Source organism: Oncorhynchus keta, chromosome 23, assembly GCF_023373465.1.
Source record: "Oncorhynchus keta strain PuntledgeMale-10-30-2019 chromosome 23, Oket_V2, whole genome shotgun sequence".
Lineage (NCBI taxonomy): Eukaryota > Metazoa > Chordata > Actinopteri > Salmoniformes > Salmonidae > Oncorhynchus > Oncorhynchus keta.
This window is the reverse complement of record NC_068443.1, coordinates 26,422,903-26,494,991: the sequence shown is the minus strand read 5'-3', so window position 1 is coordinate 26,494,991 and position 72,089 is coordinate 26,422,903. Positions and strand designations below refer to the sequence as shown.

General features: G+C 43.6%; 1 protein-coding gene across 3 annotated transcripts; it reads left to right on the top strand.

Annotated features, from left to right (window-relative positions):
- The first annotated feature begins 13,470 nt into the window (after positions 1–13,470).
- Positions 13,471–65,725, top strand: cdh18a (cadherin 18, type 2a). 3 transcript variants are annotated; one of them, XM_035799968.2, is made up of 12 exons: positions 13,471–13,733; positions 23,527–24,047; positions 37,581–37,875; positions 38,301–38,420; positions 56,358–56,525; positions 57,009–57,196; positions 57,512–57,768; positions 57,934–58,070; positions 59,352–59,473; positions 60,829–60,943; positions 64,265–64,537; positions 64,958–65,725. In XM_035799968.2, the coding sequence occupies exons 2-12, from the start codon at positions 23,814–23,816 to the stop codon at positions 65,482–65,484; spliced, it is 2,436 nt and encodes an 811-aa protein (XP_035655861.1). In that variant the 5' UTR covers positions 13,471–13,733; positions 23,527–23,813; the 3' UTR covers positions 65,485–65,725. The 3 variants fall into 3 exon arrangements, with proteins under 3 accessions (XP_035655861.1, XP_035655864.1, XP_035655862.1); XM_035799971.2 differs by having other exon boundaries at positions 13,473–13,733; positions 57,515–57,768; XM_035799969.2 differs by lacking the exon at positions 13,471–13,733 and adding an exon at positions 13,752–13,893.
- The last annotated feature ends 6,364 nt before the right edge of the window (positions 65,726–72,089 follow it).

The following is a 72,089-nucleotide window of genomic DNA, read 5'->3' as shown; positions in this document are numbered from 1 at the left end:
ATTAACACTGGAGTGATAAATTATCAGATGGTCATGTACAGGTAGAGATATTGGTGTGCAAAAGAGCAGAAAAGTAAATAAATAAAAACAGTATGGGGATGAGGTAGGTGAAAATGGGTGGGCTATTTACCAATAGACTATGTACAGCTGCAGCGATCGGTTAGCTGCTCAGATAGCAGATGTTTGAAGTTGGTGAGGGAGATAAAAGTCTCCAACTTCAGCAATTTTTTGCAATTCGTTCCAGTCACAGGCAGCAGAGTACTGGAACGAAAGGCGGCCAAATGAGGTGTTGGCTTTAGGGATGATCAGTGAGATACACCTGCTGGAGCGCGTGCTACGGATGGGTGTTGCCATCATGACCAGTGAACTGAGATAAGGCGGAGCTTTACCTAGCATGGACTTGTAGATGACCTGGAGCCAGTGGGTCTGGCGACGAACATGTAGCGAGGGCCAGCCGACTAGAGCATACAAGTCGCAGTGGTGGGTGGTATAAGGTGCTTTAGTGACAAAGCAGATGGCACTGTGATAAACTGCATCCAGTTTGCTGAGTAGAGTGTTGGAAGCAATTTTGTAGATGACATCGCCGAAGTCGAGGATCGGTAGGATAGTCAGTTTTACCAGGGTAAGTTTGTCGGCGTGAGTGAAGGATGCTTTGTTGCGGAGTAGAAAGCAGACTCTTGATTTGATTTTCGATTGGAGATGTTTGATATGAGTCTGGAAGGAGAGTTTACAGTCTAGCCAGACACCTGGTTACTTATAGATGTCCACATATTCAAGGTCGGAACCATCCAGGGTGGTGATGCTAGTCGGGCATGCGGGTGCAGGCAGCGATCGGTTGAAAAGCATGCATTTGGTTTTACTAGCGTTTAAGAGCAGTTGGAGGCCACGGAAGGAGTGTTGTATGGCATTGAAGCTCGTTTGGAGGTTAGATAGCACAGTGTCCAAGGACGGGACGGAAGTATATAGAATGGTGTCGTCTGCGTAGAGGTGGATCAGGGAATCGCCCGCAGAAAGAGCAACATCATTGATATATACAGAGAAAAGAGTCGGCCCGAGAATTGAACCCTGTGGCACCCCCATAGAGACTGCCAGAGGACCGGACAGCATGCCCTCCGATTTGACACACTGAACTCTGTCTGCAAAGTAATTGGTGAACCAGGCAAGGCAGTCATCCGAAAAACCGAGGCTACTGAGTCTGCCGATAAGAATATGGTGATTGACAGGGTCTAAAGCCTTGGCAAGGTCGATGAAGACGGCTGCACAGTACTGTCTTTTATCGATGGCGGTTATATGATATCGTTTAGTACCTTGAGTGTGGCTGAGGTGCACCCGTGACCGGCTCGGAAACCAGATTGCACAGCGGAGAAGGTACGGTGGGATTCGAGATGGTCAGTGACCTGTTTGTTGACTTGGCTTTCGAAGACCTTAGATAGGCAGGGCAGGATTGATATAGGTCTGTAACAGTTTGGGTCCAGGGTGTCTCCCCCTTTGAAGAGCGGCAGATTTCCAATCCTTGGAGATATCAGACGATATGAAAGAGAGGTTGAACAGGCTGGTAATGGGGGTTGCGACAATGGCGGCGGATAGTTTCAGAAATTGAGGGTCCAGATTGTCAAGCCCAGCTGATTTGTACGGGTCCAGGTTTTGCAGCTCTTTCAGAACATCTGCTATCTGGATTTGAGTAAAGGAGAACCTGGAGAGGCTTGGGAGAGGAGCTGCGGGCCGAGGTTGGAGTAGCCAGGCGGAAGGCATGGCCAGCCGGTGAGAAATGCTTGTTGAAGTTTTCGATAATCATGGATTTATTGGTGGTGACCGTGTTACCTAGCCTCAGTGCAGTGGGCAGCTGGGAGGAGGTGCTCTTGTTCTCCATGGACTTCACAGTGTCCCAGAACTTTTTGGAGTTGGAGCTACAGGATGCAAACTTTTGCCTGAAGAAGCTGGCCTTAGCTTTCCTGACTGACTGCTTGTATTGGTTCCTGACTTCCCTGAACAGTTGCATATCGCGGGGACTATTCAATGCTATTGCAGTCCGCCACAGGATGTTTTTGTGCTGGTCGAGGGCAGTCAGGTCTGGAGTGAACTAAGGGCTGTATCTGTTCTTAGTTCTGCTTTTTCTGAACGGAGCATGCTTATCTAAAATGGTGAGGAAGTTACTTTTAAAGAATGACCAGGCATCCTCAACTGACGGGATGAGGTCAATGTCCTTCCAGTATACCCGGGCCAGGTCGATTAGAAAGGCCTGCTCACAGAAGTGTTTTAGGGAGCGTTTGACAGTGATGAGGGGTGGTCGTTTGACTGCGGCTCCGTAGCGGATACAGGCAATGAGGCAGTGATCGCTGAGATCCTGGTTGAAGACAGCGGAGGTGTATTTGGAGGGCCAGTTGGTCAGGATGACGTCTATGAGGGTGCCCTTGTTTACAGAGTTAGGGTTGTACCTGGTGGGTTCCTTGATGATTTGTATGAGATTGAGGGCATCTAGCTTAGATTGTAGGACTGCCGGGGTGTTAAGCATATCCCAGTTTAGGTCACCTAACAGAACAAACTCTGAAGCTAGATGGGGGGCGATCAATTCACAAATGGTGTCCAGGGCACAGCTGGGAGCTGAGGGGGGTCGGTAAGCAGGCGGCAACAGTGAGAGACTTATTTCTGGAGAGAGTCATTTTCAAAATTAGTAGTTCGAACTGTTTGGGTATGGACCTGGAAAGTATGACATTACTTTGCAGGCTATCTCTGCAGTAGACTGCAACTCCTCCCCCTTTGGCAGTTCTATCTTGACGGAAGATGTTATAGTTGGGTATGGAAATCTCAGAATTTTTGGTGGCCTTCCTGAGCCAGGATTCAGACACGGCAAGGACATCAGGGTTAGCAGAGTGTGCTAAAGCAGTGAGTAAAACAAACTTAGGGAGGAGGCTTCTGATGTTGACATGCATGAAACCAAGGCTTTTTCGATCACAGAAGTCAACAAATGAGGGTGCCTGGGGACATGCAGGGCCTGGGTTTACCTCCACATCACCCGCGGAACAGAGAAGGAGTAGTATGATGGTGCGGCTAAAGGCTATCAAAACTGGTCGCCTAGAGCGTTGTTGACAGAGAATAAGAGGAGCAGGTTTCTGGGCATGGTAGAATATATTCAGGGCATAATGCGCAGACAGGGGTATGGTGGGGTGCGGGTACAGCGGAGGTAAGCCCAGGTACTGGGTGATGATGAGAGAGGTTGTATCTCTGGACATGCTGGTTGTAATGGGTGAGGTCACCGCATGTGTGGGAGGTGGGACAAAGGAGGTATCAGGGGTATGAAGAGTGGAACTAGGGGCTCCATTGTGAACTAAAACAATGATAACAAACCTGAACAACAGTATACAAGGCATATTGACATTTGAGAGAGACATACAGCGAGGCATACAGTAATCACAGGTGTTGAATTGGGAAAGCTAGCTAAAACAGTAGGTGAGATAACAACAGCTAATCAGCTAGCACAACAATAGCAGGTAAAATGGCGTTGACTAGGCAACGGGGCCGACAGATAAAACATAAACAAGCAGAATGGAGTACCGTGATTAATGGACAGTCCAGCGTGCATCAGCTATGTAGCCAAGTGATCAGTGTCCAGGGGGCAGCGGTGGATGGGGCAGGGAAGCTGGACTGGCGAGTGTTATCCAGGTTAAAAAAAATAACAATGACTAAATAGCTTGTAACTAGTTAGCTGGTTAGCTTCTGGAGGTTCTTGAGTGTGTTCTAAAAATTAAAAATAATCGCGATTCCGTATCACATTGGGTGAGGCAGGTTACCGGAAGGTATAAACAATTTAAAAATCGAAAAGAGATAGAAAGTAAATATGGGTCCAGTGAGTGTTTGGGACGGGGTCAATTCAGACGGTTAGCAGGCCTGTGCTAACAAGCTAACAGTTAGTAGGCCGGGGCTAAACAAGGTAGCAGTTAGCGGACCGGGGCTAAACAAGCTAGCAGTTAGCAGGCCGAATTAGCAAGCAAGGGGATAGCAAGGGCTAGAGAGTTAGCCTTTGGGGGACGTCGCGATGGGGTGAGTCTGTTTATTCCTCTTCATGCGGTGACATCGATACACCGGCCGTGGGTCCGGGTATTGTAGCCCAGGAGTATGCTACGATGGTAGCACAGGGGCTCTGGCCGGGCTAGCTTCAAGCTAAGTGGGTGGAAACGCTAGCCAGGAGTAATCATCCGGGGTTGCGGTTTAGCTAGATAGCTAGTTGTGAAGATCCAGCTGAAAAATGTTGCGTTTGCGGTGGGAATCCGGGGATAAAAAATAAATAGGTCCGTTATGCCCAACTAACTTCTAATAGACCCTCCCCAATATCCCTTTCAACCCCCCAACCAACCTCAATGACCCTACATTTCAAACTTTTCTTCGTCAACATATTTTAAAACAATGTTACACATGCTCCACCATGTCATTGACCAAACACAAACCATTCACATGCTTGCCAACCAGATCTAATGACGAGTTCAATGTACAATGTCCTAAGCGCAATCACCCCCTCTCCCTTCCTAATCTGACCTTTTAATTTAATTTGGGCATATGAATACCGTTCCTTGGGCTCAGAGTCCCATCTCTTCTGCCACACATCTATCAAAATGGCTCTGATCTTACATGTTGCCTCACCTCTACCCAGTGGAACATTAATATCAATTATATCTTGTTTCAAAGCTCTTTTGGCCAACTGGTCTATAATTTCCTTCAGAATCTAAGCATACTATAATTCTAACAGGCTGTACATCCTCCACCCACTGGAGGGCAACTATTATCGCAAACAGTTCAACTGAGTATACTGACAGTTCATCTGTTAGTCTTCTACGTATCTGCACATCACATTCAGGGTCCCTGGATCCATCAGTGAGAAGCATAAAAACTTCTACCAATGTAATTGTCAACCAGTTTCCCTATATTACTGACTTCTGACCAATCTTTCCTTTTCTCTACCAAGGCTAGATCAACAACAGGATCTGTGAGTAACCAGAATGGAGGAATTGAGGTGGGTGCTCCTTTTTAAATGTTGCCAATGGCTCTTTAAGCTCATCAGGCTCAGGTGTGGAAGCTCCCAAGTGTGCTGGTTGCCATGGTGAGCAACAAGGGGGAGGGAACAACAACTAAACAATAAAGGAGACAAAAAAGAGACAGCAAACCAAAATAACTTTAAAGAACAACACTAACATACAGGCTATGGCAACACATCAGTCACAACATGAGAGGTATGCCATACAGTGGATAACTATAATGTGCTGTTATGGGATATGCTACCAAAAATGTTAGACCATCTTGATATTGACAGTTATGTACAATTCCGTCCTCTGAATAAGGTATTGTACTGCTGTAGTTGGTATATGACCTCTTACTGTGGCCCCCTCTTTTGCCCAGCTTTGGCAGCTCCACTGGCATTTCTATAGTAAGGGATGCACTCCAGAGTATTCCAGGCAATTATGGCCTACCAGTAGTGTGCTCAGCAAAATATAGAATTCACACAGGTAACATTTATAAAAAGCCAATCCCAAATCAATCTAGTCACTTCAGCAACAATTCAAATGGTGTTTGCGTCACACACCTTTCCCATTCCCAAGGAGAAACACACAGTGGTGTGGTCTAAGAAGAAATACTGTGCCATATGCACCTTGGCTGCTTCAAGAGATAAATAACTCAAGGACAGATTCATTGTCAAGTTGTGTGTCGGTCACTTGCATGGAAATGCAGGTGTGTAGAGGTATGCATGATTATATTCCATTCACATAGTCCCAAAACTACTCATCTCCCTATGGCACATCTTGACACATCTACTAGAATTATTTTCTACTAGAATGATGTTGATCAGCACTCATGTTTCAGACAGGTCTAACAAAACTTACACAGCTACCGATCAAATTCAAAAACAAACTGTAAAAAAAAAAAAAAAACAGACATCATTCTGTGAGAACATATTGAGAATATTAGAGCATCAAGAAAACCAACCTTCTCTTGCTTCAGCACCTCCACTACACCCCCAGCTTCCCCAGCAACCAGTCAGAATAACTAGAGATTGATGCTGATAACACTTGCCAGTTATCTGCTCTTTAGCCACTCTATCACTTACTCAGAAAGGCGCCCTGTCACTGAGAATGTCCACAGGAATATTTGATGGACCAATACCGATGATCCCAGACAGTGATTAAACTTTGGCCACAGAAATAACACGCTCATGAGATAAAGACTGTCCAGTCTCTGTAAGGGTCCATTTTTTCATTTCTAATTCATCTGACACCCCAGTGTTAGAGAATGAGCGAAGTAGGGTGTCAGGAAATTGGAAATACTTTAACAGTCCCCAAATGTTGAGAGCAGTTTGGAGGAAAATGGAAAAGGGGGATTCGGAAGGTGTCAGAAGGGTTATAAGTGGGTAGCCAGCTCCTGAGGAGAAACCTAGAGTGAGTACACTTTTATGTGTAGAGAAGTACAAAGCATATGAAGTTGAGTGAAGAAGAAAGAGAGGGACGTTACGATGGGAACTCTATGTGATGTAAGAGGCACTCTCAAGTGCTCTGAGCCAGGGGAGGTGAAGAAAGAAAGACAAAAACTTAAAAAGAAGTTTCCATCAAATGGCTGATACCGTTTCCTAGTTTAGCTTGAAAGAGACAGAGAGAGAGAGAGAGTACGGCAGGAAATTATCTTGGATTTGAACCTACTTCATGGGAAGGGTAAATTGGAACATTTAGACCAATTCTTACACTACAATGACATCTAAGATATGTTGGGTTCTAAGATAGTGTATCCAGAGCTGTTTTTGTGTCTTAACACAGGAAGAGGAAAATAAATTGAACTCCTTTAAACTTTGTAGAGAATAAAATGGACAGTTCCAAGATTGACTTCAATAATGCATGTATTGCCCTGCACAACCTTGCCATTCAAATGAAGATTATCAGTGCTATGCTATAAAGTCAACACAGATATGATTTCTTATCACATCGTTTCTTCCTTGTTGGACCTTATATCAGGCCCCAGCTTGTGCTTCTGACACCCCTTTTGTCATCTCAGTCACACACCACCACTGCCTCAACCATGACAATAAATTACCAGTAGCAGTGCCCATCCGTTATCTTTGGCTAATGCCCAACTGTGGAATTTCAATGTGGCATTTATACACAATTTCAAAAGATAAGAGAAGGCTCCACCATGTGCATGCCCCCCTCTTCTAAATTGCCAGCTGACAAGCAGACTGGACTGAAAGCATGGGAAATGCACATGGTGAAAAGCTTTCATCACTAAACCCATTGCAATTGATGAATTTAAATGACTAAAGACATTTTCAAAGAATCATAACTTGGATATTGCATATAATAACAAAAGCCAGGAGTTTTGCTGACTATGTGACCAGGTAAAACGTTGGAGCCCTACAGTGCTAATATCACATAATATACTGTAGTTCCAATTTCCCACTTTGAAGATATTACATATCCTCTCTCTTCATCATATCTTGATTTATCATACTTAAATGATATGTACTTGTGATTGATCCTACCTATTTAAGTCAGGTCATGTAATTCTTCCTTTTAGGCTAAATACTCCCTGACAGCATGTAACACTGATGCCGAACTAAGCTGATAGGGGATAATGGGACCTTGTCAGGTCCACTCATTGTTAAGGAATTACTATGTCTCAAGGGTTTGGTTAAACACATTTGCATTAAAGGTTGATTTATTTGATGAGCGATCATTCTATGTGACATGTTGATGTAGTTGCCATACATTGGAAAAATGCTTTTAAAGGGCCTCCCATTAGTACATTCTAACCCTCTCGTTCAATTATATGTTGCAGTTATATCTTAAAGCTTCGTCATTGTCTTTCTAATATCAACTAGCATGACAGGCACAGTACAACAGGTGCTCTTTGATATTATTTTTTGAATTATATGTAGGGAAGACCAGGATTGATTGTCTCACGGGTTGCTTGTTATTACTCCCAATCCAAATGGCACTGTGTAATATTTGTAAAGTTAAAATGTGTGACTTCTTTCGTAGAACTCATCCACCTGGTCAATTCATGTCAGTATGACAGAACATTGAGGTGAGGAGAATTTATGTGTTTTTCATAAGCGATGTTGTTGTTATTTTCTTTGTAAATGTTTGAATTATGGGAGTATCCATGAACAATTATGTCTGTTGAAAAGAGGATAAGGACAGCTATATTCCAAACATATTTCTGAGTTCCTACTGTAGGTCAAGCCATGTGGTAATTAGCATCTTAATTAGCATTGGGGGGGTTGTCCCTATCACCCAGTGGCCTCATTAGTCCTGGGCGATTAGCCCTAAACATTTAGATGTTAAAACATTTTATAAATAATAATAATGATTTCAGTTATGAGTTTCCATAACCACACATAACCTATGCTAGGCAGTATAACATTTTTGACAAAAATAAACAATGCAATATAATGTGCTAGGCAGTAGCAGGCACTGCAGGTTCCTTGCTATCCAGAATCCTTGGGACGTCCCTACCCCATTGAAGTTGAAATGTATAATTGTTTAGGTAAGGGTTAAGGTTAGGTAGGGGTTATGGTTATGGTTAAGGTTTGGGCAAGGGTATGGTTAGAGGTAGGGGGTAGGGTTTAGGGAAGGTACGTCCCAAGGATCGACGCAGTGTCTGCTGTGATTGGGCGAGATTTCACAATGCAGTGGACTGTCAGAGAGGAAGAGGCGAAGCTAAAGGTTTTACTCGGCCCAAAATCTCTCCACGAAAATAAACCCACGAGTGAGGAGTTTTTGTATGGAGGTCAATGAGAGAGTGTTCAATTTGGTCAACAAAAATGTAATTTGTAATTTGCTACGTGAGGCTTATTTGATCGAATAGAAATTGGGTTGGGTTGTTTGGAATGCACTAATATAAGTGGACGCACGTGGCAGTTAATCAAAATCAAGATAAAATGACTTTATATCAGAGTTGTGTCTGTTGTCATAGAGATAGATAGAGGACTCATCATGGATATAACTTGTTTTAGCATGTACATTCCCCATGCTGTCACAGACATGATAATGGCACAGATACTTAAGTTAGTTCTCTATCTATCTCTGTTGTTCACACGCGTCTCATCCCTCTCATTGGCTAGAAAGGTCCGACCTGATCTCGCCTCTTCCCGACTGCCTTCCATCTTTGAGGACAAGTATTGTTAGAGCGGTCACTTGACTATCTTGTCAATATCTTGTCAATATAATAGACAATCTTTGGGACCACTCACGTCCATTGACCCCACCCCTACAGCACCTGTTAGATGTCAATGTCATCACTCAGCAAAATCCCTGTCACTCAAGTCTGGAGCATAGCACAGAGCAAATGAAAATTCAGAACTTCTCCCGAAAGAGAGGCAAAAAAAGCAAGCAGGTTGAGCTGGCAGCAGTGAATGAGGTGCAGAGGGAAGCCAGAAAGTAAAAGTGTAGCATCAGTGGCGTTAGCCACAGGTTTGTACAGGGTTGGTGGTAGCTAACTAACTACTCTCGCTCAGCATAAGGGTTGGCTAAAGATAATAAGCCAGTGTTAGAGCTCTGAATCCTTAATTAAAGCTGCAATTGGTAACTTTGTGTTTTATAGATCTGTCATTCTCATTGAAAGCAAAACTAAGAAGCAGTAGATTGGTTCTAGGTGGACTACTTCTATGCTTCCTGTTCTTAAGTTTCGTTTTTGCATCTTTTACTTTCATTTTGGAAAACGAATTTAACTAAATAATGCAGATGAGCCAAGGGTGATGACAGATGTAACAGCAGGCTATATAGTGGAGCACTTAAGACATCTTGGTAACCAGATTCCCGCTATTCAACCCTAGTATGCCCCTGCCATCAACTCCTTTATAATGAATCCCAAGCTCTTTTGTGCTTGTGCTATATAAAGCTCCCTTCAAATCAAATAACATTTTATTAGTCACATGCGCCGAATACAACAAGTGTAGACCTTACAGTGAAATGCTTACCTACATGCCCCTAACCAACAATGCAGTCTAAAAATATATGAATAAGAAAAAGTAATAAAAGGAACAAGTAATTAAAAAGCAGCAACATTATGTACAAAATAAGTTTAAAAAATAAGTTACAAACTACGGAAAAAACCCATTAAGAAAACAGTTGGTTAGGAGCCCATAAAACGTCAGCCTTCTTCTCACACACATATTTTTTCTGTCACACACCCCCACATACGTGTGCAAAGACATGCATACAACACACACACATTTACTCAAAATTGCATACAGTCTGTTATTCTCACGGCATAAAATGCAGAATTTTGTTATGAATATCATTCGATCAAATATGGGGCTGGTTGTCACAAGTGGACAGAGTGTGTTTGATAGCTTATAACTCCGTGCTGGAATTTCAACCCAAGACCTTGGTCTTTCTCTCAATATTAAAAAGATTATTGTAAGATATACTGGTGCAGCCAGAAAGAGAGGGGAAAAGATTGCCAGCTTTGTGGTTAGATTGTAGGTGAACAACATATTGAAAATACAGACGCCTTAAGCTATGTGTCCTCAAATGATATGTAATCTGCCATTAGCGGGTATAACTGATCAAATGAAATTAATCTTAGAGGTCTTATAAGTTATTCCATTCTACATGTCTTTTTTTGGGGGGGGGGGGGCTCGTGTCTATTCATTCTTATATGTCATGTTTGCCCAGGTAGTAACTTTAAACTAAATCATGCAGATGAGCCAAGGATGAGGACAGATGAGAACAGCAGGCCAGTGGAGCACTTAGAACAGCAGCAGCCAGGGGCAACTGGTAGGGAAGAGGATGGTTTAGGTGACCCAGACACAGGCTGAAAACAAGTTAAGCTACCCCAGTAACCCCTTGGCTGTTTTGAATTGCAAAACTAAAGAGACACACCAGTCAAGACACATAGACAGCAACAGAAGAATAGGTGATGGAGAGACACACCAGTCAAGACACAGAGACAGCAACAGAAGAATAGGTGATGGAGAGACACACCAGTCAAGACACAGAGACAGCAACAGAAGAATAGGTGATGGAGAGACACACCAGTCAAGACACAGAGACAGCAACAGAAGAATAGGTGATGGAGAGACACACCAGTCAAGACACAGAGACAGCAACAGAAGAATAGGTGATGGAGAGACACACCAGACAAGACACATAGACAGCAACAGAAGAATAGGTGATGGAGAGACACACCAGACAAGACACAGAGACAGCAACAGAAGAATAGGTGATGGAGAGAGACACCAGTCAAGACACAGACAAGACAGCAACAGAAGAATAGGTGATGGAGAGACACACCAGTCAAGACACAGAGACAGCAACAGAAGAATAGGTGATGGAGAGACAAGACACACCAGACAAGACACAGAGACAGCAACAGAATAATAGGTGATGGAGAAAGATACACCAGACAAGACACAGAGACAGCAACAGAAGAATAGGTGATGGAGAGACACACCAGTCAAGACACAGAGACAGCAACAGAAGAATAGGTGATGGAGAGACACACCAGTCAAGACACAGAGACAGCAACAGAAGAATAGGTGATGGAGAGACACACCAGACAAGACACAGAGACAGCAACAGAAGAATAGGCGATGGAGAGAGACACACACCACTTTTTCTGCAGGGACTCTAAGAGCTAAGGAGCATTTTTTAAGTAGAGGCCAGCGGAGCACAGGTGCTTGCATATTGCACAAGAGACAGAGGCTATAAAGTTAGAAGCTTATTATGCATAACCCATCATTCATTAGCTAAATGTATAATTAGAAAACAAGGTGACCCCCGAAAACCAGATGGAGATGGGTAAATTAGATGCGCATTCAGTCTTTATATTACAGTAGCATAGGCTATGCTGCATCAAATGTTGGCATACCTGTCACAAGAAGTTACCATGATGAGATGATAGCTCTGCATGCATTGTGAACTGTGCTCCATACTGAGTTGGGTCTGTCCCCACCCTGAGCGTTGATTCATCATGCAGAGGCCGTAGAGAAGTCAGATTAATATTGCATATACAGATATATTGTATATACTGTAATTTAGCAGTTCCATTTCACCCCATGTTGTTCATATAAATAATTTGTTAGAATTTACCAGTTTCTCACAGTTTTTTATCCTGGGAAAGGGGATTGGTTTTGGGCGGTAAATCATGGTAAATCTTGGTAACCGGATTCCCACTATTCAACCCTAGTATGCCCCTGCCATCAACTCCATTATAATGAATCCCAAGCTCTTTTGTGCTTGGGCTATATAAAGCACCCTTCAAATCAAATAACATTGTATTAGTCACAACAAGTGTAGACCTTACAGTGAAATGCTTACCTACATGCCCCTAACCAACAATGAGGTTTAAAAAAAATATGAATAACAATAAGTAATAAAGGAATAAAGTAATTAAAGAGCAGCAACATTATGTACAAAATCAGATAAAAAAAGTTACAAACAACGGAAACAAAACATTAAGAAAACAGTTGGTTAGGAGCACATAAATCGTCAGCCATCTTCTCACACACATATTTTTTCTGTCACACACCCAACACACGTGTGCAAAGACATGCATACACACACACACATTTACTCAAAATTGCATACAGTCTGTTATTCTCACGGCATAAAATGCAGAATTTTGTTATGAATATCATTCGATCAAATATGGGGCTGGTTGTCACAAGTGGACAGAGTGTGTTTGATAGCTTATAAATCCGTGCTGGAATTTCAACCCAAGACCTTGGTCTTTCTCCCAATACTAAACAGATTATTGTAAGATATACTGGTGCTGAGAAATCCACACTAGAGTAAAAAGTGTGACAACCAACCCCGGTCTTCCCTACGGTTTTACATAACTCAACCTGGGGCCCACCAACAGTGCCACTGATAATGTTGGCAGAGGTAAATAAATAAATGAGGCTGAAAAGATAAATCACCTCCCTATCCTTCGACTATGTGGGTGGAAGATGATGGATGGCATGGGAGTCAACTGTGAAGGTTTGATGACTTTGGGGCTTTGGTTGGTAAACCGTTTCTTCCTCCTGTAAACCCTTTGTTTTATCACATTCTCAACTCTCTGCTTGCTTCCACAATACTATGTGCAACCCTCCCTCAAGTTTATTTTTTATGTGCTGACACATTCACTGTCATCTCGGGTTAAAAATGTCCTGTGGTCTGGTGGGGCTTCACGCTCTTCCCTCCCCCTCACTCTCAGTCTTATATTATTCATCAGGATTCCTTTAGAAGCGACTCTCTCCTTAAAGCAAATGTACCCCTCTGCTTTGCGTTTGTTACACCTTAGCCCAGTCCCTGAGGCAGCAGATGTAGAGAAAGAAAGAGAGAGTTCAGTGTGTGTGTGTGTGCGGTGTGTGTGTGTGTGTGTGTGTGTGTGTGCGTGCGTGCGTGCGTGCGTGCGTGCGTGCGTGCGTGCGTGCGTGCGTGTGTGTGTGTGTGTGTGTGTGTGCGTGTGTGCGTGTGCAGGAGAGAGTAAAAAATGTGAGGAAAATGCTGAGATGACAGTGTGTGCTTGCATGTGTGCGTAAGAGAGAGAAAGAGTGTGAGAGCATCCGTGTGTGTCTATGTGTACCAGTGTGTTGTTAGTCGGCCAATCAGAGCACCACTCCAGAGCTGCAGCAGGCAAGTGAGGCAGCAACCTGGCGGATTGGGGAGATGACTCCACTGAGGTGGATTGGGAGCAGCAGTAGACAGATAGGGGAGAATCTGTTCACAGCTCACTGTTCACATACCTTATCATCTGTTTGGAGAAGAAAGGTAAGGGCAAATTGTTCAGCACTTTCAATCCATCTCTCTCTCTCTCTGTTGTCATAGCTTTCACATCTGCTATGGTCTGTCGTGCTACTGCTGCTGCCTCTGCTGTTGGATCCTCTGAAGCTGCTTTTGCCTGTGGTGAGCGCTGCTACTGTGAAAAAGTGTGAGTTCATTTATGTTTTATTCACGCTGCTTCAGAGCCTCTCTATTCGACCAGGGAAATGCAAGAATGAGAGCCCTGCTGACATATTTTCAATGGTTTTATTGTTTGAGCTTTATTGGAGGTGTCCTTTTTATTATCACCAAGGTATATATCAAATTACCATAGTACTTTTCATAGGCACTCATAGCTCCAGCTCTCAGATGGAACTAAACAGGAGAGTGGAATCCTGTGGAATAATTTCACTGCTCCATGATCAATTCACTGCAGTCTAGCAATTGGCTGTGTTAGCGCCTCAAAATATGTAACTGGCTAAAGAACAAGAAAATATGTGATGGTTCTGCTGAAAAATATCCACCTAATGTGTAGAGGAAGGGTTGAATTTCTGCAGGTGCTGATTTGTATAGAATACATAAGGGTGTATTAAAATGTCATGTAGTGTCTTTGTCAGCTGCAGCTCATTACCTTATGATTAGAGAGATCCATGCTAAATGTATGCATAATTCCCTCCATTGAAATGCCAAAGGAATTCTCCTGAGTTCTATTTGAGCCAGAGGGGAGGGGGGTTAAAAGACTCGCTGGGACAGTCTGTCTCTGCTAGCTACTTTAGTAGATACCTCTTCACTAATGCCTTATGCAGTGGGGATGTCAATGACTCAATGTGCCAGACCCACGTCAAGCTTTCCCTTGAGTCATTCTCTGTATACTGCTAATCCTGTAATGAGCAATCATTCTCACCATCCTCTCCTGAGATTTACTAAAACTCCACAAGGGGTGGTCTTTCCTCCTTTCCTCGTCCTCCAGTCTCCACAGAGGGAAGAGGATACTGGAAGCCAAGTCAAGTGAGATTCTTGGTGGGGAGCAAAAACCACCTGCTTGGTTTTGTAGATCTCAAACCCTGAGAGATGAGTGTGCTAATTTGCGCTAATCTCTTTTGACCAGTATGTGGTGCATTCATGTTGGTCCTGTAATGTCTTACTCCCACTATAACCAGTGCTGTCAGTGAAGATAGTTCATGGTTGTCTACAGAAATATCTCAAAATGTCATTGTTGCTAAACTTCCAACAACAAGCAGGATGTAGCATTTACAGAGATTTTGTATTTGCTGAGTGCAATTGTTATCAGATCTTGTAAACAAATGGCCAGAAGAACAAAACACAACAGACCTTTGTCTTGAAAAGACCTACAGTATACACCTCCAAATATAAAGCTGCACTTACAGCAAGGCAAGGGTCCAAGCTTTTGAGCATAAAAGTAGCAAGCTGAGTTTGTGTATTTGAGGTTAAGCCCAGCTAGCTACTGTATCCTCCATTAGCCTAGTGTTGAGGGCAATGCCCTGACATGCCCGAAGCTGTGTTAGCTAGTGACTTGCTATTGAAGTGCAAGGCCAGCCTTCTCAGTCATAGATACTGTAGTGAAGTGACCAGTAATTGTATTTCTCTAGCATACATCTAATTTTATGTTGCTGGCTTGGGATAGGTAAAATCTATTTTCGGGCTAGTAGATGATTTAGCTAGTTAGCTGTAAGCTACAGTTTGGCTTAGCTGTACAATGTTGCTAAGTATAATTAAAATCATAATTATCCTTAGAGTCCGACATGACTCTTGAACTTAGTGCAGGAGAAAAAGGGGAGGCATTTGCATAGGTCTAAGCTACAGTTCACAACTCGTCATAATGTAAGCCACGGCCTCAGATGTAGTCTCAAGGTCCACAGAGTATTTCTCTCCAATTAGCATCATAATTAGCAACATTAGAAACTAATCAATTGCTAATCTGTTTTGTGGCCCTCAACTAATCAGAATGAATAGTTGCAACACCCTTACCCTTGAATTGCATACAAGGACAATCAATTAACTATTTTCTATTTTAAAAATCCTGGTATATTTGTAGAAAATATTGGATATTTGATTCTTATGCTGTTAGCCTGGAATCATGTTTATCCATACTGCAAAAGACAGATGTGGGTGTTTTCAGGGTAGAAGTTTCCTATTTCCTGAAATTGAGCTTAGAGAGAATCTGCAGAGCAATATCCACTATATTTCAATGACAGTTATCTGTAGCTACATGTATTTCTGCTGACACTCTTAACTCAACCATGTTGAGGGATGTAGCAATAGAATGAATATCCTGTGTGAACCTAATGCTTATAGCAACAATTGCCCATGCTACAGTGCCTTCAAAAAGTTTACATACCCCTTGACATATTCCACCTTTTTGTTGTGTTACAGCTTGAATTCAAATGTTATTAAATACAGTCGAAGTCGGAAGTTTACGTACAACTTAGCCAAATACATATAAACTCAGTTTTTCACAATTCCTGACATTTAATCCGAGTCAAAATTCCCGGTCTAAGGTCAGATTAATAGTAGAGATAATTATTTACTACAGCTTTTATTTCTTTAATCACATTCCCAGTGGGTCAGAAGTCTTTGAATTGTTTAACTTGGGTCAAATATTTCAGGTGCCTTCCACAAGCACGTTGGGTGAATTTTGGCCCAGTCCTCATGACAGAGCTGGTGTAACTGAGTCAGGTTTGTAGGCCTCCTTGCTCACACTGCCTTTTTCAGTTCTGCCCACACATTTTCTATAGGATTGAGGTCAGGGCTTTGTGCTGGCCACTCCAATACCTTTACTTTGTTGTCCTTAAGCCATTTTGCCACACCTTTGGAAGTATGCTTGGGGTCATTGTCCATTTGGAAGACCCATTTGCGAACCAGCTTTAACTTCCTGACTTGAGATGTTGCTTCAATATATCCACATCATTTTCATTTTTCATGATGCCATCTATTTTGTGACGTGCAACAGTCCCTCCTACAGCAAAGCACCCCCAAAATATGATGCTGCCACCCCGTGCTTCACGGTTGGGATCGTGTTCTTCGGCTTACAAGCCTCCCCCTTTTTCCTTCAAACATAACAATGGTCATTATGGCCAAACAGTTATATTTTGGTTTCTTCAGAGCAGAGGACATTTCTCAAAAAGTACGATCTTTGTGCCCATGTGCAGTTGCAAAACTTAGTCTGGATTTGTTATGGTGGTTTTGGAGCAGTGGCCTCTTCCTTGCTGAATGGCCTTTCAGATTATGTTGATATAGGACTTGTTTTACTGTGGATATAGATACTTTTGTACCTGTCTCCTCCAGCATCTTCACGAGGTCCTTTACTGTTGTTCTGGGATTGATTTGCACTTTTCGCACCAAAGTACGTTCATCTCTGAACGTTATGACGGCTGTGTGGTCCCATGGTGTTTATACTTGTGTACTATTGTTTGTACAGATGAACGTGGTACCTTCAGATGTTTGGAAATTGCTCCCAAGGATGAACCAGACTTCTGTGGATGTCTACAACTTTTTTTCTGAGGTCTTTGCTGATTTCTTTTGATTTTCCCATGATGTCAAGCAAAGAGGCACTGAGTTTGTACGTAGGCCTTGAAATACATCCCCAGGTACACCTCCAATTGACTCAAATTATGTCAATTAGCCTATCAGAAGTTTCTAAAGCCATAACATAATTTTCTGGAATTGTCCAAGCTGTTTAAAGGCACAGCCAACTTAGTGTATGGAAACTCTGACCACTGGAATTGTGATACAGTGAATTATAAGTGAAATCACCTTTCTGTAAACAATTGTTGAATTACTTGTGGCATGCATAAAGTAGATGTCCTAATCGACTTGCCAAAACTATAGTTTGTTAACAAAAAAATTGTGGAGTGGTTGAAAAACTAGTTTTAAACTTCCAACTTCAAGTGTATAGGTTTTTTCTCACCATCTACACAAAATACCCCATAATGACAGAGTACAATTTTTTTGTTCAAATGTACTGAAATTGAAATACAGAAATATCTAATTTACATAAGTATTCCTACCCCTGAGTCAAAACTTTGTAGAAGCGCCTTTGACAGCGATTACAGCTGTGAGTCTTTCTTGGTAGGTCTCTAAGAGTTTTTCACACCTAGATTGTGTAATATTTGCCCATTATTCTTTACATTCTTCAAGACTTGGCACATTGGTTGTTGGTCATTGGTAGACAGCCATTTTCAGGTCTTGCCTTAGATCTTCAAGTAGATTTAAGTCAAAATTGTAACTTGACCACTCAGGACAATTCACTGTCTTCTTGGTTAGCAACTCCAGTGTATATGTGGACTTGTGTTTTAGGTTATTGTCCTGCTGAAATGTGAACTCATCTCCCAGTGTCTGATGGAAAGCAGACTGAACCATATTTTCCTCTAGGAATTTGCCTGTGCTTAGCTCCATTATGTTTCTTTTGTATCCTTTTGATCAGTATATTGGATTTGCCCCAAACATAACACTTTGTATTCAGGATAAAAAATGTAATTGCTTTGACACATTTTTTTGCAGTATTACTTTAATACCTTGTTGAAAACATGATGCATGTTTTGAAATATGTGTATAATACAACTATACTTCCTTCTTTTTGCTCTGTCAATTAGGTTAGTATTGTGGAGTTACTACAATGTTGTTGATCCTTCCTCAGTTTTCTCCTTTCACAGCCATTAAACTCTGTCACTGTTTTAAAGTCACCTTTGGCCTCATGGTGAAATCCCTGAGCGGTTTCCTTCCTCTCTGGCAACTGAGTTAGGAAGGACGCCTGTATCTTTGTAGTGACTGGGTGTATTGATACACCATCCAAAGCCTAATTAATAACTTCAGCATGCTCAAAGGGATATTCAATGTCGGCTTTTTAAAATGTTCCCAATTACCAATAGGTGCCCTTCTTTGCGAGTCATTGGAAAACCTCAGTCAGTGTTTGAAATTCATTGCTTGAGTGAGGGACCGTACAGATAATTGTATGTGTGGGGTACAGAGATGAGGTAGTCATTCAAAAATAATTTTACAAACTATTTTTGCACACAGAGTGAGTCCATGCAACTTATTATGTGACTTGTTAAGCAAATGTTTACTCCTGAACTTATTTAGGCTTCCCATAACCAAGGTGTTAAATACTTATTGACTTATTGACATTTCAGCTTTTCATTGTTAATTCATTTGTAAAAAAATTGGAAATACATAATCCCACTTTGACATTATGGGGCATTGTGTGTAGGCCTGCGACAAATCATCGACATGTAATATATTTTAAATGCAGGCTGTAACACAACAAAATGTGAAAAAAGTCAAGGGGTGTGAAAACCTCTGAAGGCAATGTATATATTTCTGTCCATTATATACTGTATATATACATTATAAAGTGGGTGAAACAGTATGTGAACATTATCAAAGTGAGCAATGTTCAATGACTCCATGTACTGTATACTGAACAAAAAATATTAATGCAACATGCAACAAGATTTCACTGAGTTACAGTTCATATAAGACATTTTAGGACCTAATCTGTGGGTTTCACATGATTGGGAATAAAGATATGCATCTGTTGGTCACAGATACTTTACAAAAATAATAGGGGCGTGGATCAGAAAACCAGCCAGTATCTCATGCAGCGCGACACATCTCCTTCGCATAGATTGATCAGGCTGTTGATTGTGGCCTGTCTAATGTTGTCCCACTCCTTTTCAATGGCTGTGTGAAGTTGCTGGATATTGGCGGGAACTGGAATACGCTGTCTTACATGTCAGTTCAGAACATCCCAAACATGCTTAATGGGTGACATGTCTGGTGAGTATGCAAGCCATGGAAGAACTGGGACATTTTCAGCTTCCAGGAATTGTGTACAGATCCTTGTGACATGGGGCCGTGCATTATCATGCTGAAACATGAGGTGATGGCACGCCAATTTGCTTCAGGATCTCATCACGTTATGTCTGTGCATTCAAATTCCCATCGATAAAAAGCAATTGTGTTCTTTGTCCATACCTTATGCCTGCCCATACCATAACCACATCGCCACCATGTGCACTCTGTTCACAACATTGACATCAGAAACCGCACGCCCACACAATGCCATACACGCCGTCTGCCATCTGCCTGCTACAGTTGAAACCAGGTTTCATCCATGAAGAGCGCAGTTCTCCAGCATGCCAGTGGCCACACAGTTGAACTTCCATTAGACGGTTTCAAACTGTTTGTGCATGAATTCTTCGGTTGTGCAAACCCACAGCTTCATCAGAAAAAATAAGAAACCGGCACACTGTTCTTGCTAGTATCACTGCTCTTTAATACGCTTTACATATCGGCCTCAAGGCCTTTGTCAGAGCCCATTGTGAGTTTTTTTAATTAGCTCCCTTTTGTAGACATAGCTCCATGGATGCATTGAATAGATGTGGGTGGAGCTATGTCTACATAAGGGAGCTAATTGAAAAAAGGCACAAAAGCTCTGACAAAGGCCTTGAGGCCGATACGTAAAGCTTATTAAAGAGCAGTGATACTAGCAAGAGCAGTTTCTTATTTTTTCTCATCTTATTCAAGAGTTACCATGCACCTGCAACACAGATAGCTCAGATGTGAGAGTGGCTATAGAATTTTGAATCAGCTGTCCGGGTGACTGGTCTCAGTGACCCGGGTGAAGAAGTAGGATGTGGAGGTCCTGGGCTGGCATGGTTACACGGTCTGTGGTTGTGAGGCCAATTGGACGTACTGACAAATTCTCTAAAATGCCATTGGAGGCGGCTTATGGTCGGGAAATTAACATTAACATTGACAACAGCTCTGGTTGACATCCCTGCAGTCAGCTTGTCAATTGCACGCTCCTTTAAAACTTGAGATATCGGTGACATTGTGTTGTGTGACAAAACGGCACATTTTAGAGTGGCCTTTTAATGCCCCCAGCACAAGGTGCACCTGTGTAATGATCATGCCGTTTGATAAGCTTCTTGATAAGCCACACCTGTTAGGTGGATGGATCATCTTGGCAAAGGAGAAATGCTCACTAAAAGGCATGGGAAGAAATGTGTGAGAAATAAGCTCTTTGTCCATCTGGAACATTTATTTTATTTCAGCTCATGGAACATGGGACCAACATTTTACATGTTGGGTTTATGTTCTTTTTCAGTACACATAGGGCAGCTGTCTCTATGGTGCATGGTAGAGTACCGGGTGGTATCTGGCTAGAACAGTGACTAAGGTTCAGAGCAGGGTTTGCTAGTGGTGATTTTTAACAGCTTCAATGCACATGCCATGTGTTCACCTTCTAGACGGTAACAGGGTGAACAGGATGTAGCTCGGGTAGCTGAGGTCTTTAATGATCTTCTTGACCTTCCTGTGACACCGGGTGCTGTAGATGTCCTGGAGGACGGGCAGTGTGCCCCAGTTGATGCATTCAGCTGACTGCACCACCCCCTGGAGAGCCCTGCATTTGTGGATGTTGCAATTGCCATACCAGGGGGTGATACAATGCTCTCAATGGTGCATTATAGAAGTTTGTGAGGGTCTTAGGGGCCAAGCCACATTTCTTCAGCCTCCTGAGATTGAAGAGGCACTGCTGTGCCTTCTTCACCACGTTGTCTGTGCATAAGGACCATTTCAGTTTGTCAGTGATGCGCACACTAAGGAACTTGAAGCTTTTGACCCTCCCCACTGTGGCCCTGTCAATGTGGATGGGCAAGTGCTCTTTTTGCTGTGTCCTGTAGTCCACAATCAGTTCCTTTTGTTTTGTTGACGTTGAGGGGGAGGGGGAGGTTATTTTCCTGGAACGACTCTCACCACCTCCCCTGTAGGGAGGCTGTCTCATTGTTGTTGATAATCAGGCCTACCACTGTTGTGTCGTCAGCAAACTTTATGATTGAGTTGGAGAAGTGAGAGGCCCCACAGTCATAGGTAAACAGGGAGTATAAGAGGGGGCTGAGCACGCAACCCTGTGAGACCCCATGTTGAGGATCGGTGTGGCAGAGATGTTGTTACTTACCTTCACCCCTTGGGTTCAGCGTGTCAGGAAGTCCAGGACCCAGTTGCACACGGGAGGGGTTCAGACTCAGGGCCCTGAGCTTAGTGATCAGCTTGGAGGGTGTTGAAGGCTGAGCTGTAGCCACACGCATGGATAGTCATTGATTGATGTGAACATCACCCTAATGGTGTCACAAGTTTAAATTAATTGTTTTCTGTAGTTAATGATTAGAAAATTAAAAATCTGTTTCTGGATGTATGCAGTATTTGCAATACACAAATACTGGAATGTGTGTGTGCTTGAACGGTGTAGTACATCCAGGTAACATGGAAAGGCGCTATCACTGACCCAGCAGTGCTCTTTTCATGCTCACTTGACAAATTAAGCTTCAAATTGAGCCTAATGTAAAGACAAGGCACGAGCAGCAGAACGGTCAAATTAAATTATTTTATAATTGCAGTAAGTACTAGTGATATTCAGTTAGAATGAGGACCGCCACCCTTTTATAACATGGAATTTCATAGACATGGACTGCTGTTGGAATATGCATTGGGAATGGGATCATGCATTTGTGAAGGCTAAAGATGTTATGTAGTAGTGTACTTTCAGTATACCTGATTTTCACTCTCCACTTCCCATCACAGAGAAATCCTCATTTGTATCTACAATACTATACTTGTATGTGGTGCGTGGGTGGTATTGTAGAAAAACATACAAACACATAATTCAAGAAAACATGCAACACTAGCCCATGCTATAGGTTGACAAATAACACAAATTAAGCCATGAATCATTTCAAGGATGGTCACACACATCCTTGATGTTGTCATTGCACAATTAACTGTGCTTCACGTATAATCTGTTGCTATTGGTCTTTTGACATTTCAGAGTTGGTTTGTATTATTGCAATGCAGACATAGAAACAAAGAAGACGTAACCATAGCATCCATTGACAAGCCTCTGTGCCGCCTCACATCAAACATTTATCACTTGCAAATTGTTTGTGTTGGACTGTTTTTCGACTAAGCTTGGCTGGTACTCTGCTGACAGGTGGACTGATTGAAGGTTTGTGGAAATGCATCAGAAAATAGCACAGTTGTGTAACAAATCAAAACCTAAGGAAAGGAAATCACAAAATGCTTTCCTGAGTGGCAGAGGCATAACAAGTCTTGTCACATGTGCTGTATATATACTTCTTTATTTTACAGAGTGATGTTTTTTCCCCAGATTGTTTTCTCACGCAAAATTTCAAAATAACTGAATCATTCAAAAGTATTTAAAGTACAATATTAACAGCAACTGGAAGTTAGAACCACAACTCTGCTTGTGTGAGGGTGTTTACCAAGTGACAAATGTTCTGTAAGAGTGTCATAGATTGTGAGAATCAAATGCTCTTAATAAGCAGCTTGTCATTGTAATATACTCGCACAAAGACTGCAGAAAATAATGTCCTCCCAATGCTATTATGGCCTATGGAGATACAGTTGTAGCTCTCCTGCTTTCAAAAAGCCATTTTAAAATGGATGTCTTTCGGCTGTGAGGTATGACAGAGACAACTTAGCCTTTTCAGCTCAGACTCAGCAATGTACTTTTGAATCCTGTGGCTTGCATCTGAAGCAGACAGAAATACTCAATTAATTCACACGGTGGAAATTGACTCTCAGAAATCAGGTCAAAATGAGAAAAGAACATTGTGGAAAATAATATTGTGCTTCTATAAATGAGTCAAAGTGTAATATCGGAGTAGTCATTCCATCAAATTGCATTAGGGGATTTCACAGCAAGAAAAACATGACTCATTATTCCTGTTTCCTTAATATCGTTTCTTCTTATCTTTTCAAGGGGAAACAACACGGAAACCTGCTCAGACCAGACCACTCATGAAATCTCCTGAGGATCCTCTGAGCAAATGAACAAACAGCTCTTTTCCCCTCTGTCCAACATGGAAATTAACCTTGGTTCTAATCCCTAGTGGACAGACTGAAATAAACCATGGACTTTAGGAGAAATCTCTGGACTGGTCTGATCTGCACCTAGTATTGTCTTACTGTCGAGACGCTGTTGTGGCCTCTTGGTACACTGTTTGCCAAGGTACAGTGGAGGACTTAGAGAAGCATACATTCTCTACCATGAGAATTCCTGCCACCACTGCCTGCCTCTGCCCTTTGCTGATCTGCCTGTGCTTTGTCCAGAGGAGTTATGGGACGTCCCAGCCCAGGCCCAACGTCAGAGCACCCAGGAACCAAACCAAACACCTAGATGGAGAGAAGGACGTGCACCACCGGCCCAAGAGGGGCTGGATATGGAACCAGTTCTTTGTTTTAGAGGAACATATTGGACCAGAAATTCAGCATGTTGGAAAGGTATGCTATTCATGGTCTTCTTCAATGGCATTCATTTGATGTGAGGGGTTTTCATGCAAAGAGGAAAACAGTAGGCCTACATATTGCACTCCGTAGGTGGTTTTGCATAATGCAAAGTCTATGATTGCAACTGTACCTGGTTGTGCATACAGTAGCAACAGCCGTTTGAGAACAATGTCGCACCAGGTTAAGTAAGACGTACATTTACGCTTCGAGCAATTTCCTTTCTTTTGGAAAATATTTAGAGTTTATAGCTTTAATCTCTGTTTACTTTCAGCAAACATATATACATTTCTACTCACTATGATAAATAATTCAAATGAGTAAGCTTATTATACAACAAAACATTTTTTATATACTGTATATAGAGTTGAAGTCGGAAGTTTACATACACTTACAGTGGGGAGAGCAAGTATTTGATACACTGTTGATTTTGCAGGTTTTCCTACTTACAAAGCATGTAGAGGTCTGTCATTTTTATCATATGTACAATTCAACTGTGAGAGACGGAATGACATAAGTATTTGATACATCAGAAAAGCAGAACTTAATATTTGGTACAGAAACCTTTGTTTGCAATTACCGAGATCATACATTTCCTGTAGTTCTTGACCAGGTTTGCACACACTGCAGCAGGGATTTTGGCCCACTCCTCCATACAGACCTTCTCCAGATCCTTCAGGTTTCGGGGCTGTCGCTGGGCAATACGAACTTTCAGCTCCCTCCAAAGATTTTCTATTGGGTTCAGGTCTGGAGACTGGCTAGGCCACTCCAGGACCTTGAGATGCTTCTTACGGAGCCACTCCTTTCGTTGCCCTGGCTGTGTGTTTTGGGTCGTTGTCATGCTGGAAGACCCAGTCACGACCCATCTTCAATGCGCTTACTGAGGGAAGGAGGTTGTTGGCCAAGATCTCGCGATACATGGCCCCATCTACCCTCCCCTCAATATGGTGCAGTCGTCCTGTCCCCTTTGCAAAAAAGCATCCCCAAAGAATGATGTTTCCACCTCCATGCTTCACGGTTGGGATGGTGTTCTTGAGGTTGTACTCATCTTTCTTCTTCCTCCAAACACAGCGAGTGGAGTTTAGACCAAAAAGCTCTATTTTTGTCTCATCAGACCACATGACCTTCTCCCATTCCTCCTCTGGATCATCCAGATGGTCATTGGCAAACTTCAGACCGGCCTGGACATGCGCTGGCTTGAGCAGGGGGACCTTGCGTGCGCTGCAGGATTTTAATCCATGACGGCGTAGTGTGTTACTAATGGTTCTTTGACACTGTGGTCCCAGCTCTCTTCAGGTCATTGACCAGGTCCTGCCATGTAGTTCTGGGCTGATCCCTCACCTTCCTCATGATCATTGATGCCCCACGAGGTGAGATCTTGCATGGAGCCCCAGACCGAGGGTGATTGACCGTCATCTTGAACTTCTTCCATTTTCTAATAATTGCACCAACAGCTGTTGCCTTCTCACCAAGCTGCTTGCCTATTGTCCTGTAGCCCATTCCAGCCTTGTGCAGGTCTACAATTTTTTCCCTGATGTCCTTACACAGCCCCGTGGTCATGGCCATTGTGGGGAGGTTGGAGTCTGTTTGATTGAGTGTGTGGACAGGTGTATTTTATACAGGTAACGAGTTCAAACAGGTGCAGTTAATACAGGTAATGAGTGGAGAACAGGAGGGATTCTTAAAGAAAAACTAACAGGTCTGTGAGAGCCGGAATTCTTACTGGTTGGTAGGTGATCAAATACTTATGTCATGCAATAAAATGCTAAATTAATTACTTAAAAATCATACAATGGGATTTTCTGGATTTTGTTTTAGATTCTGTCTCTCACAGTTGAAGTGTACCTATGATCAAAATGACAGACTACATGCTTTGTAAGTAGGAAAACCTGCAAAATCGGCAGTGTATCAAATACTTGTTCTCCCCACTGTAGGTTGGAGTCATTAAAACTAGATTTTCAACCACTCCACAAATTTCTAGTTAAAAAACTATAGCTTTGGCAAGTCGGTTAGGACATCTACTTTGTTCATGACACAAGTAATTTTTCCAACAATTGTTAACAGACAGATTATTTCACTTATAATTCACTGTATCACAATTCCAGTGGTCAGAAGTTTACATACACTAAGTTTACTGTGCCTTTAAAGAGCTTGGAAAATTCCAGAAAATTATGTCATGGCTTTAGAAACTTCTGATAGGCTAATTGACATAATTTGAGTCAATTGGAGGTGTACATGTGGATGTATTTCAAGACCTACCTTCAAACTCAGTGCCTCTTTGCTTGACATCATGGGGAAATCAAAATAAATCGGCCAAGAAATCAGCCAAAAATTGCAAATCAATCCCACAACAATAGCTGTGAAGATGCTGAAGGAAACAGGTACAAAAGTATCTATATCCACAGTAAAACAAATCGACATAACCTAAAAGGCCGCTCAGCAAGGAAGAGGCCACTGCTCCAAAACCGCCATAAAAAAGCCAGACTATGGTTTGCAACTGCACATGGGGACAAAAATCGTACTTTATGGAGAAATGTCCTCTGGTCTGATGAAACAAAATTAGAACTGTTTGGCCATATTGACCATCATTATGTTTGGAGAAAAATGGGGAGGCTTGCAAGTCGAAGAACACGATCCCAACTGTGAAGCACGGGGGTGGCCGAATCCTGTTGTTGAGGTGCTTTGCTGCAAGATAAAATAAATAAAATGGCACCGGAAGAAATGGCAGCAGTTTTATGGGCGCCCAACCAATTGTGCTATTATGTGGGGTTTTTCACGTTATTTGTAACTTATTTTGTACATAATATTTCGGCAACCGTATCTTACGGCAAAAAAGAACTTCTGGATATCAGGACAGCGATCATTCACCTCGGATTAGACAAAGATTTTTTCTACAACAAGGACGACGCACAAGACATTCTCCAAACACCCCACAGGGCTGACATCCCCGTTATTTGCAAGAGGAAGCGATGCAAGTACAGAGGACAAAGAGCCGGATGCTTGGTCAGGACCCGGAGAAGGCGACTGGGAAAGCTGCCGTTGACCTCAATACTACTCGCCAACGTACAATCATTGGACAATGAATTAGACAAGGTACGATCATGAATATCCTACCAACGGGACATTGAAAACTGAAATATCCTATGTTTCACGGAATCGTGGCTGAATGACGACATGGGTATTCATCTAGCGGGATACACACTGCACCGACAAGAACGAACAGAAAACTGTGGTAAGACGAGGGGGGGCGGTCTGTGCATATTTGTAAACAACAGCTGATGCACGAAATCTAAGGAAGTCTCTAGATTTGCTCGCCTGAAGTAGATAAATTGCAGGCCACACTACTTGCCTAGAGAGTTTTCAGCTATACTTTTCGTGGCTTTTTATGTACCACCACGGACACAGAGGCTGGCACGAAGACTGCACTCAGTCAGTTGTATAAGGAAATAAGCAAACAGGAAACCACTCACCAACAGGCGGCTCTCCTAGTGGGAGGAGACTTTAATGCAGGGAAACTTAAATCAGTTCTACCAAATTTCTATCAACATGTTAAATGTGCAACCAGAGGGAAAAAAATTCTAGATCACCTGTACTCCACACACAGAGATGCATACAAAGCTCTCCCTCACCCTCCATTTGGTAAATCCAACCACAACTCTATCCTCCTGATTTCTGCTTACAAGCACAAATTAAAGCAGGAAGCACCAGTGTCTCGGTCTATAAAAAAAAGTGGTCAGATGGAGCAGATGCTAAACTACAGGACTGTTTTGCTACCACAGACTGGAACATGTTCCCGGGATTCTTTTGATGACATTGAGGAATAAATCACATCAGTCACTGGCTTTATCAATAAGTGCTTCGAGGACGTCATCCCCACAGTGACTGTACGTACATACCCCAAACAGAAGCCATGGATTTGGTAGAGTTGCCGCTTTCAAGGTGTTTGACTCTAACCGGGAAGCTTACAAGAAATCCTGCTATGCCCTGCGACTAACCATCAGACAGGCAAAGCGTCAATACAGGGCAAAGATTGAATCACTCTACACCGGCTCCGACGCTCATCTTATGTGGCAGGGCTTGCAAACTATTACAGACTACAAAGGGAAGCACAGCCGCGAGCTGCCCAGTGGCACGAGCCTACCAGATGAGCTAAATCACTTCTATGCTCGCGTCGAGGCAAGCAACACTGAGGCATGATTAAGAGCATCAGCTTTTCCGGACAACTGTGTGGTCAACATAGACAAGGCTGCGAGGCCAGATGGATTACCAGGACATGTGCTCCGGGCATGTGCTGACCAACTGGCAGGTGTCTTCACTGACATTTACAACATGTGCCTGCCTGATTGAGTCTGTAATACCTACATGTTTCAAGCAGACCACCATATTCCCTGTGCCCAAGAACACAACGGCAACCTGCCTAAATGACTACAGACCCGTAGCACTCACGTCCGTAGCCATGAAGTGCTTTGAAAGGTTGGTAATGACTCACATCAACACCATTATCCCAGAAACCCTAGACCCACTCCAGTTTACATACTGCCCAAACAGATCCACAGATGATGTAATCTCTATTTCACTCCACACTGCCCTTTCCCATCTGGACAAAAGGAACACTTTCGTGAGAATGCTATTCATTGACTACAGCTCAGCGTTCAACACCATAGTACCCTCAAAGCTCATCACTAAGCTAAGGATCCTGGGACTAAACATCTCCCTCTGCAACTGGATCCTGGACTTCCTGACGGGCCGCCCCTAGGTGGTGAGGGTAGGTAGCAACACATCTGCCACGCTTACCCTCAACACTGGAGCTCCACAGGGGTGTGTGTTCAGTCCACTCCTGTATTCCCTGTTCACCCACAACTGCATGAGTGTATGTATACTTCTGACCCACTGGGAATTTGATGAAAGAAATAAAAACTCTACTATTATTCTGACATTTCACATTCTTAAAATAAGTGGTGATCCTAACTGACCTAAGACTGTGAATTTTTGCTTGGATTAAATGTTAGGAATTGTGAAAAACTGAGTTTAAATGTATTTGGCTAAGCTGTATGTAAACTTCCGTAAACTGTACATACAGTACCAGTCAAAAATTTGGACACACTGACTCAAAGCTATCATCAAGGCAAAGGGTGGCCACTTTGAAGAATCTCACATATAAAATATATTTGATTTGTTTGACACTTTTTGGGTTACTACATGATTCAATGGGTGCTATTTCACAGTTGTGATGTTTTCACTATTATTCTACAGTGTAGAAATGTGTAAAGAAATATAGAAAAACCTTTGAATGAGTAGGTGTGTCCAAATGTTTGACCTGTACTGTATATGAATAAATCATTTTCTCTATGAATATGAATGGACCTTTTTGTTGTTGTGATAAATTGGATAAATTGTTTGTATGGTCATGGTCAGGGTAATTCATCCTTATTGAATGCGTAAATATGCCAACATTAGGGACTGAAAGCAGTGTTACCTAACTGCTTTATTATACAGCTTACCACAGGAGCCACGTCTAGTGATATTGTCTAGCAGTGGCTTCTTGAAATGCAGAAGTTATAGCAGGTGAACTAATCCACTGTGACACTGACATTGTATGACATTGACACTATGTATCAAAGGTGAGAGTTAAACTGGGGCTTGTGGGACATGTGGGATGAAAGGCTGGTAAGAGATGGCTCCAATGAATAATCCACACACACACACACACACACACACAGACAGACATACATCCCCTGAGGGGGCGGACTGAGAGCTCAAGTCACTCTCCTCAAAGATGCTGTGACAGTTGAAGTTTCATCTTCCACTGAGATGGCAACTTTTTAGGTGTTGATTTGGCAATGAGGGAAACATCAGGCAATTAAGTATCATGTAGCCATTCTCAACATCACATATGCCTACATGTATCAGCTTGATGAGTTAGAGTGGGCACCACAGATCAATATGATCAGTAGAAAGTGGGATGTATTTCAATGTTGGCCAACACTTTATGACCCCATTGTTTAGACTGAAAGTCTTTCAGTATAATACGTAAATATGTATTTTTAAATTCCTTTTGGGACAGGTGAACCTAAAGCGGATTTATTCCTGATGCCGACACTGTCACTGTCCTGCATATTTTGCACATTTCTCTGCCTCCTGTCTCCCCTTAGAGGCTCAGTCAGGATGGAGTACAAATAGTGCAGTCCAGACCCAGACAGACCTGTCCTAGAAAACTGTGCTGTACTTTTCACAGATTCAGATGTGTCAGAGTGATGAATGGATAAAACAAATATTTTTATCTGAATGATCCCAACTCTGCTCTGCTATGACTAGTTAGCCATATAGCCTTCTCCTTCATCACAGCTACTGTCGACACTGAGTGTACAAAACATTAGGAACACCTTCCTAATATTGAGTTGCACTTTTTACCCTCAGAACAGTTTCAGTTCGTTGGGACATGGACTATAAAAGGTGTCGAAAGTTGTGTCAAGTTGGCTGGTAGTGGACCTCTACTCCGAATAGCACGTACCATCTCATCCCACAGATGCTCAATTGGATTGAGATCTGGTGACTGGGCATTACATTGCAGTAAGCTGAATTCCCTTTCATGTTTGTGAAACCATTCCTGGACAATCCTACGCTTGTGGCATGGGGCATTATACTGTGGATGTTTTTCAGATGAATACACTGCTGCCATGAAGGGATGCACCTGATTGACAATGATGTTCTAGATATCCTGTGGCATTCAAGCATTGATCCACTTTTATCAAGGGGCCCTGTGTGCCATGAAAACACACCCCACATCATCACACCACCAGCAGTTTGCAATGTTGACATGAGGCATGATAGATGCATGCACTCATGTGGTTTACTCCTTACCCTAGTCCTCCCATCAGCGTGAAACAGCAGGAATCGAGATTCATCAGACGGGAGAATGTTTTTCCAATTCTCCAGTGTCTAGTGTTTTCGTTCCTTAGCCCACTGCATCGCAGTTTCTTGTTATTTGCTGAAAGAAGTGGAACTCTGTAAGGTTGTCGCCTGCCATACCCAAATCGTGTTAAGGTACGACGAGTTATGCATTCTTTTATGGGTCTTTGTGCACCAATATTGTACTTGACTGTTAGTTGACTAACCATAGTCCTTCTGTTGTTCTGCGCAATTCCTGTCAGCCTCCTTTGTCCTCTTTCGTCAATGACCCATTTTCGACCACTGGCCTAACGTTGGCTGGATGTCCTTTAGGTGGTGGACCATTCTTGATACACACAGGAAACTTTTGAGTGTGAAAAACCCAGCAGGGTTGCAGTTCTTGACACACTCAAACCAGTGCGCCTGGCACCTACTACCATACCTCTTTCAAAGGGACTTACATGTTGCCCAGTCACCCTCTGAATGGAACACATACACAATCCATGTCTCAATTGTCTCAAGGCATAAAAATCCTTCTTTAACATGTCTCCTCCCCTTCACCTACACTGATTGAAGTGGATTTAACAAGTAACGTCAATAAAGGATCATAGCTTTCACCTGGATTCACCTGTCATGGAAAGAGCACGTATTCCTAATGTTTTGTACACTCACTGTATATTGTAGCTAGCTGTTCCCTGTATAGGCTAGACATGTACTGCACACTGATTGTTGAAACTACCCTTGCTTCCCTCTGATTTAGATTACAGGTTACAACCCCAGTCCACAGGCATCCCAACCTCTTATCAACCAATGGATTTGACGTGTGTTTGGTGCAGCAGAGTAGCGTTCGTACTGCCGAGTCTCGCAGGCAGCTGCTAGTACCGTCACCTCTCACTGTGTGAGATTGTATGATTAAAATATCCCTTATCAGACCCCAGAGACAAAGATTACATCAAACCCTTCACCCTGGTTCACTAATGGCAAATTACTAAAACTTGGTGTACCCCCCCAATTTATAAAAGAATCTTGTCAGTGAGCTCTTGCTGCAGCATAAAATTGACCTTTCCATCATCGTGCTTCGTGTAATTTGTGGTTAGCAGAGGGGGCAGGGTCCTGATTGAATCAGGGTTCTTGGAGCGTAGGCAGTTTATCAGCCTCTGTACAAGCCTCTACCAGTGAACTTGGCAGTGTATGTGCAGACAGTTCCATGTCATTATTTAAGTGCATTCTAAATGGCATCATTATGAATATGTGTCCTCAGGTTGAAATTCAAACAAATCCCACGATAGACATGTGTAGGCTGCCTCCCGAGTGGCGCAGTGGTCTAAGGCACTGTGCTAGCTGTACCACTAGAGATCCTGGTTCGAGTCCAGGCTCTGTCGTAACCGGCCGACACCGGGAGACCCATGGGGCGGTCCCAGTTTCTCCCGGGTTAGGGGAGGGTTTGGCCGGCCGGGATGTCCTTGACCCATCGCGCTCTAGCGAGTCCTGTGGCGGGCCGGGCGCAATGCAAGCTGACTTTGGTTGTCAGCTGTATTGTGTCTCCTCCGACACATTGATGCTTCCGGGTTAAGCGGACATTGTATCAAGAAGCAGTGCGGCTTGGCAGGGTCCTGTTTCAGAGAACCCACGGCTCTCGACCTTCTCCTCTCCCGAGTCCGTATAGGAGTAGCAACTACCACTTGGAAACCATGAAAAAATGTGTAGGCTATGCGGTGTCTTTTTTGCGAACAAGGCTACTGCCTCTGTGCATACTGCACATTATTTTAAAACTGCTTCTAAAACTGGAAGCATCTTTGCCCGTTAGAGTCTATTACTGGTTGTAGTAGTAGGATTTTACAATAGGATCTTACAGTATAGCAACTGAGCCTGTTCTTCTTTCCTACAGATATGGCATTTTCCCTTGTAGGAAATTTTATGAAGAAAAGGCATGCCAAGCCCAATAACTAATTCTTACACAAAGAGCCATATGGAAAAAGTGGACAGCAGACACATAGCCTGCACATATCATGAAATCATATCGTGCTCTGCATCTCTTCTGCAACCAGGCCCTTGGTGATGTATTATCACAGTGGCTAGTTCCATATATTTATGTATCTATCTATTCCCCCCATAGCTCCCAGACAGAGAAATGTTTTGTTATTTTATCTCTTTAAAAACGCAGGGCCTAGGGTAAGCACCAGTCATGAGCTGTAAACCCATTACCCTGCTAGTGAATAAAGGCACCATAGCGAAAGATAAACGAATGCTACTCCGTCACTGCAGGCAGGATATTCTGTGAGTGAAAGTAGTGTCATGGGCCAGTGTAAATGCTTGCGTTGGCCCAAACTTGCTGAGAACATCACAGCAGTTCCACCCACTTCCACTATATGACAACGTCAGCCTTGGATTCATATGTACATTCAACCTACTTTGTGCTACGCAATAATGTTTATTACTGTGTAGTAGCCTAGTACACTGTATTTTCTAGAGTCCTAAGCGGACAATAAAGACAACTACTTAGCCTACATGTGGTAAATTTGATCCTCTGTTGGTTTGTATTGGTCTTCTCTCATGTGAATCTGCAGCAGTAATATCTTGGAAACTCTCCATGTGATTCTGTAGAAAACAGGGTTGCTGTGTGTACCCTCTTCAGGCATGGGAAGAGGCATGGAGGTGAACACTGTCTTAGCTAATTGCTCTCTGCTCAGGGATTACACTCGCTGCCAAGAATTAAGAGCAGCCTGTGTGTGTGTGTGTGTGTGTGTGTGTGTGTGTGTGTGTGTGTGTGTGTGTGTGTGTGTGTGTGTGTGTGTGTGTGTGTGTGTGTGTGTGTGTGTGTGTGTGTGTGTGTGTGTGTGTGTGTGTGTGTGGTGTGTGTGAAGAGTTGAAGGCGGAGGCAACAAAAATCAATACACTGAGGAATATATAAAATAAAGCTTTAGGATTGTAACTGCCAGCAGCTTCTGGCATCATTCTTCATTCAGAACATTTCCCCTCAGTGTCTGTAGAGAAATAGCATTCTCCAGAAGAGCAAACACTTGCATTCATGATATGGCAACTGACTTGGCTGGCCAGTTGTGTTCTTATACAGATTATGCAAGCCAGCTCCCACAGCTTTGGTGCTGTCAAGGGATTCACAGTTTTTCTTTAATGGTTTGTTATCCATCATTCACTTCCCTCCTTACAGAAATCCCTACAGGTTCTGCACCACAGGTGTCTGAAAACATGGAGGCTATAGGTGCATCCCAATAATTTCCCCTTCCTCCTGAAGTGTGCACTTGTTTACTACGCCCCACAAATATAAAAGCATTAGATTGGTGAAGGCACGGGCTTGAGGAAGTTTCTGTATACCCTTACTTTCCTTTCAAATCTCTGAGGGGAAATTAACAAGTGCACACTTTGGGAGAAAGGAGAGATTATTGTGATACAGCCCATGTTCTGGGGTATTGTAACGAATGGAGACGTCCTATTTTGTTGGCTATATTTATTATATTCCATCTGATCCATTTTAAAGCTAATGGGGTGTTTCACACCTGTCTCAAACAACCTATCACCCCACATTCAGTGTTTAAGTGTTTGTAAAAACACATTTACCAGACACGGCAGGCACAAGGCCAAAATACTTATACGACATGTCAACAAAGTACAACAAATGTATTTTGCAATGATGCAACTCAGTGTAGCACCACTAATCCCGATAGAGCTGGATTAACCTGTTTGAATGAGTAAGTGTTCCGCGCCCCCAGTGTTTTATTCATATTTTACACATTGCATTGACTTTGTTCTGCTAGGCTACCAAGGGAAATACATCAGCCCCAAAATGTCAAGGCAGCTTCTTGTCTTCTTCCTCTTTTTTTGAAAGTTCTACAACAGAGTTTTTCTTTACAGTACCAGTCATGAGTTTGGACGCATCTTCTAATTCAAGGGTTTTTCTTTGTTTCTACTATTTTCTACATTGTAGAATAATAGTGAAGAAGACATCAAAACTATGAAATAACACACAAGGAATCATGTAGTAACCAAAAAAGTGTTAAACAAATCAAAATATATGTTATAATTGAGATTCTTCAAAGTAGCCAACCTTTGCCTTAATAACAGCTTTGCACACTATTGGCATTCTCTCAACCAGCTTCATGAGGAATGCTTTTCCAACAGTCTAGAAGGAGTTCCCACATATGCTGAGCAGGTCATCTGGTCATCTGATGCAGCACCCCATCACTCCATAGTCCCACTAAGCGCAAACCAGATGGGATGGTGTATCGCTGCAGAATGCTGTGGTAGCCTTGCCTTGAATTCAAAATAAATCACAGACAGTGTCACCAGCAAAGCATCCCCCACATCATCACACCTTCTCCTCCATGCTTCACGGTGGGAACCACAGCAATGCGGAAGTCACCCGTTCAACTACTCTGCGTCTCACAAAGGCGGTTGGAAACGAAAATCAAACATTTGGACTCATCAGACCAAAGAACAGATTTCCACCAGTCTAATGTCCATTGCTGATGTTTCTTGGCCCAAGCATGACTCTTCTTATTATTGGTGTCCTTTAGTAGTGGCCTCTCTGCAGCAATTCGACCATGAAGGCCTGATTCACACAGTCTATGTTGAGATGTGTCTGTTATTTGAACTTCATGAAGAATTTATTTGGGCTGCAATTTCTGAGGCAGTTAAATATAATGAACTTACCCTCTGCATCAGAGGTAACTATGCGTCTTCTTTTTCTGTGGCATTCCTCATGAGAGCCAGTTTCCTCTGCGCTTGATGGTTTTTGCGACTGCACTTGAAGAAACTTTAAATGTTCCGCAATGACTGACATTCATGTCTTAAAGTAATGATGGGCTGTCGATTCTCTTTGCTAATTTGAGCTGTTCTTGCCATAATATGGACTTGGTCTTTTACCAAATAGGGATATCTTCTGTATACCACCCTATCTTGTCACAACACAACTGATTGGCTCAAACTTATTAAGAAGGAAAGAAATTCCACAAATTAACTTTTAACAAGGCACACCTGTTAATTGAAATACATGCAGGTGACTACCTCATGAAGCTGTTTGAGGGAATGCCAAGAGTGTGCAAAGGTGTCATCAAGGCAAAGGAAGGTGTCACACCCTGACCTTAGATACCTGTTTTCTACATATTTTGGTTAGGTCAGGGTGTGACTGGGGTGGGTACTCTAGTTTTTTGTATGTCTAGGGGGTTTTGTATGTCTAGGGTTTTTGAATGTCTAGGGTTTTTGTATGTCTAGGGTTTTTGTATGTCTATGTTGGCCTGATATGGTTCCCAATCAGAGACAGCTGTTTATCGTTGTCTCTGATTGGATATCATATTTAGGCAGGCCTTTTTCCCACTTTCTGGTGTGGGGTCTTGTCTATGTGTAGTTGCCTGTCAGCATTACATTGTATAGCTTCACGGTTATTTTGTTATTTTGTTATTTTGTTATTTTGTTAGTTTGTTCAGTGTTCATTCTTTTAATAAAGAGAATGTACGCATACCACATTGCGACTTGGTCTCCTTCATACGACAAACGTGACAGAAGGCTAGTTTGAAGAATTTCAAATATAAAATATATATTTTTTGGGTTGCTACATGATTCCATATGTGTTATTTCATCGTTTTGATGTCTTCACTATTATTTTACAATGTATAAAGTAGTAAATATAAAGAAAAACCCTTGAATGAGTAGTTATGTCCAAACCTTTGACTGGTACTGTAGATTATATATATATTTCACTGGTCAACCCCAAAGCCAACACTTCCTTTGGTCTCTTTCCTTCCAGTTCTCTGCTCCCAATGACTGGAACGAATTGCAAAAATCACTGAAGCTGGAGTCTTATATCTCCCTCTCTAACTTTAAGCATCAGCTGTCTGAAAAGCTATATATATATATATATAATTAATCAGATGGAATATCATAAATATAGCAAACAAAATAGGACGTATATAATATATACGTCCTATTTTGTTTGCTATATTTATGACATTCCATCTGATTAATTTGAAAGCTAATGGGGTGTTTCACACCTGTCTCAAACAACCTATCACCCCACATTCAGTGTTTAAGTGTTTGTAAAAACACATTTACCAGACACGGCAGGCACGAGGCCAAAATACTTAGGCGACATGTCAACAAAGTACATATATATGTGTGTGTGTGTGTGTGTATGTATTATCCTAATACCAAAGAATTGAGGAGTGTGGATTGTCGTAGAATAATGCAGTTTGCATGTGAGATGTCAGGCAACAATTATGCATGGTTTGTTTAATAGTGTAACTGATAAAGTATGCATTGTTAAGGTTTTCCAAACGTTGGTGTTGCAGGGAATTCCCCATAACATATTTGTATGAATTAGTCATGTCTACACTACATACAGAAAAAACACTGAAATGGTATGCAGTGATACCTATCTGAAATGTCCTTTAATTAACTGTGTTGTTCAATGCAGAAATAGTCAGGTCCCAGGCTACTTGTCGGCCTTCACTAACAATCTGTAACATTCCTCTGTGGTAAACCTTTAAAGGATGATTGTCACTTCCATTTGAAATCCTTAGTTCCTCTAAACTGACGAGGCTAGAATATACCTCAACCCTGATGAGGTGACTATACCTGTGTATTGTTTTCTATGTTCACATGAGTATTGTAACATATATTCCTTTCCAGCTGCACTCCAACTCAGACAAAGGAGATGGCTCAGTCAGATACCTGCTGTCTGGAGAGGAGGCTGGTACTATATTTGTCATCGATGAGGTCACAGGGGACATCCATGCCACCAAGAGCCTGGATCGGGAGAAGAAAGGCCAGTATGTCTTACATGCCCAGGCCATCGATCGTTACACCAACAGATCTCTAGAGCCAGAGTCTGAATTCATTATCAAGGTCCAGGATGTCAATGACAACGCGCCCAAGTTTCCAGATGGCCCGTTTGCTGCTACTGTTCCCGAGATGGCCGACGTTGGTAAGGTCGAATACTGAGAACATACTTTTAATACGCTGGGTGCATTTGACTGGAGGCAGCCAGCTTTGTACCCTGACTGTGAGACCAGTCACGCTATTAGCTGAGTCAACAGTATTGTTGCAGATCCCTGCTGCATCACAGAGGCAGTCAGGCATTGATGCACAACTCTGTAAATGGATTTTGATGGTCCCGATACGGGATTTTTATTAATTGGGAAATCATGGATTTTTGCCGCACTTTATGCAATACAGAAACACTCTGTGGTATTTTTTGCACATAGTTTTACAGTAAGAAAACCATGACAATATAGCGAGTTGTGCTACAGTATGTAAATGTGGTTTGTACTGTAATCATGGCACATTGTACTTTAGTTGTATGGTTTTGTGTGGAAATGCAGTACTGATATAACCTTTCCTTCCATGCAGGCACATCAGTGTTTCAGGTCACAGCCACAGACGCAGACGACCCCACCTATGGGAACAGTGCCAAGATTGTTTATAGCATACTGCAGGGACAGCCTTACTTCTCTGTGGATCCTAAAACCGGTGAGCCAACCAGCCTTTTACTTTACTGCAATATAACGCTGCATGTGTGAATTGTTTCTGCCAAGTGATAAAATAGCTTTGTTCTATTATGTTTTATTGGTTGATAGTTGAAATCAGGCTGTTTTTTTTTATTTCACCTTCATTTAACCACGTAGGCCAGTTGAGAACAAGTTTTCATTTACAACTGCGACCTGGCCACGATAAAGCAAAGCAGTGTGACAAAACAACAACACAGAGTTACACAAGAACAAACATACAGTCAATAACACAATAGAAAATGTACAGTGTGTGCAAATGTAGAAGAGTTGGGAGGTAAGCCAATAAATAGGTCTTAGAGGCAAAATAATTACAATTTAGCATGAACACTGGAGTGATAGATGTGCAGATGATGATGTGCAAGTAGAGATGAGCAAGAGGATAAATAACAATATGGGGATGAGGTAGTTGGATGTGCTATTTACAGGAAGTGTACAGGTACAGTGATCGGTAACCTTTTCTGACAGCTGATGCTTAAAGTTAGAGAGGGAGATATAAGACTTCAGCTTTAGTGATTTTTGCAATTCCTTCCAGTCATTGGCAGCAGAGAACTGGAAGGAAAGGCGACCAAAGGAAGTGTTGGCTTTGTGGATGACCAGTGAAATATACTTGCTGGAGCGCGTGCTACGGGTGGGTGTTGCTATGGTGACCAGTGAGCTGAGATAAGGCGGGGCTTCACCTAGCATAGACTTATAGATGACCTGGAGCCAGTGGGTCCGGCACTGAATATGAAGCGAGGGCCATCCAACGAGAGCATACAGGTTGCAGTGTTGGGTAGTATATGGGGCTTTGGTGACAAAACGGATGGCACTGTGATAGACTACATCCAATTTGCTGAGTAGAGTGTTGGAGGCTATTTTGTAAATGACATCGCCGAATTCGAGGATCGGTAGGATGGTCAGTTTTACGAGGGTATGTTTGGCAGCATGAGTGAACGAGGCTTTGTTGTGAAATAGGAAGCTGATTCTAGATTTAATTTAGGATTGGAGATGTTTGATGAAAGTCTGGAAGGAGAGTTTACAGTCTAACCAGACACCTAGGTATTTGTAGTTTTCAGAAGTCAGAACCGTCCAGAGTAGTAATGCTAGTTGGGCGGGAGGGTGCGGGTAGCAATCAGTTGAAGAGCATGCACTTAGCTTGATTTGCATTTAAAAGCAGTTGGATGCCACGGAAGGAGTGGTGTATGGCATTGAAGCTCGTTTGGAGGTTTGTTAGCACAGTGTCCAAAGAGGGCAAAATGTATACAGAATGGTGTCATCTGCGTAGAGGTGGATCAGAGAATCACCAGCAGCAAGAGCGACATCATTGATATATACAGAGAAAAGAGTCGGCCCGAGAATTGAACCCTGTGGCACCCCCATAGAGACTTCCACAGGTCCAGACAACAGGCCCTCCGATTTCACACACTGAACTCTATCTGATAAGTAGTTGGTGAACCAAGCGAGGCAGTCATTTGAGAAGCCAAGGCTATTGATAAGAATGTGGTGATTGACAGAGTTGATCGCCTTGGCCGGGTCGATGAAGATGGGTGCACAGAACTTTATTTTATCGATGGTGGTTATGATATCGTTTAGGACCTTGAGTGTGGCTGAGGTGCACCCATGCCCAGCTCAGAAACCAGATTGCATAGTGGAGAAGGTATGGTGGGAATCAAAATGGTCGGTGAGCTGTTTGTTAACTTGCCTTTCGAAGACTTTAGAAAGGAAAGGATGGATATAGGTCTGTAATAGTTTGGGTCTAGAGTGTCTCCCCCTTTGGAGAGGGAGAATGATCGCGGCAGCTTTCCAATCTTTGCGGATCTCAAACGATAAGAAAGAGAGGTTGAGTAGGCTAGTAATAGGGGTTGCAACAATTTCGGCTGTTAATTTTTGAAAGAGAGGGTTCAGATTGTCTAGCCCAGCTGATTTGTAGAGATCCAGATTTTGCAGCTCTTTCAGAACATCAGCTCTCTGGATTTGGGTGAAGGAGAAGCGGAGGGGGCTTGTGCAAGTTGCTGCAGAGGGTGCTGAGATGTTAGCCGGGGTAGTGGTAGCCAGGTGGAAGGCATGGCCAGCCGTAGAAAAATGCTTATTGAAATTATGAGGCTGTTTAACAACACTGCTGATTACAGAGGCAATAACTCAAATTGTGTCGAGTTTTAGAGATGGCTGCGGGTTTGAATTGGTCACAATAAATGACAAAGTCGAGGGGAAAACACAGCAAGAGCATGCCTGTCTTCAAAGCTAGAATCCTTCATGGCGATATTTTGGTATACAAAGTGCTATGTGAACGTAACAGGATCCATTACCTTTAACCACTTGCTCCTACCCGACACGCAGGCGTCCCATCTAGACATCTGGAAATGCAAATGCGCTACGCTAAATGCTAATAGCACTCGTTAAAACTCAAACGTTCATTAAAATACACATGCAGGGTACTGAATTAAAGCTACACTCGTTGTGAATCCAGGCAACAAGTCAGGTTTTTAAAATGCTTTTCAGCGAAAGCATGAGAAGCTATTATCTGATAGCATGTAACACCCCAAAAGACCCGCAGGGGACGTAAAACATTCATTACCTTTGACCATCTTCTTTGTTGGCACTCCTAGATGTCCCATAAACATCACTATTGGGTCTTTTTTTCGATTAAGTCGGTCCATATATAGCCTAGATATCGATCTATGAAGACTGTGATCAAGGAAAAAAATAGTGTTTTATAACGTAACGTCATTTTTTAAAATAAAAAAAGTCGATGATAAACTTTCACAAAACACTTCGAAATACTTTTGTAATGCAACTTTAGGTATTAGTAAACGTTAATAAGTGATCAAATTGATCACGAGGCGATGTATATTCTATAGCTGTACGTCTGGAAATAATGTCCGGGTAAATCCCAACCAAAATATCCGGTCGGAGACCGGAAGAAAGGCGCAACCTTGTGCCCGTTTGACCAAGAAACAAATCGTAGGCAAATGACAAGACTGTTGGCATCGTGTGGAAGCTGTAGGTATTGCAACCTCGGCCCCATTTAATGTGGTTCACATTCAACAATGGGTTCTAGTGGCGCATGGATATATTTTCGCATTTTCAGTGATCAGATTTTCCTGCGCTTTTCGATGAAACACACGTTCTGTTATAGTCACAGCCGTGATTTAACCTGTTTTATAAACGTCTGAGTGTTTTCTATCCACACATACTAATCATATGCATATACTATATTCCTGGCATGAGTAGTAGGGCGCTGAAATGTTGCGCGATTTTTAACAGAATGTTCGAAAATGTAGGGGGTAGGAGTAACAGGTTAAGTGCCAGAAAGCCCCATCCATCTGCTCTTTGCTACCACTCTGTCAGCAGACCTGACTTGAAGTGTCAGGTTTCACACCCTAAATTTGGGACACGGCATATTAAAGGTTACAGTCTGGCAAGTTAAGCAATCGTGGGTTCATCTCACTGTGATATTCTCAGCCAGATTTAGAGCAACATGAAAAAATACTAAATAATTTTGTAAAATTTAAGCCAAACCATGTTCTTCTGGTCCCTGAGGGACTAAATCACTTTTTGCGCAAAGCTGAAATTGTAACAAGTCTGCAGACATTGGCATCTCTGCGTGATTCAGAGGAGGCTTCGCGGAAAATACTTTGTCGTCAGTTATATGAAATGCCAAATTTGTACTGTAACGGCTTTCTTCCTGTGAAAGAGAGGACCAAAGCGCAGCGTGGTGAGTGTTCATCTTCTTTAATAATAAATCCCAACTGAACACTTCAAATTACAAAACAACAAATGTGAAAATCGAAAACAGTCCTATCTGGTGCATAGACAGAAAGACAGGAAACAATCACCCACAAACCCCAACACAAAACAAGCTACCTAAATATGGTTCCCAATCAGAGACAATGACTAACACCTGCCTCTGATTGAGAACCATATCAGGCCAAACACAGAAACAGACAAACTAGACACACAACATAGAATGACCACCTAGCTCACGTCCTGACCAACACTAAAACAAGGAAACCACACCAGAACAATGGTCAGAACGTGACAGCGCCCCCGACCACACAACCTAAACCTATAGGGGAGGGTCTGGGTGGGCATCTGTCCGCGGTGGCGGCTCTGGCGCTGGACGTGGACCCCACTCCATCATTGTCTTAGTCCACCTCCTTAGCGTCCTTTGAGTGGCGGCCCTCGCCGCCGACCTTGGCCTAGGAACCCTAACAAAGGGCCCCACTGGACTGAGGGGCAGCTCGGGACTGAGGGGCAGCTCGGGACTGAGGGGCAGCTCGGGACTGAGGGGCAGCTCGGGACTGAGGGGTAGCTCAGGACTGAGAGGTAGCTCAGGCTGACTGACGGCTCTGGCAGCTCCTGGCTGACTGACGGCTCTGGCAGCTCCTGGCTGACTGACGGCTCTGGCAGCTCCTGGCTGAATGGCGGCTCTGGCAGATTCTGGCTGACTGACGGCTCTGGAGGCTCCATGTTGACTGGCGGCTCTGTAGGCTCCATGTTGACTGGTGGCTCTGTCGGCTCCATGCTGACTGGCGGCTCTGTCGGCTCCATGCTCTGGACAGACGGGAGACTCTAGCGGCTCTGGACAGACGGGAGACTCTAGCGGCTCTGGACAGACGGGAGACTCTAGTGGCTCTGGACAGACGGGAGACTCTAGCGGCTTTGGACAGACGGGAGACTCTATCTGCTCTGGACAGACGGGAGACTCTAGCGGCTCTGGACAGACGGGAGAATCTGACGGCGCTGGAGAGAAGGGAGACTCTAGCAGCTCTGGACAGACGGGCAGCTCAGGCAGCGCTGGGCAGACGGCCATCTCAGGCGGCGCTGGGCAGACTGGAAACTCCGGCAACGCTGGAGAGGAGGAAGGCTCTGGCAGCGCTGGACTTGAGGGGCTCTGGCACCTTTCGACTGAGAGGCTCTGGCAGATCCTGGCTGAATGGCGGCTCTGGCAGATCCTGGCTGATTGGTGGCTCTGGAAGATCCTGGCTGACTGGCGGCTCTGGAAGATCCTGGCTGACTGGCGGCTCTGGAGGCTCCATGTTGACTGGCGGCTCTGTAGGCTCCATGTTGACTGGTGGCTCTGGCGGCTCCATGCTGACTGGCGGCTCTGGCGGCTCCATGCTCACTGGCGGCTCTGGCGGCTCCATGCTGACTGGCGGCTCTGCCGGCTCTGGACAGACGGGAGACTCTAGTGGCTCTGGACAGACGGGAGACTCTAGCGGCTCTGGACAGATGGGAGACTCTAGTGGCTCTGGACAGACGGGAGAGTCTAGCGGCTCTGGACAGACGGGAGACTCTAGCTGCTCTGGACAGACAGGAGACTCTAGCGGCTCTGGACAGACGGGAGAATCTTACGGCGCTGGAGAGACGGGAGACTCTAGCAGCTCTGGACAGACGGGCAGCTCAGGCGGCGCTGGGCAGCCGGCCATCTCAGGCGGCGCTGGGCAGACTGGAAACTCCGGCAACGCTGGAGAGGAGGAAGGCTCTGGCAGCGCTGGACTTGAGGGGCTCTGGCAGATCCTGGCTGAATGGTGGCTCTGGCAGATCCTGGCTGATTGGTGGCTCTGGAAGATCGTGGCTGACTGGCGGCTCTGTAAGATCCTGGCTGACTGGCGGCTCTGGAGGCTCCATGCTGACTGCCGGCTCTGGAGGCTCCATGCTGACTGTCGGCTCTGACGGCTCCATGCTGACTGGCGGCTCTGGCGGCTCCATGCTGACTGGCGGCTCTGCCAGCTCTGGACAGACGGGAGACTCGAGCGGCTCTGGACAGATGGGAGTCTCTAGCGACTCTGGACAAACGGGAGACTCTAGCAACTCTGGACAGAAGGGAGACTCTAGCGGCTCTGGACAGACGGGAGACTCTAGCGGCTCTGGACAGACGGGAGACTCTAGCGGCTCTGGACAGACGGGAGAATCTTATGGCGCTGGAGAGACGGGAGACTCTAGCAGCTCTGGACAGACAGGCAGCTCAGGTGGCGCTGGGCAGACTGGAGACTCCGGCAACACTGGAGAGGAGGAAGGCTCTGGCAGCGCTGGACAGAAGGGCTCTGGCGCCTCTCGACTGAGGGGCTCTGGCGCCTCTCGACTGAGGGGCGGAAGCTCTGGCAGCGCCAGACAGGCGGGAGACTCCAGCTGCGCTGTAGAAGAGGAAGGCTCTGGCAGCGCTGGACAGAGAAGCTCTGGCGCCTCTGGACTGAGGGGCTCTGGCGCCTCTGGACTGAGGGGCTCTGGTGCCTCTGGACTGAGGGGCTCTGGCGCCTCTGGACTAAGGGTCTCTGGCGCCTCTGGACTGAGGGGCTCTGGCGCCTCTGGACTCAGGGGCTCTGGTGCCTCTGGACTGAGGGGCTCTGGCAGCGCTGGACAGAGGAGCTCTGGCGCCTCTGGACTGAGGGGCTCTGGCGCCTCTCGACTGAGGGGCGGAAACTCTGGTAGCGCCGGACAGGAGGAAGCACCTGTATTGATGGGACAGAGAGACAGCCTGGTGCGGGGTGCCGGCACTGGTGGTACCGGGCTGGGGACACGCACCTCAGGGCGAATGCCTTGCATCCTACGCCAAATCAACTGCTCTCTCTCTCTTCACACTTCCCCAATTCTATTAACACCTCCCTGAGTGTCTCCTCATCTCCCATCCGTTCACTCTCCTCCATTCTTTCCAATAACTCCTCGACCCTCTCAGACACAGCTCTCAGCTTCGCCGACAGCTCCGATAACATCCATGGCTCCTTACGGTAAACAGGGGGAGTTGGCTCAGGTCTGGCTCCTGACTCTGCCACACTCTCCCTGTGCCCCCCCCAATAAATCTTTGGGGCTGCCTCTCGGGCTTCCAGCCGCTCTGCCGTGCTAGCTCCTCATAATGCCGCCTCTCTGCTTTCGCTGCCTCCAGCTCGGCTTTGGGGCGGCAATATTCCCCTGGCTCTGCCCAGGGTCCTTTCCCGTCTAGGATCTCCTCCCAAGTCCACTTCTCCAAATAGTGCTGCCTCTTCCACTGCTGCTGATGTTGCTCCTGCTGCTTCTCCTGCTGCACCTGTTGCTTCTCCTGCTGCTGCTTTTGCTGCTGCTTCTGTTTACCACGCCGCTTGGTCCTTGGTTGGTGGGTGATTCTGTAACGGCTTTCTTCCTGGGAAAGAGAGGACCAAAGCGCAGCGGGGTGAGCGTTCATCTTCTTTAATAATAAATCCCAACTGAACACTTCAAATTACAAAAAAACAAATGTGAAAACCAAAAACAGTCCTATCTCGTGCATAGACACAAAGATAGGAAACAATCACTCACAAACCCCAACACAAAACAAGCTACCTAAATATGGTTCCCAATCAGAGACAATGACTAACACCTGCCTCTGATTGGGAACCATATCAGGCCAAACACAGAAACAGACAAACTAGACACACAACATATAATGCCCACCCAGCTCATGTCCTGACCAACACTAAAACAAGGAAAACACACAAGAACTATGGTCTGAACGTGACACGTACTATGATTATATTTGTTTTACAGTGATAACAAAGGTGAAATCTAATAGGATGTCATCAACTATTTGATTGTTACTATATTTAGAAATAATTTATCTTCCTCTTCCCCCACTTTTGTTGAATAGAAAATAATTCGATATGATTTGTATTATTTCAATAATAATTGCACTTGAGTGTACTTATGTACTTGAGTTTGTATCCTCAAAAGTAAGAACCCCTCAGCAATTTATAAATATTTTTAGACCAGACCTTTCTAGAACTATGCAGCATTACTAGTTATTGTTTATGGCCATCTCATAAAAATATACATTATTTGAGGTATGTTTATTTAGATGGAAATCTACATTTTGCAGTAACGTTCAAGATGCTTATCAAAAAGGTATCAAGTATCAAAGGGATACCTACCTGTCCACTGTTCTGAGTCTAGCATTCTTAATCCCCCATCCTCGCATTGTAAAAAAGGCTCTCAGACATCTTGTTCTTTGCATTGAAGACTGAAGATACATTTTTTTTAAACATCCACCCATGACCAAATACATTTTCTGTGAGGATGCTTTTCAAAGGATTTGACTCAATATCAATAGAGTTAGTTTAAAAATTACTAAATGTTTGTGGCTGTGGTATCTAGGCAAGCGTGTGGGCGTGCGTGTGTGTGACAGTGATACAGTATATATACACAGAACAAAAATATAAACGCAACATGCAACAGTTTGAAATATGCCATTTGAAAACATGCAATTTGAAACATGCAGTCAATGCAGTCAATTGAAATATATATATTTTTTAAAGTGGGTGCGTGGATCAGAAAACCAGTCAGTATCTGGTGTGACCACCATTTGCCTCATGCAGCGTGACACATCTCCTTCGCATAGAGTTGATCAAGTTGTTGATTGTGGCCTGTGGAATGTTGCCCCAGTCCTCTTTAATAGCTGTGCTAACTTGCTGGATATTGGCGGGAACTGGAACATGCTGTCGTACACTTCATTCCGGAGCATCCCAAACAGGCTCAATGGTTAAAATGTCTTTTGAGTATGCAAGCCATGGAAGAACTGGGACATTTCGGCTTCCAGGAATTGTGTGAAGATCCTTGCCATATGGGATCGTACGTTATCATGCTGAATCATGAGGTGAAGGCAGCGGATGAATGGCACACCAATGGCCCTCAGGATCTTGTCACAATATCTCTGTGCATTCAAATTGTCATCGATAAAATTCTATTGTGTTTGTTGACGGTAGATTATGCCTTCCAATACCATAACCACACTGCCCCCATGGGGCACTCTGTTCACAACGTTGACATCAAAAACCGCTCGCCCACATGACACCATACAACGCTGTCATTTGAAACAGGGATTAATCCATGAAGAGCACACTTCTCCAGTGGGAAAGTAGCCAGGGAAGGTAAGAATTCCCCCACTGATGTTGGTTACGACGCCAAATTGCAGTCATGTCAAGTCCCTGGTGAGGACAACGAGCACCCAGATGAGCTCCCCTGAGATGGTTTCTGACCGTTTGCAAAGAAAATCTTCAGTTGTTTCATCAGCTGTCCGGGTGACTGGTCTCGGACGATCCCGCAGGTGAAGAAGCTGGATCTGGAGGTCCTGGGCTGGCGTGGTTACATGTAGTCTGCGGTTGTGAGGCCGGTTGGACATAATGCCAAATTCTCTAAAACGACATTGGAGGCGGCTTATGGTATAGGAATTAACATTAAATTCTCTGGCAACCGCTCTGGTGGACATTCCTTCAGTCAGCATGCCAATTGCACGATCCCTCAAAACTTGGGCCACCTGTGGGCCACACCGGTTGTGTGACAAAACTGCAGATTCTAGAGTGGCCTTTTATTGCAGACAGAGTTAAGTGTGTCAAATCGGAGGGCGTGCTGTCCGGTCCTCTGGCAGTCTCTATGGGGGTGCCACAGGGTTCAACTCTCGGGCCGACTCTTTTCTCTGTATATATCAATGATGTTGCTCTTGCTGCGGGCGATTCCCTGATCCACCTCTACGCAGACGACACCATTCTATATACTTCCGGCCCGTCCTTGGACACTGTGCTATCTAACTTCCAAATGAGCTTCAATGCCATACAACACTCCTTCCGTGTCCTCCAACTGCTCTTAAACGCTAGTAAAACCAAATGCATGCTTTTCAACCGTTCACTGCCTGCACCCGCACGCCTGACTAGCATCACCACCCTGGATGGTTCCGACCTTGAATATGTGGACATCTATAAGTACCTAGGTGTCTGGCTAGACTGTAAACTCTCCTTCCAGACTCATATCAAACATCTACAATCGAAAATTAAATCTAGAGTCGGCTTTCTATTCCGCAACAAAGCCTCCATCACTCACGCCGCCAAACTTACCCTAGTAAAACTGACTATCCTACCGATCCTCGACTTCGGCGATGTCATCTACAAAATTGCTTCCAACACTCTACTCAGCAAACTGGATGCAGTTTATCACAGTGCCATCCGTTTTGTCACTAAAAGCACCTCATACCACCCACCACTGCGACCTGTATGCTCTAGTCGGCTAGCCCTCGCTACATATTGTCGCCAGACCCACTGGCTCCAGGTCATCTACAAGTCCATGCTAGGTAAAGCTCCGCCTTATCTCAGTTCACTGGTCACGATGGCAACACCCACCCATAGCACACGCTCCAGCAGGTGTATCTCACTGATCATCCCTAAGGCCAACACCTCATTTGGCCGCCTTTCGTTTCAGTTCTCTGCTGCTTGTGACTGGAACGAATAGCAAAAATCGCTGAAGTTGGAGACTTTTATCTCCCTCACCAACTTCAAACATCTGCTATCTGAGCAGCTAACCGATCGTTGCAGCTGTACATAGTCTATCGGTAAATAGCCCACCCATTTTTACCTACCTCATCCCCATACGTTTTTATTTATTTACTTTTCTGCTCTTTTGCACACCAATATCTCTACCTGTATATGACCATCTGATCATTTATCACTCCAGTGTTAATCTGCAAAATGGTAATTATTCGCCTACCTCCTCATGCCTTTTGCACACAATGTATATAGACTCCCTTTTTTCTACTGTGTTATTTACTTGTTAATTGTTTACTCCATGTGTAACTCTGTGTTGTCTGTTCACACTGCTATGCTTTATCTTGGCTAGGTCGCAGTTGCAAATGAGAACTTGTTCTCAACTAGCCTACCTGGTTAAATAAAGGTGAAATAAATAAAAAAATGTAAAAAAATTATTGTCCCCAGCACAAGGAGCACCTGTGTAATGATCATGCTGTTCAATCAGCTTCTCGATATGTCACACCTGTCAGGTGGATAGCTTATCTTGGCAAAGAAGAAATGCTCACTAACAGGGATGTAAACACATATAGCTAAAGAGAACAAAGTGTAAAGATGGAGATTGGATGGATGTGGATGTCTTTGCTTGAACAGTATTTCAATGTGTTTCAAGAAAGCAGAGGGAATTTGGCAGTAAGACTATTGTGACACTGTAGTACGTACCATCTGTCAACACTCAAGATGATGGTCCTAGCCATGTTCTGGTCACATATGCTGAAGTGCTATTGACACACATCGACCACATGTCATGAATGCAACCATGCAACAGCATTGCCATTATGATGGGTCTAGTTTTGTCATTTTATCATATTAACAGTAGGTTTCGTTGATGTCTGTGTTGCACTGCTTGGCTACTTGAGAGAGTGGTCCTGATTTAAGGCGTAGCTGAACCCTGGCTAGGTTTAACTGTAGGGGGTGCAGTTCTGTCATTATACTGTATATTTGATAAAGGTCCATGTTGCATTGCATGGCTACTTGACTGAGTGATGCTGATTTTGATTTGAGACACAGCTTTGAAGTAGCCTGGCTGGATTGTGACTGTTCCAGCTGCAGTGCATCCCGATCCTGGGCCATGGCCAAGGTAATGCCAGCTGTTCCTGTCTCTCTCCAGCAACTCATTGGGGCCCCATCAGCAGGTTGGCCCAGGAGACCCAGTCACTCAGCCCACAGTCTGCCCACAGTCAGACCAGTTGCCTCTACACTACAGCCATATGTCTGTGATCAGGAAGTGAGGTGTCCAGCTCCTGACCAATGATCATCACTTACACACGCGCACGCACGTGAACGCCCTAAAGACACACATGCACACCCACACATATTCAGGGTTGTTTGTGTAGGTTACTTTCAAATCAAATACAATTTTATTGGTCATGTACACATATTTAGCAGATGTTATGGCAGGTGCAGCGAAATGCTTGTTTCTAGCTCCATCAGAGCAGTATACGTAACTATAAAAAGCAATACACACAAATCCCCAAAATAAAAATGAAGAAATGAAGAAATGTCAGAGTCCAGTGTGTGGATGGACTATTTCAAAGCTTTTTACCCTGTCCTGCCAATGTGGATGGGGGAGTACTCTCTCTGCTGTCTCCTGAAGTCCACTGGCACCACTCAGCGAGGGCACTCACCTCCTCCCTGTAGGCTGTCTCATCATTGTTGGTAATCAGGCTACCACTGTTGTGTCGTCAGCAAACTTGATGATAAGGGCTGGAGACCTGCAAGGCCATGAAGTCATGGGGGAACAGGGAGTACAGGGGGTGGCTGAGCACACACCCTTGTGGGGCCCTCGTATTGAGCATCAGCGTGGCGGAGGTCTTGTTGCATTCCTTCACCACCTGGAGTCGGCCCGTCAGAAAGTCCAGGACCCAGTTGCACAGAACAGGGTTCAGACCCAGGGCCCCAAGCTTTGTGATGAGCTTGGAGGGTATTATGGTGTTAAAAACTGAGCTGTAATCGATTAACAGTATTCTTACATATGTATTCCTCTTGGTATACTGTAGGTATTCCTGTTGTGGGTCTAGTGTGTTGTGTAAGGTAGAGGTGATTTAATCCTTAACTAGCCTCTCACAGTTCTTCATGATGACAGAAGTGAGTGCTATGGGGCGATAGTCATTCAATTCAGTTACCTTTGCTTTCTTGGGTACAGGAACAATGGTGGGCATCTAGAAGCAAGTGGGGAAAACAGACTGGGATAGGGAGAGATTGCATATGTCAGGAAACACTCCAGCCAGCTGGTCTGCACATACTCTGAGGACTCTGCTTAGGCCACAAATTACTATTTACAGCCTTGCGAGTGTTAACGCTTTATAAATGTAATCAATTACAGTTACTAGTTACCTATCCAAAATTGTAATCAGGGAAGTAACTTTTAGATTTTTTTGAAGTATCTGTAATCTGATCACAATATTTTTACTGATTACAGTTACAGTTGTTTTGTGAGTTGCTCCCCAACCACGTATGAACGTGTGTACATATAAATGCGCACACACACACACACACACACAGACACACACACACACACACACATACACACAAAATATTTTGGACATTAAATATGAAGCATCTTGCCTGTCCAGTCCAGCCTGATATGACTGTAAAACGCTCCATTGTTAGCATAATCAATCAGAGATCGATTAGGTGCTGAAATAAAAGGCCTGAGAGGATATGATACTCAAACAGTGTGAACAGTATACCTGTATCTTCCAATAGACAACAAAAGTATGTCAGGAAATATTGATGACTGCAGTAAATAAAAGACCCAGAGGAATATTTTATCATAAGACTCTGCATTTAATGGCATTGATTAGCCATCCCTTATCTGACTAACATAACTACAGTAAGCTACTGCTGTTTCCTCCGTATCCTCCATTAGAAGTTGTGTAGACAGTAATGAGGACACCAAATTTCTACTTTACCCATTAAAGAGGCTAGTTGTCGTTTTTTTAGTGAGGGGATAATGTCCGTTCCCATTGCCTGAAAGGTTGACACAGATATATCCATTTGAATGTGAGCAAGGGGTCATAAAACCTTTCACTTTTGATCAATTGAAGGAAGTGCATGCTGTCTTTTGGACGTAGTTGATATTAACAGTCTGACAGTCAGAATTTTTTATTTAAATGTAGTTAATTTATCACCCACTCCAATCTGACCAAGCATTATACAGCCATAATGTGCTAAACTGTATGTTTGAACTTTTTTATATATAAAATGCTATAACAGAAACAATGGGCAAATGTCTGAAAGTTGGTTATTTTATCTACCAGATTACACCAGAATACGCATTATCAAATGTCAACTTTGCATCAGTCATTGGTGTTGTTACTGTATAATGAGCAACATGCCTGAACTCTGGATGGCCTTGGCTAAATGAGCAGAGCAGGCATTGTCTACTCTTGCGAGGATCCAGAGGGGAAGGACTGTTGTACAGTAGTTTGGCTGTGCCTCAGAGGAGAGGAGAAGAGACTACAGTATTGGCTGTGCCTCTGAGAGTCCCTGGGTCAAGAGCAAAGTCAAAGCCATCACATCACATCCCCCACTTTGGCTGGTCCTAAGAGCTGAGGGAGAATGACTGGGGAATGCCAAGGTCAACAGGAAAGCGAGCAACACAACAACATGGGCCTAACAGCCTTTTATTCCTTGTCACAGTTGCACTACATTGTTTCCCTAGAATGAGAATGGAAGCTGAAGGAATTGGTTCCATGGTGAGGCCTTAACCTCGACAGAATGAGAAGGGATCCATTTGCTGAATTCTGTAATTTGGTCGGGCTAAATTCAGTTTATTCATGTTCAGCCTATTTATTTTCGTCTTTAACCGGCTGAATACTAAGAGGCTTTTTAGCATTATTGTGCTATTGGTGTGTTTACAGCTGAATTGACTTGTCCAGACAGGTGGTTTGTGACCACAATGTGTTTGGTACAATCTCTATAACATTCTCTGGGGCTGAACACTTCTGTAATCATTTCTTCTGGCAGGTTGAGGTATCTGTTAGCATTTTTTTTCTTTCTCTCATTTTCTCACATTCGTTCATTTGTTAAAGGACATGAAGACATTTCTTGTGCATTCAGCGGCAGAGTATTTTAGTTTCTGAACGGCAACCCTGTGGATTGTTGCCCATAAAATACTCAACAGCAGTGGCAAGGTTTTCTCTTTTTTTTAAATTGTTTTTTTTTTGCATTATACAGTAATTTAACTGCGGCCTTGGGCGGCTGTATTTCAGTGCCTTGATGGTTGTACAAGCACTTGAAATATCAATATAAATTTAGATGAACCTTGGTCTTTTGATGTGTGGATGCATAAGGTAAAAAGCCGACTGATGAAACCGCTACAATATGTGTAGGACTATAAAACAAGTTCTGAGCCATTGGAGTGGAGCCGTTTTACACAGATGCTCTGAAACTCACACTGTGTTCTGTGTTCTGAGGATGTTCTGAGGGTACATATCCTGCTCGTAGGTTGAAAGTAGGCTATGTCTGTTTATTGAGTGTCACTGTACTTTCGCCTATTGTTATCACGTCTCGAAAGCTTGGGAAATGACCTTCTTTAAGACGAGTCGTCTTATTGCACTCTATGTGACCCATGTGATCCCAATAACCGGCGAAAACCTGAGTGTTCCAGGAGAACTAGCTAACCCCTGAACGCCCACCGCGTGACGGCACACAGAGTTAACTGTGACATGTCAGACCCTGTGTTCCACCGTTTAGCAGTGGTTGTTCCAGACGTTGTTCCACAAAGGATGTCTTGCTTACAGTACTGAGTGAGCTATGCCCTGGCTGTTTTCCCCGTGGCCTCCCTCTCATACAGGTGCATGATGTACAGTATGGTCAATCTGTTCTGTTTTCCTGCTAGCCCTTGTTCAGTCTTTAGGGTAAGATTAGGGCAGATGGCACTCTCCTTTGTAACGCTGTGAAGCGAGTGATGCAACATAGCAGAGCCTCTGGCCAGAGCACCGTGTTTAGGTGTGGGTCTAGCTGAGAGGAGAGGAGGAAAGAGAGAAGGAGGGGGGTGGTGTGCTAATAGTTCAGAGATGGGCAAGGCAAGCGTACGTATGTGTTAGTACATCAAATAGCACAGGCTTCCCCAACTGGCCGCACGCCAAGTTTTCTAAAAAAGATTAATTAAAAAAATGTTTTTTTTTCCATTATTGGACATAATAGACTGTAAAAACAAAAGGGAATCAGCTCGAAGATACTTTAATTTAAGAAATCTGTTCCCAAGCATAATAGAGAGACACGTGATCGTATAAATAATGCAAGCAAGGTTTGAAATAATAAGGTCTTTGTCAAACATTATATCTGTTTGGGCATCTTGCAGTCAATTTGAATTGTACAAATTATTTGTAATTATGTTCACATTTTAGTCATTTAGCAGGCACTCTTATCCAGAGCGACATACATGAGCAATTAGGGTTAAGTGCCTTGCTCAAGGGCACATCTATAGCTTTTCACCTAGTCCGCTCGGGGATTCGAACCAGTGACCAGTTACTGGCCCAACGCTCTTAACCGCTAGGATACCTGCCGACCATGTCTGTTCTGGCCCCCTGACCAGCAGCTCAAGAAAAAAAAACTGGCCACCACTGAATCTAGTTGATGATCTGGGGCGGCAGGGTAGCCTAGTGGTTAGAGCGTTGGACTAGTAACCAAAAGGTTGCAAGTTCAAACCCCCGAGTTGACAAGGTACAAATCTGTCGTTATGCCCTGAACAGGCAGTTAACCCACTGTTCCCAGGCCGTCATTGAAAATAAGAATTTGTTCTTAACTGGCTTGCCTGGTTAAATAAAGGTAAAAAAAAAAAAAATCTCTGAAATATGGTAATGAACAAGCACATACAATGCATTCGGAAAGTTTTCAGACACTTCCCTTTTTCCACATTTTGCTACGTTACAGCCTTATTCTAAAATGGATTATATAGAAATAAAAACCTAATCAATCTACACACCATACCCCATAAGGTTAAAGCGAAAACAGCTTTTTGACATTTTTGCAGTATGTATTAACAAAAAAAAAAGAAATACCTTATTTACATAAGTATTCAGGCCCTTTGCTATGAGACTTGAAATTGAGCTCCGGTGCAACCTTCCACTGATCATCCTTGAGATGTTTTTACAACTTGATTGTAGTCCACCTGTGGTGAATTAAATTGATTGGACATGGAAAGGCACACATCTGTCTACATAAGGTCCCACAGTTGATAGTGGATGTCAGAGCAAAAAACAAGCCATGAGGTTGAAGGAATTGTCCATAGAGCTTAGAGACAGGATTGTGTCGAGGCACAGATCTGGGGAAAGGTACCAAAACATTTCTGCAGCATTGAAGGTCCTCAAGAACACAGTGGCCTCAATAATTCTTAAATGTAAGAAGTTTGGAACCACCAAGACAATCGGGGGAGAAGGGCCTTGGTCAGGGAGGTGACCAAGAACCCGATGGTCACTGACAGAGCTCCAGAGTTCCTCTGTGGAGATGGGGGAAACTTCCAGAAGGACAACCATCTCTGCAGCACTCCCCTAATCAGGCCTTTATGGTAGTGTGGCCAGACGGAAGCCACACCTCAGTAAAAAGCACATGACAGCCCACTTGTAGTTTGTCAAAAGGTACCTAAAGGACTCTCAGACCATGAAAAACAAGATTCTCTGTTCTGATGAAACAAGATTGAACTCTTTGGCCTGAATGCCAAGCGTCACATCTAGAAAAAACCTGTCACCATCTCTATGGTGAAGCATGGTGGTGGCAGCATCATGCTGTGGGGATGTTTTTCAGTGGCAGGGACTGGGAGACTAGTCAGGATCGACGGAAAGATGAACGGAGCAAAGTACAGAGAGATCCTTGAAAACCTGTTCCAGAGCGCTCAGGACTTCAGACTGGGGCAAAGTTTCACCTTCCAACAGGACAATGACCTTCAGCACACAGCCAAGAAAATGCAGCGACACTCCCCATCCAACCTGACAGAGCTTGAGAGGGTCTGCAGGGAAGAATGGGATAAACTCCCCAAATACAGATGAACCAAGCTTGTAGCGTCATACCCAAGAAGGTGCTTCAACAATATACTGAGTAAAGGGTCTGAATACTTATGTAAATATGATTTCTTTTTTTTTTAAATATAAATTAGCAACAAAAAAAGCAAAAAAACGGTTTTTGCTTTGTCATTATTATGTGTGTAGAAAACCATTCAATCCATTTTAAAATAAGGCTTAACAAAATGTGGAAAAGGTCAAGGGGTCGGAATACTTTCCCAATGCACTGTAGGTGAAAACATGATGATGAAGACATGAGGGGGGTTGGCAGATATTGTATGAAAGCTGGTTGTAATTCTGGCTGAATTTATCAACCGTTTATAGTTCATTTCCTTCGGTGAAGTACGTGAAACCCATTTTGAGGAAATCAATGTTCCTCCTCCTGTACAACAAGTCAGGCAGTCTTTTCCTGCCTTCATCCGTATCATATTTGTGACATACAGTACTGTGACTGAAAGTGACTGGCATCTCTAACTCATCCAAGATGGGATTGATGCTGTGGAAGAGGAATCTCTCTGATTGTCTATTGTCAATACATACAGTAGCTCTCCTAACATACATTTATTTATGGATTTTAGTGTGATATAAGGAGCCTTCTTTTCTTGCCATCCCCAGGGGTCATCAGGACAGCCCTATCCAACATGGACAGAGAGGCCAGGGAGCGCTACCCTGTGGTGGTCCAAGCCAAAGACATGGCTGGCTCGGTGGGTGGGTTGTCAGGCTCCACCACCATCAATGTCACTCTGACAGACGTCAACGACAATCCTCCCAAATTCCCCCAGAGTATGTATACAGATGTCTGTTTGTTTTTCTACCTCACGGTTTGTCCTTAGATATTCATTCTCTACTGTAATAAAACATAGGAATTAAACAGTCGAATGCTATATAGAGTTTTAAAAACACTACGATGTTTGTACTGTGAGTAATGCACCACAGAAATAGAATCTTAGAATCAGTGATTTCTGTGTCCTGCACAGCCAAATGTGACTTTTAAATAAAACTCCACAAGGTGCATCTTATAGTAGGTGTTTTGCTAATGCAGGGGTGGCTGTAAGTGATACAAACATGATGTATGATGTAGTGTGAAAATGATTGTTGAGTTGCAAGCAGACAGGAAATGTGATTAATTGACCCATTTATTCACATTTACATCTTGATGGTATGCATGAACAGTAGGCTAATTACTTCTCCATCTAGTCATAAATGCTTTATCATTCATGCCTAGATAATAACGTCTTGCTTATTCATGTGCTCATCCCATTACAGAAAACTACCAGCTGTACGTTCCAGAGTCTGCTCAGACTGGAAAAGCTGTGGGTAAAATCAAAGCCACCGATGAAGATTTGGGCGTCAATGCAGAGATGAGGTACAGCATAACCAATGCAGAGGGGAAGGCCATGTTCTCCATCACTACAGACACTAACCAGAAGGAAGGCATCCTATCACTAAGACAGGTACTGTTGAGATGCACACATTCATTTTCCAGCTCAAATTAAACCATCTGTGGTTGTGCTTTATGTTACAGTTCTGTTGGTGTTTACTGAGAAACCACAAGGTTATATGGTAATCATACATACTATTTATTTGGGATGAATTAAAATAAGTAGTACCATTACATACCCTTAGGCCACACTAATGCTAATTGTGTTAATACTATGAGTAAGTACCCATTGGTACCACATAGGCTGTTCTCTCAAATACCAATGGAAGCAGGACAGGGGGGAAAAAAGCATGGCTTTAAAAAGAGGATTGATTGTCGGTTTCCTCAGCAGCCTTTGAACTATGAGAAGAGGAAAGTCCACACACTTCACATAGAGGGAGTGAACACTCACCTGGATTCCCGCTTCTCCCACCTGGGCCCCTTCAAAGACACCACCACTCTCCGGATCATCATTGGAGACGTGGACGAGCCGCCTGTCTTCTCCATGGACTATTACATCATGGACGTGTATGAGAACTCCCCTGTGGGAACAGAGGTCGGCACAGTGACGGCTCAGGACCCTGACAGTACCAAAAGCCCTATAAGGTAAATGACATGCGTGAGGCGGCCATTTTGTTGGACTCCAAAACACCATCACAAGATTCAAAGCTTCGACCTTTGCATGTTGAAAGTCAGATGTTTTCTTGATATTCAATTCAAACAACTTGATTTCATTCATTCTATTGTCATTGTTCTCTCTCCTACATGTAGGTATTTTGTAGACCACAGTGAAGAGGAGCAGGTGTATTTCACCATTAGTGTGAATAACGGGGTGATTAAGACCACCCGGAGTCTGGACAGAGAGGATGTGGCCTGGCACAACATCACTGTGATGGCATCAGAGGTTGGTAAGTAAACATAGCACACAGTGGAGGATCCTTAACTAGGAGTCATCTTACCTTAAAATCATTTTGCTTTTAATTAACGAGGACTTTATTATGACTTTCAACATGGAGAAAACAATATGCTTCTGACACTGCATTAGCGATGTCACTTTAATCACATGTATCAGCATTAAAACACATGGCTCTCGAAAATGAACAGGCAGCAGTGCCTTGTGGGATTGATGCGGGGCTGCAGGTGTAACATCTCAGTGTGATGCTGAAGGTGGTCGAGTCAATCAATTCTTCCTCTCCCCCTCTTTCCTCTCCCCCCCTCCACTGACGCTTATCTAAGCAATTACTCTTTCCTTTACCCTTTTCTGCACAATAGTGTTCAGCTAATGGACTGAACTGGCCATCGATAAATGCCAGCCGACGCTGCGCTGATTGTGTTAAGTCACCTTAATTAATGGGAAAACCAGTCCGCACCTTTCTGGAGATTGGTGTGTGTTAATGAGGGAATTCATGACATACATAAACACTATACATATAGTGCATAGTGTATATTAGCAAAGTGTCACTTGTAATGTCCTGTGTGCTAGCTATGTGTATATTAAGTGAGACAAACTACTGTGCAACCACACAGCATGTCTCTTTTACATTCTGCCTACTGCTGTAGCTTGGGGTTAGTACTTCTCCTGTCATGACTCTAGTTGTTGGTTGGTGGTCGTTGTGGCTGTAATTTATGGATGAGTGAAATGGGAAAATATGATTTATGTATCCCACATTTAATAGGAACATGATTTCTCTGTGCAGCGTCAGGGAGTGTAGTGTGCTGCCAGGCAGCAGGAGTTTAGTTGAGTGACCGGGTCACCTTTCAAAGAGAATTTACACTTCACCTGGCAACATGGCCAACCTCAGGAGACTAACACGAGATACACAAATGGATGGAGGCTCAGTGGGGATGTGACCTTAATTGATGGAGAGATACTCTGAGAAAACATGGATGTACAGTACATCACTATGAGTGCTTGGCATGAACCCTGGACAGAACAATATATAGGCCTAGAACAATGTCTTGAAAATGCCATGCCATGGCTTGGGACGTTGTTTGCTTATTTCTACATTTGTTTTCCTATTTATTATGGATCCCCATTAGCTGGTGCCAAGGCAGCAGCTTCTCTTCCTGGGGTCCAGCAACAATTAAGGCAGTAAATGACATATGGGGTTAAAAGATACAATATAAAAGGGTTGTATTTAATTCCATGGTTTTATACATGTTGATCTTTGTTTGTTTGTTATTTTCAGACAATCCCAGTCACGTCAGCCATGTTCCTGTGACAATCCAGGTGTTGGATGTAAATGACAATGCTCCCTACATAGCAAGAGATGATGAAATCATTGTGTGTGAAAGCTCCAGGGCAGGACAGGTGAGTATCTTTCACTTTTACCTCCCTCCCTCTTTCCTGCTCTTTTCCACTTTACTCCCTCTCTCTTCCACCTTTTCTCCCATGAACTCATATTCTCCCTTATTCAACTATATTGTCTTTTAAAACCTCTTATCACGCACATGAATGCACTCACACACATTCTCCCACAGACACACAGACACACAGACACACAGACACACAGACACACACACAGACACACACACACACACACACACACACTCTGCCTTTATTGTGTGTTTGACACCATCAGGAATGGATTTATCTGTGGTGCAGCAGACTTTTGCAGCCTCTTGAACCTATAAATTATTCAGCATGTACCAATGTCTCCACAAGCAGATAGGAGCTGCATTAAGCGCAACAGAGACGGATTGCAGAAAATGTTTATCATCTCTCATTCAAATTTGGCCCGTGTCCAGCCAACCACGACTGCTCAGATTCATATCACAATAGCATTCTCTCTTCATATTTTCCCCCGTTGAATGAAGATTACTAGACAGACTGCAGCATATAATCAGTTTGCTGGCTAAAGGCGACAGATGATGCATGCTAAGATGACATGTCAAGGGGCTTTTTCAAACACTGCAACAAATTAGAGTAACTTCAATGATCTTTCAGAGAATTTGAATTGATTTATAGTCAAATGTGCTGTTATGTTCATCGAAAGGAAAGAAAATATAATTTTGTTTAGAACTAGTTGTTTTGTTAGGGAGACATACAATGATTCATATTCAAATAGCCTCTTGACAGCTAATTCTGTATTTCTATGGATTCCCGTATTACTGTACGGTACCACAAGTTCAGGAATGTCTCTTATAGACTGACAATGCTAAAGCGCGTGTGTAGGTCGCCAGGTTAGGATCCACTATAATTGGTGCATTGTCCATATGATCATTTTTAACTCTCAGCCGGTAGAAGTCAACTTCCTTCAATGAGCTGACAAAATATCAGGAACAGTGCTCTTGGAGACAGGTCATATCCACCACCTCTGATCTACACTTCTGGCTGGAACAAAGGCCGCATGTGAAATAATGGCACATGTACACATGGAATGGCCAACAGAAAGGGAAGGAGGAGAAACACATGTACTGATCGATAGTCATTACTATAATATAATAATATAACAATAATAATAATAATAATGGGCAGTGAATTTCTTGACTTATTCCTATTATATTTAGCTCCTAATAGAGCAAAAGGCTGTATATACATACGTGTGACGTAAAAACGTTTTTCACCCCCATTTTCCTCTCCCTCTCGTCCCCTCACTCCTCTCCCTCTCGTCCCCTCACTCCTCTCCCTCTCGTCCCCTCACTCCTCTCACTCTTCTCTGACAGGTGATCCAGACAGTGAGGCCATCAGACATGGATAACTTTGCGAATGGACGCTTCTCCTTTGCTCTGCCAAGTGATCTCCCAGTCAATCCTAACTTCACCTTAAAGGCTAACGAAGGTTGGCTGGTTACTGTGGCTTTCTGTGGCAATTTTAAAAAGTACACTGCATTTTGTTGAACCGCCACAAAGGATATGTGTGTGGACAGATATTTGTGGCAGATACTATCATATCTAGTGATTTTTGTTGTCAAACAGTTACCCCCCATTTACACTTTCTCCTCCCTGGAGACGTTTTAATATCAAATGGAAGGACCTGCAGTTGTGTTTCCTTGGTAACAGACAATGTTTTTTTTTAATCTCTTCCTCATTTTAGCTTAAGGCTCCTTGGCTGAATTCAGAGAGAACACTGTTATGTTATTTTTTCCTTGTCTGAAAACCCAATTGCTCCTTTGGCAGATCAGGGAGAATCTCGAGATTAAGGTAGACTTCCAAGACGGATCACGGCAATCAGGATGATACCAGACAGAGGAAGTGAGCTTCCACTGAGTTTTGTATCAGTGCTCTGTGTTCTTTGTGGTGGTGTAGCCTAGTACTTGGTTTTTATCTCCTCCCCAAATGGCTCTATTTTCCCTCAGGCGCGCTTGTTCAGTGAAACCACATTTCCACTGAAGTGTCATGAGGCCTATGTTTACACATACAGGAGCACCAGGTAGTACTCCTCGGATAGAGCTAAAAGGAACACAGCTGCTTCAGTGCACTGATTGGGTAGAAGTAGGATACATTAGCTCCCTCAGGCTGTGTGGAATCTTTGCCCTCAGAACAACCTCAATTCGTTGGGGCATGGACTCTACAAGGTGTCAAAAGCGTTCCACAAGGATGTTGGCTCATGTTGACTCCAATGCTTCCCACAGTTGTGTCAAGTTGGCTGGATGTCCTTTGGGTGGTGGACCATTCTTGATAGACACAGGAAACTGTTGAGCATGAAAAACCCAGCAGCGTTGCAGTTCTTGACACAAACCGGTGCACCTGTCACCTACTACCATACCCCATTCAAAGGCACTTAAATATTTTGTCTTGCCCATTTACCCTCTGAATGGCAAACATACGCAATCCACGTTTCAACAGTCTCAATACTTAAAAATCCTCCTTTAACCAGTTTCTTCCTCTTCATCTATACTGATTGAAGTAGATTTAACAAGTAACATCAATAAGGGATCATAGCTTTCACCTGTATTCACCTGATCAGTCTTTGTCATGGAAAGAGCAGGTGTTCTTAATGTTTTGTGTAGTCAGTGTGTAGTCAGTGTGTAGTCAGTGTGCTGTGGTACTATCTGGACGATATCCTGCTGTTCACCAGCTGATAGACATTATTTATTTAGCCAGAAATGCCTTGAGAATGCAGAGGAATCTTACAGACATACAGCAGCTTACTCTCCAGTGAGGTTGTGTTAGAGAGAGAGATAATTATCTCTGATTTTCTCTGCTGTAATCATAATAATTTGGAGGAAGAAAAAATCATGGAGGTGGCTTTATATTCTATTGTCTCCCAAGTGGAGGATGAATGAGAGATATTGTCTCTTTCTTGTTTACCTGTTTCCTTGCGGTGGGCAAAGAGATAAAGTAATGAAGTTTGACTTGAAGCCTTTGGGCCAGGGCCCCTGCATGCTAATTGGAATCCTATGTAAATGAACTCTTCCTCCTATGCACCTTCCCATGGGCTCGCTCTGTTGGAATACATTTGTTGATATCCCGAATGATGCAAGGGTTGACCCCCCACCCACCTCTCTTCTCCTGTCTCTTACCATCCCAAGTGACATGCTTTATCATGGCTCTGTGTTCCTGGGGGAAAATGAATCTGCATTGTGAAAACGCGGGCCGTGATTGTGCATACAAATGCATGGCTCTGGGCCGTGAAAATGGAAAATCTGCTGGAGCCTCTTCAGAATGAGAAATGCTGTCGCAGCAGCTGTGCTGGCCTGGATAGAGTACTTTTGGCAAGTGTTAATAAAGCCTGAAGAGGCACTCGCTATCTGTTCCCAGTCCTTTCTTATAGATAGCAGCGGGAATGAGTGGAGAACTATGGGCATCCTCTGCAATGTTGGAGAACACTCCTCATATCTCAGGGAAAGGTTGTGCTGGTTTTCTGTATTTTTCTGTTCTCTGTTGTTGCATATGTGATTTCAGAAGTATAAACAGGTCATGGCCAGTTCCTTTAGATGGTGTATTTTGGGAAAGTATATCAAAGGATAACCTAAATAAATACAAATGTATACAATACACACTGAGTATACCAAACATTAGGAGCACCTTCCGAATATTGAGTTGCACCCCCCTTTGCCCTCAGAACAGCCTCAATTCATCAGGGCATGGACTCTACAAGGCGTCCAAAGTGTTCCACAAGGATGCTGGCTCATGTTAACTCCAATGCTTCCCACCGTTGTGTCAACCAGCAGCATACCACCCTGCATACCACTGCTGGCTTGCTTCTGAAGCTAAGCAGGGTTGGTCCTGGTCAGTCCCTGGATGGGAAACCAGATGCTGCTGGAAGTGGTGTTGGAGGGCCAGTACAAGGCACTCTTTCCTCTGGTCTAAAAAAATATCCCAATACCCCAGTGATTGGCGACACTGCCCTGTGTAGGGTTCCATCTTTCGGATGGGATGTTAAATAGGTGTCCTGACTCTCTGGGGTCATTAAAGATCCCATGGCACTTATTGTAAGAGTAGGGGGGTTAACCCTGGTGTCCTGGCTAAATTAACCAATCTGGCCCTCAAAGCATCACAGTCACCTAATAATCCCCTGTTTACAATTGGCTCATTCATCCCCCTCCTGTAATCATTCCCCAGGTTGTTGCTGTAAATGAGAATGTGTTCTCAGTCAACTTGCCTGATAAAATAAAAAAAATTGGCTGGATGTCTTTTGGGTTGTGAACCATGCTTGATACACACAGGAAACTGTTGAGTGTGGAAAAACCCAGCAGCCTTGTTGTTCTTGACACAATCCAGTGTGCCTGGCACCTACTGCCATACCCTGTTCAATCTTTTGTCTGCCCATTCACCATCTGAATGGCAGACATACACAATCCATGACTCAAAAGGCTTAAAAAATGTCTTCTCCTCCTCAGCTACACTGATTGAAGTGAATTTAACAAGTGACATCAGTAAGGGATCATAGCTTTCACCTGGATTCACCTGGTCAGTCTATGTCATGGAAAGAGCAGGTGTTCTTAATGTTTTGTACACTCCATGTGGAATAGAATGTATGATATTACCGAATTTCTTTACTGAATTTAAAGAAAATGTGTGCTCCATTTGTGTTGTTCTTTGGCTTTAACGGAAAAATACTCTGCATTTGGAGTCATGTCTGTATCAAGTCTTATAATGACTTTTTGTCAATACAATACATCCAGTGTATTTTCAACCTCTTGTCATTCCACTCCAGACAACACTGCCAGCATCGTGGCACGGAGGCGTCAGTTCAGCCAGGCGGAGCAGGATCTCTACCAGCTTCCTGTGGTTGTCAGGGACGGGGGGGAGCCCGTCCTGAGCAGCACCTCCACCCTGACCCTCCGAGTGTGTGTCTGCCAGAGAGGAGGTAGCAGCAGTAGCAGCAGCAACAGAGTGAGGACCTGCCAAGTCCCGGCCTTCCTCTCCACAGCTGGCCTGAGCACCGGGGCCTTTATCGCAATTCTGCTTTGCATCATCATCCTGCTGGGTAAGAGACAAGAGAAGTCGAAAGGGGGTGGGAGGTAGGGGGCACGTGGAGGAGAGGAGATGGGAGAGAGAAAGAGAGGGAGAGAGAAAGAGAGGGAGGGAGAAAGAGAAAGAGAAAGAGAAAGAGAAAGAGAAAGAGAAAGAGAAAGAGAAAGACAGAGACAGAGACAGTGAGAGAGAGGCGGCTCTATCTTGCCTAGAGGTAGAAATATTGAAAGGCTTCACACCAGCTGAAGGAGTACCTCTGGCTGATTTGTTTCTTGCAGCAGAAGGCCACAAGTCCCCTCTCAAATCACTTTGCAGGTCGTTGCCATCAGAGAACCAGGTGTGTGTTTTGAACCTTTAGACTGGTGCAGTGTAATGACATATTGTAAGTTGCTGTGGTCTTGTCCCCTCTCCTCTGACATGTCCTGTACTGTAGCCATCGTGGTGCTATTTGTCCTCCTGCGGAGCAAAAAGGGCAAGAAGGAGCCGTTGATCATCTCTGAGGAGGACATCCGGGAGAACGTGGTCACATACGATGATGAGGGCGGTGGCGAGGAGGATACGGAGGCGTTTGACATTGCAGCGCTGCGGAACCCCGCCGGGGCAGAACAGAGGAGGCTGCGGCGGGAGGTAAGGTCTGGGGAGGAGGGGTGGCTGGTGGCCTGCGGGCCCCAGAGTCCGTCTCTTGTGCTGCTCGACACAGAGGACATGCACCACGTCATCAGACAGAGAGTAGTAGACGCTGACAAGGACACCAGCGGACCACCCTATGACTCCCTCCAGACGTACGCGTATGAGGGCTGCGGCTCACCCACGGGGTCAGTCAGCTCTCTGGGGCTGGCCCAGGTCCTGCCCCTTGAACTCAGCTACAGTGACCTGGAGGACTGGGAGCCGGAGGGCCACATGCAGGCCAGACTGTTTGGGACAGAACTCTCTGAGACAGAACAGACCATAACCCCCTAATGTAAAACATCTCTCCTCTTCTAACCAGTTTAAGGTTAACCTAGCGATACAAAGCTATTTGAGTTGTACAACTTGATCCTTTTTTGTGTGGAATTGACTGTCATTTAACACTGGTCTCTGTCAAGTGGAGTGGAGGAAACTATTTAAATATTTTTAGAAAAACAAATTATGAAGTTGGTATAAAAAGAAAACGATTTTCCCAAGTGTATATTTTTATTGATGAATAAAGTGCAGTGATTTCAGATAAGTGAATTTACGTGCAAGTCTTGTGTCATATTGTATAATGTGTCTGGTCCCACAGGAGTATCCTTAGTACCGTTGTGGTAAGTATCTGGGTCAGTTTCCATACAGCAACTCAGAGTTGGAGTGCTGATCTTTGATCACGTCCTCTCTGTCCGTATGATTGTAGTCATTATGATCTAAAAGGCTAAACTGATTCTAGATCAGCACTCCAACTCTGAGACGCTTTATGAATGCGGACCCTGTTCTTATCATTATGCTTGCTGACCCCACAGTCTTGAAGTACTACAGTAACCTTCCGAGGTCTTTCAACTCTTTCTTAAGTTAACCAATGTAAATTGGTGCACGAGAAGAAAAACTACATCACAGGAGCAGATCAACTTTTAATTGGGAAACAACACAATTCTATGGATGATAATTGGATCCAAATGCTTTGGTGTACAGCTTTTGATTTTGGAGCTGGGATTTATAAACCAGTTGTGAAACAGTCTTGTTTCCTGCTCAGACTTGATCAATTCCCACGAGAGCCCGGCTCCATAAATAAAGGAACAATAAACCGCTCCTTAATGTCTTTATAATAACGGGCGATGAGGGGAAATCTCATTTGAATTACAGACAATATGAATCTATGTTTAACTTTCTGATGATACACATCAAACAGGAAGAAAGGTCATCAAGTCAGAGCTCGTCCATTTACTCACACCGTCTTATATATCCCATTGAAATGTTAACACGTGACTCCCACGTCTGTCACACTTTTGAATATGACAGTACAGCCACACAGTCCATAACACCATTCCACACCCACCTACAATAATACACGTACAATATATGCTGCATTGCAAACATTCTTATTGTGCCACTTATTCACAGCAAGGTAATTAGGGGAGATGTGTGTGTACTTATTCCTTTTTGAAAACAACTGTGACCACAACATAGATAATCATTTTGTTGCCATAGTGGTGGCGAAATGATGAATAATGCATTACTATATAATTGCATTCTATCAGAGAAGGATGTTTAAAGGCTATGGAGGGTAAATAGCATCTCTGCGGCCACCATCAGAAATTTGATTACTTACGTCCCACAAAGGAAAAAGGAAACGCACCCAATGAACTGCTATGACAATTTTGCTTTAAAGTTGTCGGATCAACAGAGCCAATGATAAAGGGGAAATCCTGGTAAGTCCCAGTGAATATTTTCAAATACATCCTGTGTCTCAGTGTTATCTGATGCTATATACTCCCTCATCAATTAATGATTGTATTCATTTGGCCATGAAAAATACTGTTACAGCTGTTACAGTTAGAGACTACATTACATGTAGGCTACGTAATAGTTGTCACCGATTGGATGTTGGCGTGTTATCATTCAATATCGAGGAGAAACTAAACAAATACTGTAGCTACATGTAAAAAGCATACCTATGTTTTATTTCAGTATGTCCATCCATCCCAATGAAGATAGTAGAATGAAGCCCTGATACCAGTCATCGACTGTACCCTCTCTCCATAAAACATGAAAGCAGACTGTGTGATTTGGACTTAACAACCAATGCTAATGCTACTCTTAATTAGCATTCAAGATACTGGCATTTAGGAAGTGAACATAATTATTGCAGGAAATAATGTACTTTTGCTCTTTTTCATCTTTGCACAGTTCCATTTGGACTTGAGATCCAGCTTCCCTGCCATTCTACTGCTCTAGTGGCTGTTTCATAAGCTCCAATCAGTATAAAAGTATCCATTATTTTAATAGGCCTACTGTTAAATAATTAATGTAGAAAATAAAATCTAAAGCCAAAACAAATGTTTCGCTTGATAAAGGCGAGGTGTTATAAATCCAATAGAAATTCACTTCTGCATTGAACAGAACTTGTCATTGTTGCCACAAGCTTAAAATAGTCAGGGTTTCTGAGTATGTTTACCTAGGGGAATTTAGAAATGTATACTGCTTTACAGCACCTGTCACTACCTCCCTCTCTCTCATAAGACAAGCTACTCTTGCTCCTGAATCCTGTCTGGCTGGAAAAATATGAAGAATTTCTATCATTTTCTTTCAGACTGCGCTGTACACTGTAGCTACACACCCTCCTATTGTGCAAAATTGATTAGACGTGCTAATAGCTACAAAAGTAGAACGTAAACGAATGTAGAATGTCACATGGCGTTTGGTCCCCCTCTGCATAAATAGTTGGGGGAATCAAACAGTGATGAGCTGTTCTACTACACAGACCAGAGCCGGTGTGCTGTAATTTCCCATGCTGCGTTTGACAGCTACAGTGGTGCAGGAGCTAAGGCATAGACATTCTCCATGCTCTGATAGACATGACTGCTGGTATCAGACATAATGAACTACATAATTGGCCATCATTATTGATGGATGAGAGGGAAACACTATCCTTTCTCTGGAGATACAGGGGTGGTCACTGTGTCTTGGGGAATGTTGTGTTTCTCCATCATTTTGTTGAACAACTGACAGAACCACCTGAAAATATATGGTATATTAAGCTATAATTCATGAAAATTAACATTTATAATTATCATGGCTTTCTATGATCTAATAAGACACACTTACGTGGAATGATTGTGTTCCTAACCGAATACAGTGGTAGAAACTAGGCGGCAGGTAGCCTAGCGGGAGTGTTGGGCCAGTAACTAAAAGGTTGCTGGTCTAACTAGGCGAAAAATCCTTCGATGTGCCCTTGAACAAGGCACTTAACCCTAACCCTTAACCCTACCCTGTTCCTGTTTCGTCTGCTAAATAACTAAAATGTACAAATGCTAAATTAAATAATTGGGTCTGGCCCACCATTCCAGAGAAAATATGTTGCTGTTACATGTTGACTCTGCCATGCCATCAGTCTTCAGCGAGGTAATTCATTTGAGGATTGTTTGTATTCCAACCGTCATACTCAATCTGTGAATTCCATTCATCAACACCCACATTCCTTTCCCCATCATATGGAATACCCTGGAGTGGGCTGTTTGAAGCACAAATGGACCTCATGATCTTGACAAGTTTGATACCGCAGTAAACCTTTGCATAATCCTCACACATCCCTAAGGCACCCTGGCTGAGGAAAACATCTATCGATACCATAAACACCATCTGGGTGGGCAAGATGTTTCAGCTGTATACATATTTTCAATGATCAAAGTAGAATGTACAGAAGTGCAGAAAGGTATACGAGCCACTAAGATGTACTATACGGGATGTGCACAATTTTATCTTACATAATTAAGTATTTTTGTAGCAGCGTGTGCAGTCAGGCATCATATTAGTGCTATTTCTCACGCTCAACTTCTCCAATGAAGTTATTGCAGGCGAGGGCAATAGTTCAAATTATCTGCACATTGTTGATTACAGGGAATCCTTAGGTAGGAGTAGCCTTCTCTGAGGGGACTTTGGCTCTTTGATATGGAAGCGAGTGCACTGTGCAGGGTTTTCTGGGTGCTTGGCCTGAACACAGACAGACACAGGTGCATCTGCGGGAGGAATCAGAAGGATTACTCTCTGGCTTGTCTCCACACTAGGTGAGAGAGGGTGGGAGGGAGGGAGGGAGGGAGGGAGGGAGGGAGGGAGGGAGGGGGAGGGAGGGAGGCACAGGAGCAAGTCACGTGGTTCAGACAGGATGCTGGTGGGGTCTTTGATGGAGACTGACGCTATGACAAGAAGACAGCACCTGCCCAGCCCCAGTCCTGTGTGGCTCAGTTGGTAGAGCATGGCACTTACAACGCCAGGATTGTGGGTTAGCTTCCTGTGGGGGACCAATATGAGCAAATATGAACATTTATGGACTCACTACTGTAAGTTGCTCTGGATGAGAGTGTCTGCAAAATTATTATAAATAAATGTAGAAAAAAAATCAATAATGGAGAGATCACATGGGATACATCACAATAGCAGGCTCAGAGATACATCACAATAGCAGGCTTAGAGATACATCACAATAGCAGGCTTAGAGATACATCACAATAGCAGGCTTAGAGATACATCACAATAGCAGGCTTAGAGATATATCACAATAGCAGGCTTAGAGATACATCACAATAGCAGGCTCAGAGATACATCACAATAGCAGGCTCAGAGATACATCACAATAGCAGGCTTAGAGATACATCACAATAGCAGGCTCAGAGGTACATCACGATAGCATGCTTAGAGATACATCACAATAGCAGGCTCAGAGATACATCACAATAGCAGGCTTAGAGATACATCACAATAGTAGGCTCAGAGATACATCACAATAGCATGCTTAGAGATACATCACAATAGCAGGCTCAGAGATACATCACAATAGCAGGCTCAGAGATACATCACAATAGCAGGCTTAGAGATACATCACAATAGCAGGCTCAGAGATACATCACAATAGCAGGCTCAGAGATACATCACAATAGCAGGCTCAGAGATACATCACAATAGCAGGCTTAGAGATACATCACAATAGTAGGCTTAGAGATACATCACAATAGCAGGCTTAGAGATACATCACAATAGCAGGCTTAGAGATACATCACAATAGTAGGCTTAGAGATACATCACAATAGCAGGCTTAGAGATACATCACAATAGCAGGCTCAGAGATACATCACAATAGCAGGCTTAGAGATACATCACAATAGCAGGCTTAGAGATACATCACAATAGCAGGCTTAGAGATACATCACAATAGTAGGCTCAGAGATACATCACAATAGCATGCTTAGAGATACATCACAATAGCAGGCTTAGAGATACATCACAATAGCAGGCTTAGAGATACATCACAATAGCAGGCTCAGAGATACATCACAATAGCAGGCTTAGAGATACATCACAATAGCATGCTTAGAGATACATCACAATAGCAGGCTTAGAGATACATCACAATAGCAGGCTCAGAGATACATCACAATAGCAGGCTTAGAGATACATCACAATAGCAGGCTTAGAGAAACATCACAATAGTAGGCTTAGAGATACATCACAATAGCAGACTCACAGATACATCACAATAGCAGGCTCAGAGATACATCACAATAGCAGGCTCAGAGATACATCACAATAGCAGGCTCAGAGATACATCACAATAGTAGGCTCAGAGATACATCACAATAGCAGCCTCAGAGATACATCACAATAGTAGGCTCAGAGATACATCACAATAGTAGGCTCAGAGATACATCCCAATAGCAGCCTCAGGAGTATATCACAAATCAGGATCAGGAATACATCACAATAGCAGGCTTACAGATACATCACAATAGCAGGCTCAGAGATACATCACAATAGCAGCCTCAGGAATACATCACAAATCAGGCTCATGGATACATCACAATAGCAGGCTCAGAGATACATCACAATAGCAGGCTCAGGGATGCATCACAATAGCAGCCTCAGGGATGCATCACAATAGCAGCCTCAGGGATGCATCACAATAGCAGCCTCAGGGATGCATCACAATAGCAGGCTCAGGGATGCATCACAATAGCAGCCTCAGGGATGCATCACAATAGCAGCCTCAGGAATACATCACAATAGCAGCCTCAGGGATGCATCACAATAGCAGCCTCAGGGATGCATCACAATAGCAGGCTCAGGGATGCATCACAATAGCAGCCTCAGGGATGCATCACAATAGCAGCCTCAGGAATACATCACAATAGCAGGCTTAGAGATACATCACAATAGCACGCTCAGAGATACATCACAAATCAGGCTCAGAGATATATCACAGTAGCAGGCTCAGGGATGCATCACAAATCAGGATCAGGAATACATCACGATAGCAGCCTCAGAGATGCATCACAATAGCAGCCTCAGGGAGGCATCACAATAGCAGCCTCGGGAATACATCACAAATCAGGCTCATGGATACATCACGATAGCAGCCTCAGAGATACATCACAATAGCAGCCTCAGGAATACATCACAAATCAGGCTCATGGATACATCACGATAGCAGGCTCAGGGATACATCACAATGGCAGGCTCAGGAATACATCACAATAGCAGGCTCAGAGATACATCACAATGGCAGGCTCAGGGATGCATCACAATAGCAGGCTCAGGAATGCATCACAATAGCAGCCTCAGGGATGCATCACAATAGCAGCCTCAGGGATGCATCACAATAGCATCCTCAGGAATACATCACAAATCAGGCTCATGGATACATCACGATAGCAGGCTCAGGGATACATCACAATGGCAGGCTCAGAGATACATCACAATAGCAGGCTCAGGAATACATCACAATAGCAGGCTCAGGGATACATCACAATGGCAGTCTCAGGGATGCATCACAATAGCAGGCTCAGGAATGCATCACAATAGCAGCCTCAGGGATACATCACGATAGCAGGCTCAGGGATACA

Bases quoted from the DNA above. Each gene is read 5' to 3' on its own strand.
- cdh18a (XM_035799968.2), top strand. From the start codon at position 23,814: ATGAGAATTCCTGCCACCACTGCCTGCCTCTGCCCTTTGCTGATCTGC. The intron at 57,197-57,511 runs GTACTGTTGAGA...CGGTTTCCTCAG, and splicing joins GCATCCTATCACTAAGACAG to CAGCCTTTGAACTATGAGAA. The intron at 59,474-60,828 runs GTGAGTATCTTT...CTTCTCTGACAG, and splicing joins AAAGCTCCAGGGCAGGACAG to GTGATCCAGACAGTGAGGCC.